This window comes from Mytilus edulis, chromosome 3, assembly GCF_963676685.1.
Source record: "Mytilus edulis chromosome 3, xbMytEdul2.2, whole genome shotgun sequence".
NCBI classification, from domain to species: domain Eukaryota; kingdom Metazoa; phylum Mollusca; class Bivalvia; order Mytilida; family Mytilidae; genus Mytilus; species Mytilus edulis.
In genome coordinates this window covers 104,819,615-104,891,703 of record NC_092346.1, presented here as the reverse complement: position 1 = coordinate 104,891,703, position 72,089 = coordinate 104,819,615, and the positions used below count along the sequence as shown (strand labels likewise).

The window sequence follows — 72,089 nt, the reverse complement described above, 5'->3', positions numbered from 1 at the left end:
GTTTATACCCTTTCAAAAACTATGTGTAGTCCCTTTTATAAAAGTGGCAGATTATCTTTCTATCTAGAGTATCTATGACAACTAACTGCTGCTCCTAGTGACGTTAGTCTTTGGTTTTTGAAAAGATTGGATATATTGTCACAATTCTTTTCTAAGGTACCGGTCTGATAAACAGGAAGTAGCCAGATTAGCTACTAAATATATGCACACTGAAATATAGTCCCTTAAAATTCCCATGGCTGTGTACATGTTCAGATACGAACTATGAAAATTTTGTTTATATCTTTAGAGAAGTAAAATCAAGTATGTATGTCTTTAGTTTTGTCAAATTGCTGTCTTGTTTTGTCCTGTTATTAGGTAACAGTACTGATACAATACTGTAACAATACGGAGATGTGGTATGATTGCCAATGAGACGCCTACATGTATCCACTGAAGTTCAAATAAAGTGGATGTAAGCAGTTATATGCAACCATACAGCCTTCAACAATGAGAAAAATCATATAAAATAGACCCTTGTAAATAGGTGTTGATCAAATGATATTGTAAATAAGAGGGTTGTATATTTCATGACGGTATAATACTAAACCCCTAACAGGAGGGATTGTGCCTGATATTCATATGATGAAGACATAATCTTTCAATCAGTTTAATTAAGGTCTGGTTCTGGCATGTCAATAACTGCTAGTAGTCTGTTGTTATTTATGTATTATTGTCATTTTGTTTATTTTCTTTTGTTTCATATTCTGACATCGGACTCGGACTTCTCTTAAACTGAGTTTTACTGTGCGTATTGTTTCGCGTTTGTTTTTTCTACATTGGCTACAGGTATAGGGGAGGGTTGAGATCTCAAAAAACATGTTTAATCCCGCCGCAATTTTGCGCCTGTCCCAAGTTAGGAGCCTCTGACCTTTGTTAGTCTTGTATGATTTATAATTTTAGTTTCTTGTGTATAATTCGGAGCTTAGTATGACGTCCATTATCACTGAACTAGGGGCCAGCTGACGGACACCTCCGTGTGCGGGAGTTTCTCGCTACATTGAAGATCTATCGGTGGCCTTCGGCTGTTGTCTGCTCTATGGTCGGGTTGTTGTCTCCTTGACACATTCCCCATTTCCATACTCAATTTTATAGTATGATTTACATCTGAAATAATCACGAAACAATCAGAGACAAGTTTGGGTCTAAATCTGTATGTCCCACATAATAAAATTGACCGAAGAGAGAGGCGAAAGATACTAAAGGCTTATTCAAACACATAAGTCAATAATAAACTGACAAAACCACGGCAAAAAAAAAGAGAAAGATTAAAAAACCAACAACAGAATGCAAAACACAACAAAGAACATCACAGACTGAACAAAACGAACCTCGCCAAAAAACTGGTGTGACCAAATGACTAATTTATCTCAGCCTTACATTATTTAGCAGACCCTTTATTATACCAAACCAAACAAAGTTCTTTATGGTACAATGCTTTTGATCCATCGGTCTGTCAGTCCTGTTTTCGTTATTGCAACTCCTCTGAAACCACTTAACAGAGTTTTATAAATTTTTGTAGATAATGAGGAAATTATGAAATTATCAATTCATTGATTTTCTATATACTCCTACAACATTTTGTCATAAAATCTGTCTAAAGACCACAACAGAGTTTCATGAATTTTTTAGATAGTTAGGACATGCTATGTAAATGTGCATATTGGCAGAAAATCATGATTAATTTTTTTATGCCCCACCTACGATAGTAAATGGGCATTAGTTTTCCGGTCTATGCGTCTGCTCCTTCGTCCGTTTTCTCGCTTCAGGTTAAATGTTTTGGTCAAGGTAGTTTTTGTTGAAGGTCAGGTCCAATAAACTTGAAACTTAGTACATATGTTTCCAATAATATGATTTTTTCTAAGCTTAATGCCAAAGAAGGTTTTTTTCCCTATTTCACGGTCCACTGAACAAAGAAAATGATAGGGCAAGTGGGGAACGGTGTACGATGGACACATTCTTGTTTTTGTCGAGCTTGCGACTTTTGTCGCAGAAAGCTCGACATAGGAATGGTGATCCGGCGGCGGCGGCGGCGACAGCGTTAGTTCACTTCTTAAAAGCTTTATATTTTAGACGGCGAACGACCTGGATGCTCCATACTTTAAATACAGATGCCTTAAGTTTGGAAGTTTCCGTCTGTCACATGTCCATTATCCTTGAACTCATTTTCATGGTTCAGTGACTACTTGAAAAAAAGTTAAGAGTTTTTGTAATTTCTCTCATATTATGGGTAACTATGTTTAGTATTTGCGTACCTTGGTCAGCATGCCCATCAGACAGTTTTCACTTGACCTCGCCATCATTTCATGGATCAGTGAAAAGGGTTAAGTTTTTGGTGGTCAAGTCTATATCTCAGATACTATTTGAAATATGTCTTGTATATTTGGTGTATGGAAGGATTGTAAGGTGTACATGTCCAACTGGCAGGTGTCATCTGATCTTGACCTCATTTCCTTGGTTCAATGGTCAAAGTTAAGCTTTTGAGTTTTGTTCGTTTTTTCTAATACTATATGCAATAGGTCAACTTTATTTGGTGTCTGGAAATATCTTATGATGTCAGTCTCGCAAGTCTCATTTGACCTTGACCTCATTTTCGAGGTTCATTGTTCAGTGTTTAGTTTTTGTGCCAAGTGTCATCTGACCTTGACCTGATTTGTATTGAATGATTGTAAGGTGTAAATGTATTCCTCATTTTGGTCATATGACCTTGATCTCATTTTCTTTGGTCATGTTATTAATAAGTTTATGTGATAATTGTAGTAAAACTTTATATTTAGGTCTATCAACATAAATAAGGCGAGAAATTTCAACGTGTGTACTCTTGTTAGGAATTAGGAACTATGCCTTCTGAACTTAGAATTTCGGCCTAACTATACTTCTGCATATCTTCTGAAATTACACAACAGAATTTCATGCGTGTTTGAACTAAATAATCTGTTGAAATTGTGTTTGCTTAGTGACAGTGTCGGGCTGTAAAGTATGTGAGCGTGCTCACAAAGGTTCTTTGATTACACACAGTCAATGCATTGTCTGTGCTTCCCAGATACAGTCTGTATGCATTTTCTTTGTTGTAAATTGAATTAAGTTTATGTATTGTACGTCGTTCTTAGTCTTTATACATTGTTTATATGCTTTGACTATGAGTCTAAGATACTTCTATTGTCGGTATATCTTAGATTTAGTCGGTTAACACTGTCTATGGATCAGAGACACAGTATGTATGCATTGTAAGTTGTTCCAAGTTGAAATAAAAGTCTGTATGTTTTGCCTGTTACTGCAAGATACAGTGTGTGCACTGCCTGTGGCTCTTATATACAGTCTGTATGCATTTTCTGTATGCTTTATCTATGGGTCTAATTTTTATATACAGTCTGTATACAAACTGTATCTCTGACCCATATACAGTGTCCAAAAAAAACTCTTGTTTTAAGATCTCTAACCCATATACAGTGTGAAAATGATCTTTGGTTCTAAGATGCATTTTGTTTGATTGGCTGAATGCTTAGTATATATTGGTTTCGATATATGGTCTGTATGTATTGTATGGATCTTATATATTTGTATTTTTTTCCATCTGATGAGTAAGCCTTTTTCAACTGATTTTTATAGTTCGTTCTTATGTTGTACTGTTACACCAAAGTCCCAGGTTATTGGAGGTTTGGGATCCCGCTAACATGTTTAACCCCGCCACATTCTCTATGTATGTGCCTGTCCCAAGTTAGGAGACTATAATTCAGTGGTTGTCGTTTGTTTATATGTTACATATTTGTTTTTCGTTCATTTTTTGTATATAAATTAGGTCGTTAGTTTTTCGTTTAAATTGTTTCACATTGTCATTTCGGGACTTGTTATAGGTGACTATGCTGTGATCATTGTTGAAGGCCGTACGGTGACCTATAGTTGTTAATTTCTGTGCCATTTTGGTCTCTTGTGGAGAGTTGTCAGTAGTGTTTGTGGGACAGAATGAACCCATAAAGGTGGACGTCGGACGCTGATGCTATATTTGGACCTGGGTGTGAATGCCGACGCCATATTTGGGCCTTAACGCGGACGCCATGGTCGACCATGAAATCGGGACGCGAATTTGAGGTTGGACCGTATGATTCGGACATCGAGACACCGACGCCATATTTGGGCTTGGACGCTATACCTTAATGTTATACCAGTAACGAATTATGAAATTCGTAATAACGATTTAAATTCGTGATTTCGAATTCAAATTATATTTGTGGGAGGTTCTATGGGCGTCCGTAGCTTTCCGACTTATTTGAACCACTTAATTAGTATCCTATGGTCCTGTTTAACATGACATAAAGCACATCTGGTGATTAAAAATAAGTATCTTTATACACTTTCTTTCAATAACATGTTTACAGGTGTACACTTTTTTATTTGGTTCTAATTAACGGACACCAATTATAAAATATAGTCTGTGACATTAAATAATTATCTTTATCTTTTAGATATGTTCTAAACATTCATGAATTATTTGCCACTGGACGTTAAGCAATCAATTACTATTTCCGTTTATTTCCTTAAATACGGCTTTGAGTATAACAAAGCTGTAAGAGAGATACTTAAGGTTTCACTGGAATTAACACTATGGACGAGTTTTGTTTATTTATTAATAGCGAAAACTCGCTTTCATCCATCGTTTGAAAATAACGTACGTGGCAATTTCAAAGTGCGCCTTGCAAAACGCTATACGTTGGATGGATCGTGGGAATGTTCATTGAAGGTGTCGTTCATACCGGAATTAGAAGCCTAAACGAGACGTATGTACTTCTGTTCCGATTTCGTGCACCAGTCGTACGTTAGGGAAAATCTCTCCATATTCTCCAGTCGATACGATTAAATGAAGATATTACGGACGTGACGTTTGGGAAACCAGTCTATTTCACGGTAACCAGGAATGAATTGTATCACATCGAATTTGTTTTGAGATACGATCATCTTCAAATATGTCGTCTAAAAGATGACCATGTATTTCTCTTGCTATATTTTCGAAGGAAGTGAAGTAAATCTATAAGAGGAAACTACTCACTGTCATTTAGGAAATTACGAGTATGTTTAATTGCAATATTTGCTGTTAAGTGTATGTGTGGCCGCACGATCTTCAAAGACATATAAGAAGTAAGCATTCTTCCGATGAGCCACTATACCACCCAGGTGTTACCCAGCAGCAGCAAAAGCAGCAACAGCAGCAGCAGAAAAAGAAGCAGCAGCAGCAGAAGGCTTTCGTGTTTAGACACTCTTCTACCATGATTGTGTCCGGTCCAACCTCCTGCGATAAAACTTATTTAATGTTATTTGTTTCAACACATAAAAAAACTGTGAAGTCCTAGTCCAGACAGGATCGTTTGGTTGTATAAAAGGTGGCAACCTATTTACGAGGAAATACAACGAACATGCAGTGCTTCCACGCGTTGAACTCATTCGTGGAATTCCTTTTGATCTCGAAAGGGACGATTTCTTCGATCCCAACATTCGAAACATGATCCTATTAGATGACCTCATGTCGACATCGGACAAAGACTCCAGAATAAATGATTTGTTTACGGAAGGGTGTCATCATAGAAATTTATCGGTCGTCGTTTTTAATCAGAATTTATACTTTGGCAAAGACCCCACCCAGAGACGAAACTGTAATTATCTCATTCTCTTTAATAACCCCATTGATCGACAGCCCATCGTGACTCTTGGCCGACAGATGTATCCTTCTCGAGGGGACTTCTTTCTCCGGAAATTTGAAGAGGCAAAGAGGACACATTTCGTGTACTTTCTTGTTGACCTAAAAGCTAGAACCCCAGAAGCCTCCAGATTGCACACCGAGGTCTTGCAGGTCGGTCAAGGAGAGACACCAGACGGACAGAGGGATGACGACCGTCTCTCGAATACTTTTGAAGACGATAGTTCGGTCTCATCAGACGAAGATATTGCCGACGAGACAACACATAGTTCGTCAGAGGATGCTGAAACACGGAAAGATCTCATCGCCTGTCAGGATTGTGGAGTACTTAGTGTTTGCTCACCTACGTGGATTAGAAGCCCAACGTCAGCAAGGTTGTGGGAATAAAAACGGCATTGCCCTTAACGATGACCGGGAAAGATGTAGAGGATGTTTTGAGTGGATTGCCCGTGACCGTTTGCTGTGCAGAAGACTTGCCTAGATATGTGAGCGACAGGCGTAGAAGGTTTGTGGTCAATACGGACAACTGTGATCAAAAGGGGGATCATTGGGTTGCATTTCATTTCCCCGCATCGGGTCCATCAGAATTTTTCGACTCCTTAGAACGATTACCGGAAAAGTACCAACGCTATTTCAGAAATGTACTCATCGTCAATGGACCGAAATACTGTGTGGTTTGCAATCAAATCCAACCCAATGATTCAGATACATGTGGCCTGTATTAAATTTATTACGTCAAATTGACATGTCGGGACTCGAGATGAAGGACATTATCAACAACTATTCATCCACTGACACGATTCAGAATGACAGTAAACTCGTAGCTCTATTTGGTTAAATGAAAAATAATGATACAAAAAAAATAATGAAAAAAGAAAAAAAAACAGAAGAAAAAAAAAAAAAATCTTAAAACACCTACATTTTCTATATACGAATTTTACATGTTTAGATGATGCAATGAAAATTCAGAAGATATGTGGTAATATTGCCAATGGGAAACTTATCCACCAAAGACAAACGAATGTGAATCAGCCATGAGTTACACATATGTATTCATGTAAAATGCTATTCAAACCCATTCCTGACTAGATGTGACGAAAAACGAAAACTAACAGCCCGATTAATGCTGAAACGATAAACGTAAAATCAATATCAAAAACAGTAACCAATAACAATACAGTGCTCCTATATATCGTCTACCAACAGTATTTATCTATACCTACCGTCGGTGGTTAACATGCAATACAGTACTCCAATGTACCGTATATCAACAGTATTTGTCTATACCTACCGTCGGTGGTTAACATACAATATAGTGCTCCTATACACCGTATATCAACAGTATTTGTCTGTACCTACCGTCGGTGGTTAACATACAATATAGTGCTCCTATATACCGTCTATCACCAGTATTTGTCTATACCTACCGTCGGTGATTAAAATACGATATAGTGCTATTATATATACCGTCTATCAAGAGTTTTAGTCTATACCTACTGTTGGTAGTTAACATACAATATAGTGCTCCTATATACCGTCTATCAACATTATTTGTCTATACCTACTGTCGGTAGTTAACATGCAATATAATGCTCCTATATACCGTCTATTATCAGTATTTTTCTAAACCTACCGTCTGTAGTTAACATGCGATATAGTGCTCCTATATACCGTCTACCAACAGTATTTATAATGAAATTCAAAACATTGTGGCTGTGGCCATTGATTGACACATTAAATTCATCCATTGACTGGGACAATTAAGGTGAACGTTTGTATGTAACTACCACTGCTCACTATGTACTTTTTAAAGACACTTAAACTATGGGGTCACCAAAGGTTCTCAGCAACTTAATAAAGTAATTCGAAAATCTAATCAGAAATAACACGATGTTTTGATTTATATCAATTATATAAATCAAAACATAAAGGTTATTCCTGATTAATTTTTTGAATTATTTTATAATTAAAGGCGTTAAGAAACCTTTGGTGACCCCACAGTTTAAATGTCTATCGTAGGTACGTCGTGAACTGTGGTCGCTACAGACAAACGTTCATGTAAATTGTCCCAGTCAATGGATCAATTTAATGTGTCAATCAATGGCCACAGCCACACTGTTTTGAATTTCATTCTATCTATACCTACCGTCGGTGGTTAACATGCAAAACAGTACTCCTATTCACCGTATATCAACAGTATTTGTCTATACCTACCGTCAGTGGTTAACATACGTATTAGTACTCCTTCACACCGTCTATCAATAGTATTTGTCTATACCTACCGTTGGTGGTTAACATGCAATATAATGCTCCTATATACCGTCTATTATCAGTATTTTTCTAAACCTACAGTCGGTAGTTAACATGCGATATAGTGCTCCTATATACCGTCTACCAACAGTATTTCTCTATACCTACCGTCGGTGGTTAACATGCAATACAGTACTCCTATTTACCGTATATAAACAGTATTTGGCTATACCTACCGTCGGTGGTTAACATACAATATAGTGCTCCTATATACCGTCTATCAACAGTATTTGTCTATACCTACTGTCGGTAGTTAACATACAATATAGTGCGCCTATAAACCGTCTATCAACAGTATTTGTCTAATACCTACTGTCGGTAGTTAACATACAATAAATATAGTGCTCCTATATACCGTCTATCAACAGTATGTGTCTATACCTACCGTCGGTAGTTAACATACAATATAGAGCTCCTATATACCGTCTATCAACAGTATTTGTCTATACCTACTGTCGGTAGTTAACATACAGTATAATGCTCCTATACATCGTATATCAACAGTATTTGTCTGTACCTACCGTCGGTGGTTAACATACAATACAGTGCTCCAGTACACAGTCTATTGACAATTGTCTATACCTACCGTCGGTGATTAACATGCAATATAGTGTTCCTATATACCGTATATCAACATGATTTATCTATACCTACCGTCGGTGATTAACATGCAATAAAATGCTCCTATATACCGTCTATTATTTTATTTTTTCTAAACCTACCGTCGGTAGTTAACATGCGATATAGTGCTCCTATATACCGTCTATCACCAGTATTTGTCTATACCTACTGTCGGTAGTTAACATACAACATAGTGCTCCTACAATGTATATACCGTCTATCAACAGTATTTGTCTATACCTACCGTCGGTGGTTAACATACAATATAGTGCTCCTATATACCGTCTATCACCAGTCTTTGTCTATACCTACTGTCGGTAGTTAACATACAACATAGTGCTCCTACAATGTATATACCGTCTATCAACAGTATTTGTCTATACCTACCGTCGGTGGTTAAAATACAATATAGTGCTCATATATACCGTCTATCAAGAGTTTTAGTCTATACCTACTGTCGGTAGTTAACATACAATATAGTGCTCCTATATACCGTCTATCACCAGTATTTGTCTATACCTACTGTCGGTGATTAACATACGATATAGTGCTATTACATATACCGTTTATCAAGAGTTTTAGTCTTTACCTACTGTTGGTAGTTAACATACAATATAGTGCTGCTATATACCGTCTATCAACAGTATTTGTCTATACCTACTGTCGGTAGTTAAGATACAATATAGTGCTCCTACATGTGTATATACCGTCTATCAAAAGTATTTGTCTATACCTACCGTCGGTGGTTAACATACAATATAGTGCTCCTATATACCGTCTATCAAGAGTTTTAGTATATACCTACTGTTGGTAGTAAACATACAATATAGTGCTCCTATATACCGTCTATCAACAGTATTTGTCTATACCTACCGTCGGTGGTTACATGCAATATAATCCTCTTATATACTGTCTATCAACAGTATTTATCTATACCTACCGTTGGTGGTTAACATGCCATACAGTACTCCTATATATCGTCTATCAACAGTATTTGTCTGTACCTACCGTCGGTGGTTAACATATAATACAGTGCACCTATATACCGTCTATTATCAGTATTTTTCTAAACCTACCATCGGTGGTTAACATGCAATATAGTGCTCCTATATACCTTCTATCAACACTATGTTTCTAACCTGTTTCTATACCCACCGTCGGTGGTTAACATGCAATACAGTGCTCCTATATACCGTCTATCTATAGTATTTGTCTATACCTACTGTCGGTAGTTAACATACAATATAGTGCTCCTACATGTGTATATACCGTCTATCAACAGTATTTGTCTATACCTACCGTCGGTGGTTAACATACAATATAGTGCTCCTATATACCGTCTATCAAGAGTTTTAGTCTATACCTACTGTTGGTAGTTAACATACAATATAGTGCTCCTATATACCGTCTATCAACAATATTTGTCTATACCTACCGTTGGTGGTTAACATGCCATACAGTACTCCTACATATCGTCTATCAACAGTATTTGTCTGTACCTACCGTCGGTGGTTAACATGCAATACAGTACTCCTATATACCGTATATCAACAGTACCTGTCTATACCTACCATCCGTGGTTAACAAGCATTACAGTACTCCTATATACCGGCTATCAATACTATTTTTCTCTGCCTACCGTCGGTGGTTAACATATAATATAGTGCTCCTATATACTGTCTATCAATACTATGTTTCTAACCTGTTTCTATACCCACCGTCGGTGGTTAACATGCAATACAGTGCACTTATATACCGTATATCAACAATATTTGTCTATACCTATCGTCGGTGGTTAACATGCAATATAGTCCTTCTATCAACAGTATTTAGTCTATACCTACCGTCGGTGGTTAACATGACATATAGTACTCCTATATACCGTATATCAATAGTACCTGTTTATACCTACCAGCGGTGGTTAACAAGCAATACAGTACTCCTATATACCGTATATCAAAAGTATTTGTCTATACCTACCGTCGGTGGTTAACGTAAAATATACTGCTGTCTATTAAAATCATGTGTCTATACATACTGTCGGTGGTAAACATACAATAAAGTGCTCCTATAAACCGTCTATCAACAGTTTTCATTTATACGTACCTACCGTCGATGGTCAATATAACGTATTATATGGTCCGTATATAGTGCTCATATATACCGTCTGTCTAAAGTATCTGAATTTACCTACCGTCGGTGATTAACATACAATATAGTGCTCCCATATACCGTCTATCAACAGTATTTGTCTATACCTACTGTCGGTAGTTAACATACAATATAGTGCTTCTATATACCGTCTATATACAGTATTTGTCTATACCTTCTGTCGGTAGTTAACATACAATATAGTGCTCCTACATGTGTATATACCGTCTATCAACAGTATTTGTCTATACCTACCGTCGGTGGTTAACATACAATATAGTGCTCCTATATACCGTCTATCAAGAGTTTTAGTCTATACCTACTGTTGGTAGTTAACATACAATATAGTGCTCCTATATACCGTCTATCAACAATATTTGTCTATACCTACCGTTGGTGGTTAACATGCCATACAGTACTCCTACATATCGTCTATCAACAGTATTTGTCTGTACCTACCGTCGGTGGTTAACATGCAATACAGTACTCCTATATACCGTATATCAACAGTACCTGTCTATACCTACCATCCGTGGTTAACAAGCATTACAGTACTCCTATATACCGGCTATCAATACTATTTTTCTCTGCCTACCGTCGGTGGTTAACATATAATATAGTGCTCCTATATACTGTCTATCAATACTATGTTTCTAACCTGTTTCTATACCCACCGTCGGTGGTTAACATGCAATACAGTGCACTTATATACCGTATATCAACAATATTTGTCTATACCTATCGTCGGTGGTTAACATGCAATATAGTCCTTCTATCAACAGTATTTAGTCTATACCTACCGTCGGTGGTTAACATGACATATAGTACTCCTATATACCGTATATCAATAGTACCTGTTTATACCTACCAGCGGTGGTTAACAAGCAATACAGTACTCCTATATACCGTATATCAAAAGTATTTGTCTATACCTACCGTCGGTGGTTAACGTAAAATATACTGCTGTCTATTAAAATCATGTGTCTATACATACTGTCGGTGGTAAACATACAATAAAGTGCTCCTATAAACCGTCTATCAACAGTTTTCATTTATACCCAGGCGCGTAGCTCCCTATACGCTAACACGCAGTTGCGTGCACATCGATTCGGCATGCAAAAAAAAAAAATGTCAAAATAAAATTTTATAAACTGAATGTTAAAGGAAACACCTATGTTGTCACTTTTTTAATTGATGAAATATCATTAAATAACGGCATTTGGTTTCGAAATAAAAGCTTTATTGGAGATTATGACAAAATCGGACAGTAACATGTATCTTTTACAAGATTTGAATTTTGTAATACTCAGTCTATGACATGTAGTTTTGGAGCACATAATACAGTGTACGGTTCATCAGTTTGGAATGATATGTACCAATCGGCATTAGAATTATCAGAATCCTTCGATATCGTTGAAAATATGCCGAGGCGATGTGGTCGACAGACTACCGCAGCCAATGACCCTGTAAACACGCCAAAACAGTATTTGAAAGTCTCATTATTTTTTGCGTTCATAGACCATATGATAAGGGAACTGGAGACTGGAGTCGCGTCTAGTATTATCAGAAAATCGCTTCTTTGCACTGTATGTGCTTCATCGTGTTGTAGGAAATATAACAAACGAAAAAATCTCAACATTGTCTGAGACATACGAAACTGACCTGGCATGTAATTTTGACGAATTCAATTGGGAAGTCGCTCGATGCCGAACACGTACGCTGCCAGTATCACATCTCGCGAGTGCCGGCTACCATGGAGATCTATCAGTGTACTACGTATATTGAAAACAAATGTACGATCAACAATGAACAACGACAGTAGCATTTACGGCAGTAGCATTTGCCGCATTTACTGCATATTAATCGGGATTTCAGTGTGAATATTGACAAAGTAATAGAGAAGTTTGTTTCTGTCTAGACTCGAAAAGCAGATTTTGGACAATTTTGAGTAAATTCTGTATCACAAATGATGTGTTGTTTATATATTACTCTATTCAGAAGATTTATTAATAGTTTTACATTCATAATTTTTTTAAAAGTCCTATCTACATAAAGCTCCTCTTTTAACCGCCCTACGACCGAAAACCGAAAAAAAAACATTTTTCTGCATAAAAGGGTCCCAAAAATTTTTCGCCTCGCTCCGCTCGGCAGTCCTTGCTTGCACATCGTTTCATTCTAGCTACGCCCCTGATACCTACCGTCGATGGTCAATATAACGTATTATATGGTCCGTATATAGTGCTCATATATACCGTCTGTCTAAAGTATCTGAATTTACCTACCGTCGGTGATTAACATACAATATAGTGCTCCCATATACCGTCTATCAACAGTATTTGTCTATACCTACTGTCGGTAGTTAACATACAATATAGTGCTTCTATATACCGTCTATATACAGTATTTGTCAATACCTACCGTCGGTGGTTAACATAAAATATAGCGCTCCTACAATGTATATACCGTCTATCAACAGTCTTTGTCTATACCTACCGTCGGTGGTTAACATACAATATAGTGCTCCTATATACCGTCTATCAAGAGTTTTAGTCTATACCTACTGTCGGTAGTTAACATACAATATAGCGCTCCTACAATGTATATACCGTCTATCAACAGTATTTGTCTATACCTACCGTCGGTGGTTAACATACAATATAGTGCTCCTATATACCGTCTATCAAGAGTTTTAGTCTATACCTACTGTCGGTAGTTAACATACAATATAGTGCTCCTATATACCGTCTATCACCAGTATTTGTCTATACCTACTGTCGGAAGGTAACATACAATATAGTGCACCTATATACCGTCTATCAACAGTAATTGTCTATACCTACCGTCGGTGGTTAACATACAATATAGTGCTCCTATATACCGTCTATCACCAGTATTTGTCTATACCTACCGTCGGTGGTTAACATACAATATAGTGCTCCTATATACCGTCTATCACCAGTATTTGTCTATACCTACTGTCGGTAGTTAACATACAATATAGTGCTCCTATATACCGTCTATCACCAGTATTTGTCTATACCTACCGTCGGTGATTAACATACGATATAGTGCTATTACATATACCGTCTATCAAGAGTTTTAGTCTTTACCTACTGTTGGTAGTTAACATACAATACAGTGCTCCTATATACCCTCTATCAACAGTATTTGTCTATACCTACTGTCGGTAGTTAACATACAATATAGTGCTCCTACATGTGTATATACCGTCTATCAACAGTATTCGTCTATACCTACCGTCGGTGGTTAACATAAAATATAGCGCTCCTACAATGTATATACCGTCTATCAACAGTCTTTGTCTATACCTACCGTCGGTGGTTAACATACAATATAGTGCTCCTATATACCGTCTATCAAGAGTTTTAGTCTATACCTACTGTCGGTAGTTAACATACAATATAGCGCTCCTACAATGTATATACCGTCTATCAACAGTATTTGTCTATACCTACCGTCGGTGGTTAACATACAATATAGTGCTCCTATATACCGTCTATCAAGAGTTTTAGTCTATACCTACTGTCGGTAGTTAACATACAATATAGTGCTCCTATATACCGTCTATCACCAGTATTTGTCTATACCTACTGTCGGAAGGTAACATACAATATAGTGCACCTATATACCGTCTATCAACAGTAATTGTCTATACCTACCGTCGGTGGTTAACATACAATATAGTGCTCCTATATACCGTCTATCACCAGTATTTGTCTATACCTACCGTCGGTGGTTAACATACAATATAGTGCTCCTATATACCGTCTATCACCAGTATTTGTCTATACCTACTGTCGGTAGTTAACATACAATATAGTGCTCCTATATACCGTCTATCACCAGTATTTGTCTATACCTACCGTCGGTGATTAACATACGATATAGTGCTATTACATATACCGTCTATCAAGAGTTTTAGTCTTTACCTACTGTTGGTAGTTAACATACAATACAGTGCTCCTATATACCCTCTATCAACAGTATTTGTCTATACCTACTGTCGGTAGTTAACATACAATATAGTGCTCCTACATGTGTATATACCGTCTATCAACAGTATTCGTCTATACCTACCGTCGGTGGTTAACATACAATATAGTGCTCCTATATACCGTCTATCAAGAGTTTTAGTCTATACCTACTGTTGGTAGTTAACATACAATATAGTGCTTCTATATACCGTCTATCAAGAGTTTTAGTCTATACCTACTGTTGGTAGTTAACATACAATATAGTGCTCCTATATACCGTCTATCAACAGTATTTGTCTACACCTACCGTCGGTGGTTAACATGCAATATAGTCCTCCTTTATACTGTCTATCAACAGTATTTGTCTATACCTACCGTTGGTGGTTAACATGCCATACAGTACTCCTATATATCGTCTATCAACAGTATTTGTCTGTACCTACCGTCGGTGGTTAACATGCCATACGGTACTCCTATATACAGTATATCAACAGTACTTGTCTATACCTACCATCGGTGGTTAACAAGCATTGCAGTACTCCTATATACCGTCTATCAATACTATTTTTCTCTACCTACCGTCGGTGGTTAACATATAATACAGTGCACCTATATACCGTCTATCAACAGTAATTGTCTATACCTACCGTCGGTGGTTAACATACAATATAGTGCTCCTATATACCGTCTATCAAGAGTTTTAGTCTATACCTACTGTCGGTAGTTAACATACAATATAGCGCTCCTACAATGTATATACCGTCTATCAACAGTATTTGTCTATACCTACCGTCGGTGGTTAACATACAATATAGTGCTCCTATATACCGTCTATCAAGAGTTTTAGTCTATACCTACTGTCGGTAGTTAACATTCAATATAGTGCTCCTATATACCGTCTATCACCAATATTTGTCTATACCTACTGTCGGAAGGTAACATACAATATAGTGCACCTATATACCGTCTATCAACAGTAATTGTCTATACCTACCGTCGGTGGTTAACATACAATATAGTGCTCCTATATACCGTCTATCACCAGTATTTGTCTATACCTAACGTCGATGGTTAACATACAATATAGTGCTCCTATATACCGTCTATCACCAGTATTTGTCTATACCTACTGTCGGTAGTTAACATACAATATAGTGCTCCTATATACCGTCTATCACCAGTATTTGTCTATACCTACCGTCGGTGATTAACATACGATATAGTGCTATTACATATACCGTCTATCAAGAGTTTTAGTCTTTACCTACTGTTGGTAGTTAACATTCAATACAGTGCTCCTATATACCCTCTATCAACAGTATTTGTCTATACCTACTGTCGGTAGTTAACATACAATATAGTGCTCCTACATGTGTATATACCGTCTATCAACAGTATTCGTCTATACCTACCGTCGGTGGTTAACATACAATATAGTGCTCCTATATACCGTCTATCAAGAGTTTTAGTCTATACCTACTGTTGGTAGTTAACATACAATATAGTGCTTCTATATACCGTCTATCAAGAGTTTTAGTCTATACCTACTGTTGGTAGCTAACATACAATATAGTGCTCCTATATACCGTCTATCAACAGTATTTGTCTACACCTACCGTCGGTGGTTAACATGCAATATAGTCCTCCTTTTACTGTCTATCAACAGTATTTGTCTATACCTACCGTTGGTGGTTAACATGCCATACAGTACTCCTATATATCGTCTATCAACAGTATTTGTCTGTACCTACCGTCGGTGGTTAACATGCCATACGGTACTCCTATATACAGTATATCAACAGTACTTGTCTATACCTACCATCGGTGGTTAACAAGCATTGCAGTACTCCTATATACCGTCTATCAATACTATTTTTCTCTACCTACCGTCGGTGGTTAACATATAATACAGTGCACCTATATACCGTCTATTATCAGTATTTTTCTAAACCTACCATCGGTGGTTAACATGCAATATAGTGCTCCTATTTACTGTCTATCAAAACTATGTTTCTAACCTGTTTCTATACCCACCGTCGGTGGTAAACATGCAATACAGCGCACCTATATACCGTATATCAACAGTATTTGTCTATACCTATCGTTGGTGGTTAACATGCAATATAGTCCTCCTATATACTGTCTATCAACAGTATTTAGTCTATACCTACCATCGGTGGTTAGCATTACATATAGTACTCCTATATACCGTATATCAACAGTACCTGTTTATACCTACCATCGGTGGTTAACAAGCAATACAGTACTCCTATATACCGTATATCAAAAGTATTTGTCTAAACCTACCGTCGGTGGTTTACGTAAAATATAGTGCTGTCTATTAAAATTATGTGTCTATACATACTGTCGGTGGTTAACATACAATAAAGTGCTCCTATAAACCGTCTATCAACAGTTTTCATTTATACCTACCGTCGATGGTCAATATAACGTAATTATATGGTCCGTATATAGTGCTCATATATACCGTCTGTCAAAAGTATCTGAATTTACCTACCGTCGGTGGTTAACATACAATATAGTGCTCCTATATACCGTCTATTAACAGCATTTCTTTATACCTACCGTCGGTGGTTAACGTAAAATATAGTGTTCCTTTATATACCGTCTTTCAATAGTATTTCTTTATACCTACTGTCGGTGGTTAACATAGAATTTAGTGCTCCTATATACCGTCTATCAACCGTATTTGTCTGTACCTACCGGCGGTTGTTATCAAAACAAACTATTTTCAATCGACGGTCCAAAGTTTTGTATCTATACTTCACTCTGAATGACCGATGACATTTATTTGAACAGTAACATTCCCTATTAATCTAACCAGTAATATGTGATCGGTGAATGTACGTATGACAATTACGCCAATTTTGAAAAAGCATATTTTTTTTCATTTGCGCACATTGACATTTTTTAATTTGCGCCAAATTGATTCGAAAGGTTAGGTCTGATAAATTTAGATGATAAAATTAAACTTGTTTAACCAAACGCAGCAATTCAATGAACACAAGCTACAATATAGATAAATGTGTATATAGACACATGTTGAGATCATGGGTATCATCATTTAATCACACTTCTGGTACCCGAACATTTACTTTCATATATGGAACCGATGCCATAAAGAAAAAAACAGGCTTTAACTTATAAAAATTTTGATAAAAAGGGGGATGCTTTATTGTAGGGAAGATATCACAAGGTTGCAGTTCAACAGAAGTGTTGCATGACAATACTCAGTTAAAAAAGATTTGTGCATATGCAAATGTGCTTTTTATGTCAAACTGTTACAATCTTATTTTATAAAGTGCTTCTTCAAGTGTGATGTACACTTGCAATAAACTTATCCTGCTTTCAATCCCCCTCCTCCTCCCCGTCACGTGTGAGCAAGTGGCAGGTGGCAAAAGGCCAGAAGGAATATTTTTGTTATTATATAAATAAATTCTATACATCTTATATGCCTCATGACTTGTGTTTACCTGTTAATTTGTGCAAATGAAGAAAATAAATTTGGCGCAAAGAAATAAAAAAAATTGGCGCTAATTAAGTGCAGATTGGCGCAAATGGAAAAAGCCGAAGCAAATATAATCTTTTCTTGTATCAAGATTTCAAGATTTTATTCATAACCTCAGACACATACTTGTGTACAAGAGGACAATAATATATACAACCATATTAAGATAATACATAGCGAGACAGGACAAACGAAACACAAATACATAGTATATTTTAAAAGACAATTGGTATAATTAGATTAAGTATTTTATGATTTTCTTCACGAAAATTGATAATTTCCTTTGAACTTGTACGTTACATATAGACAACAAGCCAGTGAATTTCTTCTTGCTTGGATTCTTTACATAGTAATTTGGTACAAACTTTGATCTACATGTAAGAGCAGAAACATCAGCATTTTTACAGGTAAACAATATATGAAACTCATCCCCTATTCCCTCATTACATAATGTACATATTCTATTTTCCCTCGCGATCCCCGCCCATCTACCCGTCTCAATAGGTAACTTCAAATTCGAGCATCGAAGTTTAGATATGTAATATCTGTCCTTGGGTAATAATCGCAATAGATACGGTTCCAAACCAAACTCGAGTTTGAATAAAGAATAGAATTCACCCCTATCAGATCAAATTGGTGTTTTCTTTCTTTTTTTCGTTCAGTTTCATCTAGTCCATTTGTTCATTTGACTCTGTTTCCATCACGACTAGGATGCATTTTAATTTATAATGTAAAGTCGTTCAGGTTTTTGTTTTATTATATAAAAAAAGAAGATATGGCATGATTGCCAATGAGACAACTCTCTAAAAGAGACAAAGTGACACCGGAATTAACTATTAAAAAAAAAACTTTAACAGATCACGGTACGCTGACGGTACAGATGTCTGTAAATTCAGAAATTAATGCGAGGTTTTTATTATTGCGACAATAATTAAGACTCGCATTTTGAAGTATTGCGTTTGAATTAATCAGGATTTTTTATTAATCGTTGTAATCAAAATCTCATTTCAGGCTATAATGACACTCATCGCATTAAATATATAACAATTGCACGCAACAAATTTATATTCAAAGACTATGACTTTGATGTATATTTGACAAGATTAGTTCGTTTAAGTTGCCAAAAATTCTATAATTAGTGTATTATTCTCCCAAGTTTATTTGAAAAGGTATAATTCCTCTATACAAATGGCAAAATCTTTCATAAAATATCCAGTAAGTTGGATAAACGTTTACCAAATCATCCCAATACAGTTTGATTTATATATTCACTTTGCTATTCCGTTCTTGCACAGTGATATAGTTCATTTTGCGTCATCCCATATTCTAGCAAAGGGAGATTATCTCAGCATCACCGTTACATTAGTAATAGCTGTCGTACATAAAATAGTTAGCTCGAACTGTATGATCCTGTGTGAATCTGATCTTTATATTAAAAGTGCATAAATGGTTCACATATGGGTCTTATTTAAACATTAAACAGTATCAAAACAATTAGTGCATTATAATATAACCAAATAGGCATGCAAAAAAGAATCAATAGGCAAAATATGCTTGTCTACCGTCTAATTCTAATTGCTATTATTTACTGCATTGTACATAGCTCAATTCCATTCCATTCCATTCCATTCAATTTTATTTATTTTTTAATTTTCAGAAGAAAACAGTATTTCTAACAATTAAATTGAATTAATTTGATATGACGTTGACACACGGTAATCACTCTCATGTTTTTATTTACATCGCTGTCAATCATCCGGTAAAGATGAATATTCATTACTACCCTCGGTAGTTAACGTCCCTCGATGGTTAACTTTAAGTGCCTACCTTTTTTTTTACTACCAACTAGTAAGGTAAGCAATTGGTTAATAGACGATAAGTCGGTTACCATATAATTATTTACGGAAACTTATGAATCAACCACATATAAAAATAAAATAGAAAAGAAGACTATGGATTTGAAATTGGATATTTTAGAAGGTTTTCGCCGATTTTGTGTACTTTCAATATAAATGTTCACACATTTTGACAGAATAATATCAGTAATATTTCAATAAACAAGTGCATTACTTCTTCGATTTTCAATTACTGGCCAACGAGTCAAACAGGTATGGAAAATGTAGAAACTTTTACGAAATTAATGAATTAAAAACTTACCATCTGAAAGAACATTCTGAACCACTAACATCGTCGTCAAAAAGAACAAACTTTGGACAATTAAACCCATTTAGTTCGGCGGTACTGCACGGGCTATCATGCCATGGTTTAACATCATTTTTATATTATATATAAGTAGACCTTTTAAAAATTTTGATTAAAAAGATATCATATGTATGTCTAAACACTAATAATAATTTAATAATAGTGGTGCATTACAAAATTATATCGCATGAGAGACTGGTGTCGAAAGAATTTTCAAATATGATCAATGTTTAGATTATGATATATCATTAATTTTGTGTGACTAAGTTTTTTATGTATTAAATAAAGAATCAAGAACACAATATTCAGGAAATTAAAGTTTATGATAAGAAACGCTGACACTACTGTTCGATATATCCTCTCATGAGGGATTTATACAGTTACTCGATATATTCATTTGTTTCATTATCCCGATTTTTTTAGCTCACCTGGTCCACAGGGCCAATTGAGCTTTTTTCATCACTTTGTGTCCGATGTCCGTCGTCGTCGTCGTCGTCTGTTAACTTTTACAAAAATCTTCTCCTCTGAAACTACTAGGCCAAATTAGGTTACTAGTAGCTTATAACTGCACTTGGTACAATCAAAAACCTGATAATAATTTGTTCAAATAAGGCTTTTGAAAATAGTTGAATTTTTGTACTCTATATACCACTATGCCACATATTCTTATTACGAAAGAAATTCATACACCTTATTAAATAGGCATTTAAAAAGTCAGAACGCTAATACATATGTTCAAACTCTTTTGGCCATTTTTCAGTAACAGCAAACAAATTTAAAGAACTATGACAATTGGACATGCTTTGATACTCTAACTGCCCTTGAATTCTGACCAGATATCATTTTTGTCAGCTTGGAGATTCCGTATATTGTCATAAATGAGGACTAACTGTGCACCACTTTTTTTGGACCTGTCTCTGTATTGTTACGAGTTACAATTTATGAATAAAATCAGCAAAGATCAATCGAAAAAACATCTGATACAAAAATTTAATAATGGTCTAAGTATTTTTCTCTTTTGAAAAGATGTTGTAAGGATACATATTTAAAGAATTTTCAATATGAAATATTACATAGAATTATACCTACTAATACATTTACATATGGAATTAAGCTAAAGGAAACAAGTCTATATACCTTCTGTAATGAGGAAGAGGAAACAATAGAACACTTAGTTTATGATTGTAATGTTACATACAATTTTTGGTTGTCATTTTTACAGAAAATTTAATTATTTGATGAGCATTTCAGCATTAGTAAGACGGAAATTTTATTGGGATTTATTACTAAAAGTTAACTTTGTTTATGCCCGCGTCACACTGTCCCGATTTTTATATACGATGGACACCCGAATGCGAAAATTGTAAGTTCGTACGAAGTTGGTCCCGATCTCGTTAAAATACCAAAAAGTGACCGAAGCAAGTACGATGAATAACGAAGTCTATATGATGGTGCCGAAATTATATTATGCGATAGCAAAAGATGGACATACAAAGGTTAACCGAAGACGGGTATTTAAGCTTCATATCTCAGCCGAAGCCTACACGATGGATCACGAAGGCTACACGATGGATTACGAAGGCTACACGATGGATTACGATGATGGCGCGATGACCATACGATGTCTAAAAGACGTCGTGTACAGCTTACGATGCATTTAAATAAACTCATCATAGATACCAGGACTAAATTTTGTATATACGCCAGACGCGCGTTTCGTCTACAAAAGACTCATCAGTGACGCTCGAATCCAAAAAAGATAAATGGCCAAATAAAGTTGAAGAGCATTGAGGACCAAAATTCCTAAAAGTTTGGCCAAATCCAGCTAAGGTAATCTATGCCTGAGGTAGAAAAGCCTTAGTATTTCAAAAATTATATGTCGAAGGGATCACGCGTTTTATATTGTTTGATCGATATTGAATATATATTATATTATATTATTAATTCGTATATTTTAACAAATTTGATTCGTTTAGGGATAGTCACATGTTAAACTATAATTTTCGAAGGTAGAGAGAAAACGGCGGATAGCAAAACGCATATTGACCTGCAAAAAGCATATTGCACGGTTATTTTTAGAATATCTAAAAACCCATATACTTTGTGACGTCATGTAATGAATTTCAGGATATTGTTTACAGTTTAACGTTTTGAAACACATGATATCTGTGATCGATTATTTGACGAAAAAAAAATTCAAATACATAAGATGTCAAAAAAAAAGTAAATGCAATAACAACTAATATGCTGTTATTGTCAAGAAGACAATGTAATATCTATAAAATTCCAACAAACTTAAATGACGATTTTGATACAAAGATGGTCAGAAATTAATAATATAACAAATATAGCCTTTGTATGAGGTCAATACAGGATATATCGACCCAAAGAAGTATATCGACCTCGGACTTCGTCCTCAGTCAATATACTTCTTTCAGGTCAATATATCCTTGTATCAACCTCATACAAAGGCTATATTTGTATAGTACATTTACTTTCTGGTTTAATCATAAGACGGAAGACTGTGGGTTTGAAGGGTAAAACTTGACTCTGAGTCTCTGCATATAATGCCAGCAGAATCAGGGAGAAGGAGAATATCTTAAGCGCTATTGACATTAAAGTTCAAAGGTCAAGGTCACAGTGGCAGTTGTAATACAAGGCAATATCACCCTTGTGGACACTCTAAAACCAATATGCTTCAAGAGATTTTAACCACATTTGGTATATTGTTCCTCCTTGTAATGATCTGACATTTTTTACGTTCAAGGCCAAAGGTCAAGGTCATGCAGATGGACTTGTTTTTTCTCCTTGAAATAGCATAATACACAGGAAATTGGTTGCTCATTTTTTTACATGCTGGTTCTAAAGACAATATTAAAGGTATTTCCAGTTACTGAATGTTATGTTTGATTTCTAAAAAAATAGTTTATGTATCAAATATGCATTTTCAATTTACCATTGTCTGCATGTGTCAAATACATATATAGTGTCCATATTTGTCCCCAATATGTTACATACGAGGGGATGCCACGCTCGGCATTGCCATGTTTGAACTGTATAATGTGTGCACTAGTCTGAATAATCACCCATAATTATGCCCATGTTTACTGATCTATCTTAAAGGTAAGGTAATGGGTTCGTTGGTCCCTTTTATTCAAAAAGAGCTCTTTCCAGGAGAATATCATAATAATATAGACAAAAGGAAAGATGTGGGGAAAGCAACAAATGCGGCAAAATATGACATATAGAAAACAAAATGGTTATGGAGTAGACATTCGTGTGACAACAACTCAGACGATACATAAAAAATCAGAATAATGAAGAAAAAGTTGGTTTCCCTTTATACGTGTACCTGCAGTGTTGATGTACGAGGTGCGTTTATGATTTTCATTATGTTACTTGATATGAAAAATTGACAAAAAATAATATTTTACTTGTAAAAGTAAATCCTGAGCCTGTAATAGCTGCTCTTCTTGTTCCATTTGAATTAATAGAAACAACGCTGTCGCCTTTCTTGTTCTCATAGAATCATATGATATGAGCTCCATGTTTTGTAAACGTCTTTCTTAACTGTCGTATTAGACAGACCAGTGCATATCGCGCATGGCACTTTAAATGTATTTTAGCGCGAAAATTAACTTAATTACATTTAGCTGGATTTATTGCCGTCGTAGTTCCATCTTGTCGCCTTCGTACTTTTGTTCGATGCCAACACGACGGGATTACGAGGTCTTCACGAAGTCGTGTTGCCATCGTAAGACCTTCGGGTAGCTTCGTGATTCATTCGTGTAGACATCGTCATGTCAAAACTGCCCGATGGAAACGATGGAAACACGAATGCAATACGATGTTCAAAGATGCATTCCCGGTGACATTACGATGGTGAGGATGGTGATACGAACTCAATACGAACCCTCAACATCGGACGCACCTTCGGGGATTTTTTAACATGTTAAAAACCGAAGGCTAGAAAAAGTGGCCGATGGTTAAAGATGGTTAAAGATGGCACTACGAATAGCCCGATCTGGATACGATCAGTCCCGATTTTGAAAATTTCCATAATCGTGTTGCAATCGGTCTTGAATGATTTTTAATTTTAGTTTCTTTAATATATTTCGGAATTTAATATGCCGTCCATCATCACTGAACTAGTACTTATTTTTGTTTAGGGTTAGCTGAAGCACGCCTTCGGGTGGGGGATTTTCTCGCTGTATTGAAGTCTCATTGATGGGCTTTGGCTGTTTTCCGCTCGTTGGTCGGGTTGTTGTTGACTCTCTAACACATTCCCCATTTCCATTTTCACTTTTATTTGTAATAGATTTTCGACAAAATTGAGTGCTAATCCAGAAAACAATTGTGTTAACTATTTGACAAATATTTTATTTACTGAAATTGAGAATGGAAACGGGGGATGTGTCGAAGAGACTTAACCCGACCAAAGAGCAGACAACAGCCGAAGATCACCAATGGGTCTTCAACACAGTGAAAAGAATCCCGCATCCGGAGCCTTGCGTCAGCTGGACCCAAAACAATGTGTACTAGTTTAGTGAAAATGGAAGTCAGTCGTCACACTAAACTCCAAAACATATTAATGAAACTAGTATGCATGCACTATAAAGACTCTTTGATACTGAAATTCTGGATTTTACAACATTTTGATTTTAACTTGTCATCGTCTTGTAGGCCGTACAACGTCGATTTTATGCCCTTTTTTTTTACTACCAACTAGTAAGGTAAGCAATTGGTTAATAGACGATAAGTCGGTTACCATATAATTATTTACGGAAACTTATGAATCAACCACATATAAAAATAAAATAGAAAAGAAGACTATGGATTTGAAATTGGATATTTTAGAAGGTTTTCGCCGATTTTGTGTACTTTCAATATAAATGTTCACACATTTTGATAGAATAATATCAGTAATATTTCAATAAACAAGTGCATTACTTCTTCGATTTTCAATTACTGGCCAACGAGTCAAACAGGTATGGAAAATGTAGAAACTTTTACGAAATTAATGAATTAAAAACTTACCATCTGAAAGAACATTCTGAACCACTAACATCGTCGTCAAAAAGAACAAACTTTGGACAATTAAACCCATTTAGTTCGGCGGTACTGCACGGGCTATCATGCCATGGTTTAACATCATTTTTATATTATATATAAGTAGACCTTTTAAAAATTTTGATTAAAAAGATATCATATGTATGTCTAAACACTAATAATAATTTAATAATAGTGGTGCATTACAAAATTATATCGCATGAGAGACTGGTGTCGAAAGAATTTTCAAATATGATCAATGTTTAGATTATGATATATCATTAATTTTGTGTGACTAAGTTTTTTATGTATTAAATAAAGAATCAAGAACACAATATTCAGGAAATTAAAGTTTATGATAAGAAACGCTGACACTACTGTTCGATATATCCTCTCATGAGGGATTTATACAGTTACTCGATATATTCATTTGTTTCATTATCCCGATTTTTTTAGCTCACCTGGTCCACAGGGCCAATTGAGCTTTTTTCATCACTTTGTGTCCGATGTCCGTCGTCGTCGTCGTCGTCTGTTAACTTTTACAAAAATCTTCTCCTCTGAAACTACTAGGCCAAATTATACTAAACTTGGCCACAATCATCATAGGGGTATCTTGTTTAAAAAATGTGCTTGATGACCCGGCCAACCAACTAAGATGTCCGCCATGGCTAAAAATAGAACATAGGGGTAAAATGCAGTTTTTGGCTTATATCTCAAAAACCAAAGCATTAAGAGCAAATCTGACATGGGGTAAAATTGTTAATCAGGTTAAGATCTTTCTGCCCTCAAATTTTCAGATGAATCGGACAACCCGTTGTTAGGTTGTTGCCCCTGAATTGGCAATTTTAAGGAAATTTTGCTGTTTTTGGTTATTATCTTGAATATTATTTTAGATAGAGATAAACTGTAAGCAGCAATAATGTTCAGCAAAGTAAGACCTTAAAATAAGTCAACATGACCAAAATAGTAAATTGACCCCCTAAGGAGTTATTGCCCTTTATAGTCAATTTAACAATTTTCATACAATTTGTAAATTTTTACTCACTTTTTCCACTGTAACTACTTGGCCAAGTTTATTATAGATAGAGATGTTCAGTAAAGTAAAATCTACAACCACATCACCATCACCAAAACACAATTTTGTCATGAATACATCTGTGTCCTTTGTTTAATATTCACATAGAACAGTTCTTGTCCATTCGTTTTTGATGCGTTTTGTTATTTGATTTTGCCATGTGATTATGGACTTTCCGAATTGATTTTCCCCTAAGTTCAGTACTTTTGTGATTTACTTTTTTTAAAGACCAAGGTGAGCGAGACAGGCTCTTTAGGGCCTCTTGTTTTGATTTTATTCAGTTTGCCTGAACTTAAATAAAATGAAAGCCTTTGTCAGTAAATAGATATTAGAAGATGTGGTATTAATGCAACTTACACTACTCTCTATCCATGTCACAATTTGTAAAAGTAAACCATTATAGGTCAATGTCTGGTCTTCAACACGGAGCCTTGGCTTACACCGAACAGCAAGCTACATACCTTCTTTTATAATTGTTCTACATATGAAGGGTAACACTTACATGCATAAGTGTTTAAATGTTTTAATTCATTGTGATTTAGCCATATTCTATATAAGGGTACCGTCTTTATTTTAGAGTGTCTTAGTCTGATTTGTATATGTAAAATTGAGAATGGAAATAGGGAATGTGTCAAAGAGACAACAACCCGACCATAGAACAGACAACAGCCGAAGTCCACCAATGGGTCTCCAACGCAGCGATAAACTCCCGCACCGGAGGCGTCCCTCAGCTTGCCCGTAACAAATATATACACTAGCTCAGTGATAATAGACGACATACTAAACTCCGAATTATACATAAGAAACTAAAATTAAAAATCACACAAGACGTTAATGCTTCAGCTTGCTCTTGATCTTACTTAGAACTAATGAAAAGTCTGTCTTTGCCTTCTTCATGCCTTAATGTTCTTTCTTGTAGTCTCATATGTTGATGCGATTGTGTAAATACTATTACTATGTATATAGTAAGTGTTTACAATACAATAGTTATTAGTTTCTACAAAGACACTAATGTGCAGTTATTTCATTGCATCAAACATAACTTGTTGTATGAGTAGGAAAATACATAGATAAAATTAGGCTCGTTTCAAATGTGTAATGAAAAGTGTTTCATTATTTATTATATATCACACGGTGACACGATGTCTCTTTAACAGCATTATCTGGTATTTCATGCTCATAAACACAGGATAGAATTGCGTATTCCTCAAACATTTTAGAGATGGAAAATTTCAATGAGAGTTAGACGGCGTGCACAAAGTTGACTGCAACTGTAAAATGTGCTTTTTAAATAGTTCTATACAACCGTGTTTAAAATAGTTTTGAATATTTTAAAAATAAGAATAAGAAATTTTTTATGATAAAATAATAAATGCATGCCATTAAAATGCACATTTATAGTAAGGTAAATTAAAATTTAATCTATAAAGCATGAAACGGACATATAGAAAACGGCAAAAATACGGTGTAACTTGTAACATTAAATAAGCATAAATTAGAGTTTTTGACCTAAAACTTATACAAATGCAATATATTTTCCTGCATTTTCGTATTACAGAATTGTTCGGATTCGGACTCGGACATCACACGAAATTCATCGCAAAAAAATCAAAAACGATCATGGTAGATAAGTTTGGAATTATCTTCGTTTTGTGTAAGAAGTAGTAATTTAGAAGGACTTATAATCGAAATGGAAAAATCGGCAAGAAAAAATATGTAATTGCAATCTTTTTATTTCAAAATGACTTGGTATTCAAAATGTGCATAATCAGTTGTTTAAGATAATCTGCAAAATATGAATGATTCGATAGTCTCGACTGAACACTTGAATTTTTTGAATGTCCAGCTATTATGTTACATTTATTTATATTTCCAGAATGTGCATTTGCTGCACTTTTTTGTTCGAAAGAAAAAAGAAATATGTTGAACGTAAATATTTAAAGTTATGTGATAAACTAAGTGTCCAGTGTTTTTGTTACGCGCTTGTTTTCTGGGGGGGAATGCCGACGTCGTAAATGGTTTTAGTAATTTGAAGACGTTACGTTTGTGGACTCAGCTTTGTGCACGCCGTCTGAACGGTCCTTGGAATGGCGGCTCGATATTTTAAACGAGAAAAAAAGATGTAAAAGATCTAATTTGAGATAATAGCTGTAGAACTGTACAAGTAGTATGTTTGTATTTGACTTCACAAAAGGTATTCCACGGGCGGCTTCGTTAAAAGAATGACTTGTCGTTCTGAAAGAAAATAACTCCATATAGGTGTATATAACGATTATTAAACAAAAACAAATATTGACTGCATACATTAAAATTGCATATAAATACATGTATATATAATAATATTACAGATTGATAAAAAAATAAATAGATAATGCATTCTGAAAGAAGGAAAAATACCAGTAAAAATTTAACATTTGAATATCCATACTTCAAAATTATTTATTTTTTCTAGTAAATTATTAATCCAAATAAAGAAGGTTGTGTGCACACATTTGCCTGTCTGGTCTTTATTCTTTTAAAATGTTAATCAATTGAATGTACCAATTACAATTCCGTACCAAACTGACCACAAACATAATTATCTCCCTTTATAACTAGGATTTAAGAGGTATGCTTTCTTGTTGATATCCTGTTTGCGGATATGCTGCTATTGGATATCCTGTTTGTGGATATGCTGCCTGTGAATATCCTGTTTGTTGATATCCTGAGGGTGGAAATGCTGCTTGTGAGCAGGTTGTCTGATTAAATCCTTGCTGCTCTGGTGGCATCATTACAACACCGCTCTGTGTTTGATGTGAGCTCGACCTCCCTGTGGTAGAAAAAATATACATATATCCCACACCTTATCGTATTCAAGTATTTTAAAATATTTCAATTTATTTTTCAAAAGAAAAAGGACGTCTGTATTTCGTATAAGCAATCGAGTATAGAAATGTTATTTCGTTTTCTAAAACTATGTAAATGATACTGTTTCTATGAATCAAGTTATATCTTCAACCCAGTGGATTTAGTTATTACCTGACTCATACTGTTTCTATGACTTAAGTTTTCTAGAATTACCTAAATCATACTGCTTCTATGGCTTAAGTCGTATCTACAAAGCTCTGGAATTACCTAAATCATGATACTGTTTCTATGGCTTAACTTTTATCATTAAAGCTTTAAAGCAAGTATAAAGGTTAGTTTAAATCACATCACATCACATCACTCTTGGACCAAACTAGAATGTTTGTCAAATACCGAATTACCAAATAGTCATCACAAGTGTGTTCGTCAGTGCAGTTTGTCATCACAAGTGTGTTCGTCAGTGCTGTTTGTCATCACAAGTGTGTTCTTCAGTGCAGTTTGTCATCACAAGTGTGTTCTTCAGTGCAGTTTGTCATCACAAGTGTGTTCTTCAGTGCAGTTTGCTGTGTGTTTGTTTGATATAAATGGCTAGAGATATAGGGGAGGGTTGAGATCTCACTAAACATGTTAAACCCCGCAGCAGTTTTGCGTATGTCCTAAATCAGAAGCAACTGGCCTTTGTTAGTCTTGTATGTTTTTAAATTTTTGTTAGTTTATATGTTTTGGAGTAAAGTATAACTCCCATTTTCACTGAACTAGTATACATTTTTATTTAGGGGCCATCTGAGGCCCACCTCCGGGTGCGGGATCTTTTTTGCTGTGTTAAAGACACATTGACGACCTCCGGCTGTTTGGTCGGGTTGTTTTTACTTTGACATGTTTTCCCCATTTCCATTAATCTCAATTTAATACTAAAACAATCAGTATTATTATACTTATAAACCGTTTGGCGACACAAAACAATCATTCGTTCATTAAAATGAGATGATAAAGGAATAAGGAGATGTAGCATGCCTACCAATGAGACGGCTGTCCATCAAAGACAAAAACGACAAAGATTAATGCAGAGCTTATCCACCGTACTGTCTTCAACAATCAACAAAATCATCACCACAAAGATAGTTATCAATTTCCCTACACTAAAAAATGTAAATCAATTAAAACGAGAAACCAACGATATAATTTTGTGTACAAAAACAACAAACGGACTACAAGTATGATATATATGCCATTGGTTGGAACTTTCACCTTATTATAATAAGCCAGAGTAGCAAGTAAACATAAGATCAACAAGGACAGGGTGTCAATTATATTTTTTGTTAAAATGATTTATTTTTGGAAACACACAAATCGCAATTATAGATATGAAGATATATATTAGAAAACTATTGGTGATTAACAAACCTCTACGACAGCATACCACGATAATAGCTATCACAACTCCCACACCAAACAGTACTCCTATCACAATTCCAATGATGGCTCTGAAATCATAAATACGTGAGTAATCGATATATATATATTGACCAACTTTGACATTGGCTCTGAAATGATAAATAAGTGATCGATTTATCAATTGACCAACATTGACATCGGCTCTGAACTCATAAATAAGTGATGAACATATTCAATGGCAACATTGCCATTGATTAGGGAAATAGTCAAACATAGAGATAGCTATAAATCATGCCTGTTTTCATTATGATGCTAAAACTTACATGAAATAAAATTTATAATCGTTTAACATGTTTAAAGTTTCTGCAATTATTCATTCAAATGAATTTGATGAATTTTTAAATTTTACTATAGGCCACAATTTAGTCAAAGGCTATGGAAGTAAATCCAGACAAAAAATCCGGGTAGATGGAGCTCGTAAGCTCAGTAACAGCAGTCGTCTAAGGGAAGGAACATCCTGACAGAAAAACCCGACCCTTCACGTAAGAGGTTTAGCTTAGGGCTAACAACCCAAACTTGTAAAAAAGTTATGTTACAGAAACAGTAACGAAGAATTTATCTACGATTGTGGAGAAGAGCCTCCAAAGCAACAGTGGAGCAAGTATGACTGTTGGCAGTGAAAGCCGAGAGGAAACTACCAACAAGAATCTGGAGGCCCTTAACACAGCCAAAACTAAAACTAGAATTGGGTTCTGGAATGTCCGTACAATGTACTCTGCTGGGAAACTTGCAGAAATTACATCTGAAATGCGACGTTACAAACTACATATTTTAGGCATAAGTGAAAGCAGATGGACAGACTCTGGGAGAATAACAACAAGAACTGGAGAAACTACACTCTACTCTGGAAGAGTTGATGGGCAACATCATGAAGGGGTAGCAATTATTCTGAAGAAAGGAATGGCGAAATATCTGATGGAATGGAAACCAATAAATAGTAGGCTGATTATGGCAAGGTTAAAAGGGAAACAGGTCAACATGACTATACTGCAATGTTATGATCCAACAAATGATTCCAGCGAGGAGAAAAAAGATGCATTTTATGAACAACTCCAACAGGAAATAGACAAAACCCCAAAACACGACATCAAAATCATCATGGGGGATATGAATGCCAAAGTTGGATCTAGTAACACCCACTATGAAAGAGCTATGGGAAATCACGGATGTGGTAATATGAATGAGAATGGTGAAAGACTAGCAGAACTATGTACCACTAACAACTATGTAATAGGACGGACAATTTTCCCCATCGAAACATTCATAAATTGACATGGTGCTCTCCAAACCAACGAGACAAGAACCCAAATAGATCACATCATGATAAATGGAATATGGAAACGATCCCTGTTGGATGTTAAAGTCAAGAGAGGAGCTTATGTTGGAAGTGATCACCATTTGGTAACAGCTGACTTTAAACTCAAACTCAGGGCTAATGGAAAGAACACAAGATCTTGGAAGCAGTTTGACATTGAAAAGTTGAAAGAAAGCAACGTAAGAAAAGAATATACAACCTTGATAAGAAATAGATTCAGAATTTTAGAAAACTTAAATGATGAAGATGACACAGAAACAATTGATGATAAATGGGGGAAAATTTCTGAGATATTCACTAAAAGTGCAGAAGAATCTATTGGATTTAAACAAAAATAGAAACATAAAGATTGAATTACACTTAGAACATGGGACAATATTACTATTAGAAGAGATACAAAGAAAAAGTTGAATGAGGCAAAATCACAACGTCTTAAAGAAAGATACCAACTTGAATATAGCCAAATACACAGAAATGTGAATAGAATGGTGCGAAACGACGAAAGAGCCCACATGGATAGCCTAGCTGAAAAGGCAGAAGAAGCAGCTAACAAAGGCGAGCAAGGCAACTTATATAAAATAACCAAAATCATTTGTGGCAAAAACACAGCATCGTCTAATATTCCTGTAAAAGACAAGCTAGGGAATTTGTTAACATCCGAAATTGAACAAGAACAAAGATGGACAGAACATTTCAGTGAGCTACTCCAACAGAACTCCCTATTATTGCAGAAAATAACAACGAACTAGAAATCAACATAGAACCACCTGAAATGAATGAGATAATATCTGCAATTAAAAGTCTAAAAAATGGAAAATCACCTGGAAACGACAATCTGAATGCTGAACTGTTTAAATTAGACCCGGGTTTATCTGCCATCCTGCTTTATAACACCTTTAAAGACATCTTGAATAAAGCACAGATACCATACATCTGGAATAATGGCACTTAATCAAAATACCAAAAAAGGGAGCACTTAATGATTGTAACAACTGGCGTGGCATTACACTACTTTCCATCCCAAGTAAGATCATGGCAAAAATCATAATTAGACGAATTGCAAACTCCATTGATAATCTACTGCGAAAAGAACAAGCAGGTTTTCGTCCGGTAAGAGATTGCATCGACCAAATATTTACATTAAGAAATATTATAGAACAATGCACAGAATGGCAACGGCAGCTATATATAAACTTTGTTGACTTCGAGAAAGCATTTGACAGCATCCACAGGGAAAGTCTTTGGAAAATATTGCGATCATATGGCATCCCACAACATCTTATTAACCTCATAAAAGCATTCTACAAGAGATTTCAGTGAGGGTTGGATACAGTGATATATACTTCCAAGTAAAATCAGGAGTAAGACAAGGGTGTGTCATGTCATCGACACTCTTCATTATAGTCATTGACTGGATAATGAGACAAACAACAGCTAATACATCAAGAGGCATAAGATGGGGCACTTTTACCACTTTGGAAGACCTAGATTTTGCTGATGACTTAGCATTAATGTCTCACACACACCAACATATTCAAAATAAGACCTCAGAGTTAGAAAAATATTCAGGACAGGTGGGGCTGAAAATCAACGTAAAGAAAACTGAAGTCATGACACTTAATGCAAACAACCCAGGGTCAGTATTGCTGGATGGAAAAACATTACCACATGTTGATACCTTCACATACCTTGGCAGCACTGTTACTACCAATGGTGGCGCAGAATGTGACATCAAAAGAAGACTATCAAAGGCAAGGTCAGCTCTTTACAACCTGCAGGCTGTATGGAGATCTGGTCAATATACCATCCGTACCAAACTCAAACTTTACAGCAGCTGTGTCTTGCCTGTACTTTTGTATGGTTCAGAATGTTGGAGGATGACAGAACAAGACCAAAACAATCTGTCCGTATTCCATACTAAAAGTCTAAGAAGGATTCTGCGAATCTTTTGGCCACATAAAATTTCAAATGAGGACCTCTTCATCAGATGCCAACAACAAGATATAGCCACAACAATAATGAGAAGACGCTGGAGGTGGATTGGGCATGTCCTGCGGAAAGACCAGGAGGATATCACAAAGACAGCACTCCATTGGACCCCAGAAGGTAAAAGATAGAGAGGAAGACCCAAAATGACATGGAGAATAACTGTAGAGGCAGAGGCTAGTAAATACCAACAGACATGGGGCACACTACAGAAAACTGCCTACGACAGACAAAAGTGGAAAATCTTCGTTACTGCCCTACACGCCAATGGCGTACAAGGGCAGTAAGTAAGTAAGTAATTATAGGCCACAATTTGCTTATTAATGGATCTATTTTTAAAGCTTCAATCAATAACAAGTGAATGGGCTCTTCACAATAGTACCGTATAGGCTTCAAAGTCGAGACTGTTTGGTGATCTTTTCAAATACGATAGTTTTGTGCATTTTGTCGGACGCTTTTGAAAACCTTGAAAACAATCTATACAATTCAAAATATTTTTTATCCAAAAGATGCCAATGGTTATATTGAATCCTAAACCTGGGAACAGTATATCTATAGTCAATATATATGTTCCGGCCTAAACGTAGAGAAATTCTAGTTTCTCGGCCTAGTTCACTAAGGAAAGGTAGACAACTTCTGTTCAGAAGTATGCACCAAACTTTTTTGTTGATATCTTCCTCTCTTTATTCAAACAAAGACTGTTACATACGACTTTATTTCAATTCTATATTAAATACTTCATTACGTAATAACCAATTTAAGATATATTATCAGAAGACAAATGAGTAAAGTTTTTACAAAATTTGCTGTAAAAATGTTTATAGTCATTTCTTACATTATGGAGACAATGACCCTCAATTAGGAAGTGAACTTCATTTTTTATTTAAATAAGGCCGTTAGTTTTCTCGTTTGAATTGTTTTACATTGTCATATCGGGGCCTTTTATAGCTGACTATGCGGTATGGGCTTTGCTCATTGTTGAAGGCCTCACGGTGAGCTATAATATTTGTAAATGTCTGTGTCATTTTGGTCTCTTGTGGACAGTTGTCTCATTGGCAATCATACCACATCTACTTATTTATACTCAGCTTCAACTTTATTTTGATGAGGATCGCACATTCAATCATTATTTTCATGTTCTTATTTCTTCCTTTTTTCAATATTTAAGCTATGATAATTAAGTCTAGATTTTCTTAGAACTCGCCTCTGACATACACATTGGTGGTTTATTCGACCAATGGTGAATGCAAATTTGCAGAATTTTATAAGTGTCAATTTTTCCAATACAATTTTGTAAGTTTCCTTAGTTAAATTTTGCAGGGGCTTTCATTAATATCTTTAAAAACCTCCCAATATTTCTGAGCCATGCGATATCATTGGCTTTACTGTATGATTAAATTTATGAAGCACAATTAAAGGTTTTGCACATAAATGCAGCAAAACATATGAAACTGACCAAAAAGTGATACCTTTATAAGTTCTAAATCATGAATAGTCGTCAAGGAGACACTTACCCTACAGTAAGACACAATTGAATACCAGTACATACATAGCCGCCAAAGAGACACTTACCCCTTCAGTAAGACACAGTTGAGTACCAGTAAATACATAGCCGCCAAAGAGACACACTTACCATACAGTACGACACAATTGAATATCAGTACAAACATAGCCGCCAAAGATACACTTACCCTACAGTAAAAAAAAATTGAGTACAAGTACATGCATAACAGCCAAAGAGACACTTACCCGACAGTAAGAAACAATTGAGTACCAGTACATACCTAGCCGTCAAGGAGACTTTCACCCTACAGTAAGACAAAATTTAGTACCAATACAAACATAGCCGTCAAAGAGACACTTACCCTAATATAAGACACAATTGAGTACCAGTACAAACATAGCCATCAAAGAGACACCTACCCTACAATAAGACACAATTGAGTAATAGTACAAACATAGCCATCAAATAGACACTTACCCGACAGTAAGACACAATTGAGTACCAGTACAAACATAGCCACCAAAAGGCACTTACCCTACAGTAAGACACAATTGAGTACCAGTACAAACATAGCCATCAAAGAGACACTTACCCTACAATAAGACACAATTGAGTAATAGTACAAACATAGCCATCAAAGAGACACTTACCCGACAGTAAGACACAATTGAGTACCAGTACAAACATAGCCACCAAAGAGACACTTACCCTACAGTAAGACACAATTCAGTACCAATTCAAACATAGCCATCAAAGAGACACTAACCCTACAGTACGACACAATTGAGTAACAGTACACACATAGCCAACTAAGAGACACTTACCCGACAGTAAGACACAATTGAGTACCAGTAAAACATAGCCATCAAAGAGACACACTAACCATACAGTTAAAAACAATTGAGTACCAGTACATATATACCCACCAAAGAGACACTTACCCTACAGTTAAAAACAATTGAGTACCAGTACAAACATAGCCATCAAAGAGACACTTACCCTACAGTAAAACACAATTGAGAACCAGTACAAACATAGCCAACTAAGAGACACTTATCCTACAGTAAGACAAAATTGAGTACCAGTACAAACATAGCCATCAAAGAGACACTTACCCTACAGTAAAACACAATTGAGTACCAGTACAAACATAGCCATCAAAGAGACACTTAACCTACAGTACGACACAATTGAGTACCAGTAAAACATAGCCATCAAAGAGACACTTACCCTACAGTACGACACAATTGAGTACCAGTAAAACATAGCCATCAAAGAGACACTTACCCTACAGTAAAACACAATTGAGTAACAGTACAAACATAACCATCAAAGAAACACTAACCCGACAGTAAGACACAATTGAGTACCAATACAAACATAGCCATCAAAGAGACAATTACCCTACAGTAAGACACAGTTGAGTACCAGTACATACATACCCGTCAAGGAGAGACTTACCCTACTGTAAGACACAATTGAATACCAGTACATACATACCCACCAAAGATACACTTACCCTACAGTTAAAAACAATTGAGTACCAGTACAAACATAACCATCAAAAAGATACTTACCCTACAGTAATACACAATTGAGTACCAGTACAAACACAGCCATCAAAGAGACACTTACCCTACAGTAAGACACAATTGAGAACCAGTACAAACATAGCCAACTAAGAGACACTTATCCTACAGTAAGACAAAATTGAGTACAAGTACATACATAGTCGTCAAAGAGACACTTACCCTACAGTGAGACATAATTGAGTACCAGTACATACATAGCCGCCAAGGAGACACTAACCCCACGGTAAGACATAATTGATTACCAGTACATACATAACCGTCGAGGATACACTTACCCTACTGTAAGACACAATTAGGTACTAGTACATACACAGCCGTCAAGGAGACACTTACCCTACGGTAAGACACAATAAAGTATCAGAGCATACATAGCCATCAAGAAGACACTTACCCTACTGTAAGACACAATTAAGTTATAGTACATATGTAGCCGTCAAGGAGACACTTAACCTACAGTAAGACATAATTGATTACCAGTACATATATAGCTGTCAAGGAGACACTTACCCTACGGTAAGACACAATTAAGTACAAGTACATAAATACCCGTCAAGGAGAGACTTACACTACTGTAAGACAGAATAAAGTACCAGTACATATATAGCCGTAAGGGAGACACTTACTCTACAGTAAGACACAATTGAGTAGCATTACATATATAGCCGTCGTGGAGATACCTACCCTACATTAGGACACATTTGGGTACAAGTACATACATAGTCGTCAAGGAGACACTTACCCTACAGTAAGACACAATTGAGTAGCAGTACATATATAGCCGTCGAGGAGACACCTACCCTACAAGAGGACACAATTGGGTACCAGTACATACATAGCCGTCAAGGAGACACTTACCCTACATTAAGACACAATTGAGTACCAGTACATACATAGTCGCCAAGGAGACACTTACTGTACGGTAAGACACAATTGAGTACCAGTACATACATATCCATCAAAGAGACACTTACCCTATAGTAAGACACAATTGAGTACCAGTACAAACATAGCTGTCAAAGAGACACTTACCCTACAGTAAGAAACAATTGAGTACCAGTACATACATATCTATCAAGGAGACACTTACCCTACAGTAAGACACAATTAAATACCAGTACAAACATAGCCAACTAAGAGACACTTACCCTACAGTAAGACACAATTGAATACCAGTACAAACATAGACAACTAAGAGACACTTACCCTATAGTAAGACACAATTGAGTACCAGTACAAACTTAGCCAACTAAGAGACACTTACCCTACAGTAAGACACAATTGAGTACCAGTACAAAAATAGCCATCAAAGAGACACTTACCCTACAGTAAGACACAATTGAGTACCAGTACATACATATCCATCAGGACAACACCATTGCGAACCACTACAGTGGTGGTATCCGATGTAACAGAAGTAATCCAAAGCTACAAATGTAAAAGTATAACTCAATGTTACATGTACTGATAACGTAAGTTATCATTGACTCTATACCGTGGCGTGCCGATGGAATAAGTCGATGTCATGATATTGTCGAGGGCATCAATCCTTTTTTTGTCTGGGGATTATAAAATTGAAGTCAACACTTTTTATCATATAATATTCTTTATTTACTAATTATTATTTGAAAAATACTCTTTTAATTTACGATAATTTTTTATCGTATGATTCCAAGGTGATCATTAAGGGACGTCGTATTTTGGTATGATTTTTAAAGGTTTTTTTCTACAACAACATAAACAGTCCGACCAAACGTGTCAGTATATTACTAATACTAAATGTTCAAGGAAGCGATCATCATCATAATTATGGGAAATGGGATCTGCTAATAAATAATTCATAAAGAATCCCTGAGACAAGGTAACCCTGGAATAGTTGTACTCCTCTTTTTTTTAATGTAAACAAGTAACTATATGATAATACATTTATTAGATGTGTCAGCGAAGATGTGAATTGTAGAAGAAATCAATAATAATAGTATATAAAGCATGACAATACAGCGAACACAGACAATATTGTTCAGATAATTATCCAACATTTCCCTGAGGACAGTCTAGATTTATCGATTCTGTATCATGTGTATGATGGAATGTGGGTTACTTTATAACATTTCTGTATTTTCAAATATAAAACAGTTTCAGCAATATGAATTTTAAATACAAAATGAAGATACGATACGATAAGATAAGGTAAGATATTTTTATTCCAATTGAAGGGCCCATGAAGAGCAAAGTAATTTATTACAATGATTTTTATAATTGATACAATGATGTTGATAGTAAAGATGAACTGTAGAGTTAAAATTATATTCAGAAAGTTTTTTCTTACCATTAGTTTTGCCTATGCACTGAAGTAAAATGGCCATGGGTACACTGATGTACACAATGTACTTCACACATACAGTAAGTAACCACCTCATTTTAGTAGGATCCGTTCCAAGTTGGTATCTAAATCAAACTATCATTTGTACTACAGATAAATGTACATCAAGCTCTATATATCCATGGACAGGAACAAATATCAGTATTTGTATTTTTTTTCTATCAATCAAGTTATTTCAAAATATGGTGTATACTAAGATGAACGCTAATTCTTTACGACCTTCGCTACACATATAAATCGATTATTTACCAAGCAATTGATTGGTTTGCTTGCAGTACACGTTTAGGAATGGATGACCTTTTGTTTGATTGAGGATTTGAAAGCGATAGATTATTTTGTTTTATATTTGTTCGTTATAAATTGTATGCTTATCAGTAGTAAGTCATGTGTTGTCCGTCTTCCATGTCTGTCGTCTGCTGATATGGTATGCGTTTTATCACCATCCATAGAAAAGAATGTGTTGCCTTTTGACCATTTTTAATCCGGACATTTATCGTGAAGGTACCCAAATTGCACCTATTTTGACAGTTTGTTCACATACTTTTATTTATGTTAGTTTTGTTCATGTATACTTATTTACCATAATACAGTTAGACCAATTTGATTTTGAATCCGTATTGAATCATAGAAAAATTAGTTTGAATCAATCTCTAAACGATCCCGGATTCTGCAACCAGGAGTTCCAAAATTGTTTCAATGCTTAAATTCACATCCTTAAAAATCGAACAACAGATATTTTGTTTCCTTTCTTCAAAAATTTGGAACAATTAGAAATCACTCCATGCTTACAATTCATTTTTTTTTTTAAGAAATCGATGTTATAACATATTTTTATTAAATGATACGTTTAAAACAGCCCTAATACTACTAAAACATCATGTGTCATACTGGTGATGTCGTCCTGGTCATATAAATCAAGTGATCTATACTGCTTTTCGGCCCGGTCTTATATTTCCAATACGGACTGGCAATGAATCCTGAATTACATGTAAACATATACTGTGCATGTGATTGAGGATTAATTGCCAGTCCGTATTGGAAATATTGGCCCTATATAGATATAGGAAGATGTGGTATGAGTGCCAATGAGACAGCTCTAAATACAAATACAAATTTATAAAAGTAAACCATTAAGGGTCAAGGTACGGCCTTCATCACGGAGCGTAGGCTCACACCGAACAACAAGCTATAAAGGGCCCCAAAAATTAGTAATGTAAAACCATTCAAACGGGTAAACCAACGGTCTAATCTATATAAAAACGAGAAACGAGAACAATGTATGAATTACATAAACAAACGACAACTACTGTACATCAGATTCCTCAATTAGGACAGGTGCAAACATTTGCAGCGGGATTAAACGTTTTAATGTTACCAAACCTTTTCCCTTTTCTGAAACAATAGTATAACATCACAACAGAGAAAAATACACTATAAAATAGCAATTGGAAGGCTTAACTCAATCAAGTCTGTATTGAAAAAGTTGGATTATTTAATAAAAGTGTTATGAACTGGCTGTTTCTGTATTGGCACTGGTATAGATTCTCGGTCAGCTGTATTGGCCCTCGACTCTATGGGTCTCGAGGCCAATATAGCAAACCTTGAATCTATACCAGTGCCAATACAGAAACAGCCAGGTAAGAACACTTTATAATTTGCTCATTTTTAAAAGATGACTTTTTTGGACGTCGGATCGCGGCGTTTCCGCATATTTTACTTTTTCCAATTAATTCATCATCTGTTGATATATAATACTATGAATTTTTTGTGTATACTTTTAAACATATACCTATTCTGAAAGACGTGTATAATGTCAAATCATAGATAATACAAATAGTTTAGTCTAAAAGAAAACTTATAAATTTCCACTGTTACTATAGCTGAATAACTTGGGTACTCGGTGCAATTTGGGTACTGTGGCATTAACTGTCTCGAGTGGATAAATATCATAATACACTCGATATAGGGGTAGAATCTATGTATATCGCATTAAAAGAACACTTATAACAAAATATATACTTTAATGATAACAGGTATCAAAATGAACAATCTAAAAAAAAACACAAAAAAAAAACAATATACAAGTAGACATTTTCAGGGACCTACTATCAGGATTAAATCGCAAGTCTAAGCGTAATCCTAGGTATATACATCCTAGGTATAGGCCTAGTTTCTGCATATGTCCAGCAATAGTTACATATGTATAAAGAAATCAATACAGTCCATTAAAACACAATAGGTATTGACCTCGTATGCAGTTAAATAACAACAATAATTATTGACCGCGTTTTCAGTAAACAACTTCAACTATACGACTGTGGAATAAACTTAAATTATAATTTTGGCAATCGTTAACTCGACGTTATTGACACAACTTAGGTTCTGAGCCTTTTTTTGAATTATGATCTTAACAGAGTCAATATTGTTTCAGATTTGTCTTGTAGTTGTGGTGCTGAGTGTGAAGATTCATATCATTTCATTGTTCTAATTATGCGAATATAAGAACCAAATTATTTAATTATCTGAACTGTCTATCAAAGGACTCTCCACTAAATTTGAACATCTTAACCTCCGGTGATACGTCTTTAGCTAATGTAGAATATGAAAGAATTTTCAAGAACTTATTAATGAGTGTAAGAGGTTTCTAAATGTGTAATAATGCACACTAAAGTGCAAATACATGCATATTTTGTACAACCTTTCACATCTACGCACATCATCTTTTCACAAGTCCAATATATACATATAATGTGTTGTTTGCATGCATGCTTTCTAAATATACTATTGTTTTAAATTTTTCATGGTATACAAGATTTTATACTAAGTTTGATTAACTTGTGTCTTATCCCTTTTGCGTATGTCAGCAAATAAAATGTGTTTGAACTATTAAAATAACAACATTAAAGAGCTGCGCTAAAAGCGCATGATACGCCCGTTGCCTTTTAGGTTGTCTTTATGCTTTAAATGATTTCTTTTGTACATTAATTAGGCAGTTAGTTTTCTCATTTGAATTGTTTTACATTTCTCAAAAGGGATCTTTCATCAATAGATATAAACAATTCACCAAAGTTTCATAAAATTGTGTGAAAGCGTTTATGAGTGATTGTCCGAAAACTGGAAAATCCCCCCTTTTTTAAGCATAAAAATTCTTAACACGGAAACGTAAAATCTAAAATTTATAAAAATCGAAAAGGAGCATACGTCAAAAGATATAAAACAAGTTTCATAAAAGTTGGTGGATGCTTTTTCAGTTATTGTCCGAAGTGTGGACGACGGACGGACAGACGGACAGACTGACAATGGTATACTATAATACGTCTCGTCTTAGACGAGCTTAGACGGGCGTATAAAAACGAATAGTCCTTTTTGAAACATACTTTTAAATTTGTTGAAAAATTAAAAATATAAGAAGAATGTGTCCATATGACACAAATGAACCTGTTTTCTATTTCTGCATATAATGACTCAGTGACTGGTTCCCGGTTTAAGATATGGTATTTTGATAGGCAGATAATCGCCTTATAAAACTACAAGCAAAGTCAGTCGATGTAAATGTTTAATGGTATATAACATGGTGATGTGTACAATCTATAAAGTTATAAAACTATATGAATATATAACATGGTGATGTACAATCCATAAAACTAAAAATATAAATATATATGTAGTAGCCTTCTTTGTCATAATTTTTATTTAGGGGGTGGATTGTAATTGGCCTGTGGATAAGCTGTTTGTGGATACCCTTGTTGTCCAACTGAGGCACCCTGTGGCTGTAGCACTGTTCCATTAGTGTTTGCTCTGCGCCCTGTAAGACAGATATATATATATATATAAATGTCTTGACATGTATTAGTTATCTTAATTTTTCTCATTGCATTGTTTTTCGATAAAGTGGTGGTTTCGTTGCTTGAATTTGTTTGTACATTTATTTTGATTACTACTTTCCAAGATCTGAAACTTGCGACAGATAGGTATGTGTGAAATAGTTTCAAAGCCAAAATCAATAAACGAAATCGTATTGTAAAAATATCATGTCAAAAGGATATTTATGAATTTGAAATATGCAAATATTAAAAAATAATTTACGGCGACGATCGTCCTAAAATAGGAGGAATCCCGCTTGATGAGCGCATCTACAAGGATGTGCGGGAAGTCGGTAGAACGTCAAGTCCGGTTATCTTTGTAAGGAAGCCAAACGATCCAAAGATCTGTGCGAAGAAGAACTCTTTAAATAAAACTCGTAAAAAAATCAGTGAATAGTTGAAAAAATAGACTACTTGTTTCCTTTATATGTTCTTTATCATCTAGCATTCTCCCTTTAGTGTCGGTAGGTCAAATGAATGAAATATTCCCCCTTTAGTCTCTGTAGCTCAAATGAATGAAATATTCCCCCTTTAGTCTCTGTAGCTCAAATGAATGAAATATTCCCCCTTTAGTGTCGGTAGGTCAAATGAATGAAATATTCCCGGCCCTTTAGTCTCTGTAGCTCGAATGAATGAAATATTCCTCCTTTTAGTGTCGGTTACTCGAATGAATGAAATATTCCCCCTTTAGTGTCGGTAGGTCAAATGAATGAAATATTCCCCCTTTAGTCTCTGTAGCTCAAATGAATGTAATATTTCCCCTTTAGTGTCGGTAGGTCAAATGATGAAATATTCCCTATTTAGTGTCGGCAACTCGAATGAATGAAATATTCCCCCTTTTAGTGTCGGTAGGTCAAAAGAATGAAATATTCCCCCTTTAGTGTCGGTAGGTCAAATGAATGAATTATTCCCCCTTTAGTGTCGGTAGGTCAAATGAATGAAATATTCCCCATTTAGTGTCGGTAACACGAATTAATGAAATATTCACCCTTTAGTGTCAGTTATTCGAATGATTGAAATATTCCCCCTTTAGTGTCGGTAGGTCAAATGAATGAAATATTCCCCCTTTAAGTGTCGGTAGGTCAAATGAATGTAATATTCCCCCTTTAGTGTCGGTAGGTCAAATGAATGAAATATTCCCCCTTTTAGTGTCGGTAGGTCAAATGAATGAAATATTCCTCCTTTAGTGTCGGTAGGTCAAATGAATGAATTATTCCCCCTTTAGTGTCGGTAGGTCAAATGAATGAAATATTTCCCATTTAGTGTCGGTAACTCGAATTAATGAAATATTCCCCTTTAGTGTCGGTAGCTCAAATGAATGAAATATTCCCCCTTTAGTCTCTGTAGCTCATATGAATGAAATATTTGAACAAACAACTAAATATTATTGCTATCAAAACGAAGAAACACGTTTATAAGTACGTATTGTTGTAGTTTCTGGCGATTTGTATACCTTCAGCAAATGTTTTGCAAATATAAAAAGATAATTTACCTCCTCTGCAGCAGCACACACAGATCACAGCAACAAAAACTCCAAAGCCAACCAAGCAACCTATTGCTATACCAACAATGACTCTGTAATAAAAATAAAATCAAATTAATTATGGTACTCATAATATTGAGTCATTATACGATGATTTTTTTCTTATTTGATATTATTCTCTTATATGAAACACTCTGCTCTGTGTTATAGTGAGAGAAAAACCAATGAAGTAATTTAAAATCGATATTTTAAAACTTTTTACTAATTTGAAATTAAGTAAAAAAACTAAACACAAACAGACAAAACGTTTTCAACTAAAATATGGTGGCCATTTCCCCTTTTCGTGTTTTTGCATTTTCTCCTTTCACTATCCCAACGCGAAATCAGGAAATCGAGAAAGCGAGAAAGCGAAATCGGGATTTTCAGAAATCGGGAAATTAAGAAATCGGGAAATCGAGAAATCGGGAAATCGAGAAAGAGAAAACGCGAAATCGAGAAATTTCGTGTTTATGCGTTTTTGCTTTCTTGCTTTTTCGATTTCTCGATTTCCTGATTTCTTGATATCCTTATTTCTCGATTTCCCTATTTTCCCGATTTCTCAATTTCTAGATTTTGCTTTCCCGATTTCTCAATTTCCTGATTTCGCGTTTGCAAAGTGAAAGGAGAAAACACGAGAACGCGAAAAGGCGAAATGGCGGCATCCATACTTAAATATTTAATCAATTCAGGTTTTCGCAATACATAGCTGATTTGAAAGTAAGAATGAATGCTCTCCTTATCGTCTTTCAGAAAAGAACATACAAGACATGTTAAATATGAAACTATCTGAGGTCGCACACCACAGTGTTGGGTGTGTAGTTTCGCATTTTTCCCCATCGTGGATATTTCAAATATGAGACCTAACCTATGGATAGCTGAAGATCATAAGAGTCTTCATAGTGGGTTTATAGGAACATCAAGATTGTGGACTGTATGTATTATAGGCTGGTTCGGCAATTATTGTAAGGTTTTCCCCCAAAAGGTATCTCTCAAAGGCATTGACAATTTAGTTAAGACCAAATTCAAGGGGAATATGTGACATTTTTCTAACCCTTTTTGCAATATGTTATGGTAAATAAATGCAAAGTGTTGATACCCAATAAACGGAATTATATTTAACTATTTTAACTTTTGAAAATCAAATCTATGGAAGATACTGATTACATATGCACCTATATGACACGAACTGTTGGTTTAAAGTATTAAAAAGTCAGAAATAGAAGATGATTAACCATTTTGTGGTCGCATTTCAATTCTATTTTCTTACTATGGAGTGCTACATGAACCCTCAACACATGTTCGGATAAATTTGTCATTCTAATTTCAAGCGTGTCAGTTGATGAATGCTTTACACCTTTTACAGTTTCACAATCACAGTGCAAAACTGCCTTCACAATCACAGTGCAAAACCGCCTTCACAATCACAGTGCAAAACCGCCTTCACAATCACAGTGCAAAACCGCCTTCACAATCACAGTGCAAAACCGCCTTCACAATCACAGTGCAAAACCGCCCTTCACCATCACAGTGCAAAACCGCCCTTCACCATCACAGTGCAAGACCGCCCTTCACAATCACATTGCAAAACCGCCCTTCACAATCACAGTGCAAAACCGCCTTCACAATCACAGTGCAAAACCGCCCTTCACAATCACAGTGCAAAACCGCCCTTCACAATCATAATTCTATATAGGACAGTATTGGGAATATGTGCATAAAAGAGAATCTGCCACAATACTGAGGAATGTAGTCGTCCGTGTACATGTTCAGACGATATGTGTTTTTTAAGCTTCAAAGAGCGCAATAGGAAACAGGCAGAAGAATTCAGGATTGTCCTTTAAGTAAGGTTACATATAATTCTGAATTACTAGTTTTTAAATTGTTTTCTATGTTTTTAAAACCTCACCACCTAAGCTTCAGGACAGAGAAACTCACCCGATACTGAGACAGGTTGCGGTCCCTGTACATACATATCCATCTTGGCAACACCATATTGTTCCGCTACAGTGATGGTATCCAGAAAAACAGGAATAATCTGACCCTATATAAAAAGTGAACGTTAATGGCGTTATTTAAAGACTATGCACAACGCCCTTACTACATGTATTTGCTGTTTTATTTGTTTATTTCTAGTTTCGACAACACGCCTTGTCTTCAGCACAAAAGACAAGAATAAAAAATAAAAGGTAACTGCATGTATTGTATGTTAAGCCTAATTTAAGATACTTCAAATGCATCTTTTATGCTTTTGCGTGGTTGGGTTGCTGTCTCATTGGTGTATAGCCTACAACATCTTTTATGCTATCTTCCTACAACTGTAACAAATCATCTGATAAGATGTAAGGGTCAGAAACCGACGAAATTAAAGTTCTTTTTGGTATCGTAATGGCAATGTATAAATGAATGGAGAAACTAGAGAGTAAATTGCAAAATTTTTACTTATTCGTAAAAAATTCTTTCATATCAAAATACACAATATATATACATCTGTACAAAACGATAATAATGAATGAAAATACATAAAAACAATAATAACATATTACATAACATATTACATAATACAGTAGCTTGGCCTAGAAAAGGGGTCAACTAAGCCACCAGGAAAGATGCAATAAAATAAGTCTTTCCTACCCCACAAAGGCCAAGCACTTGGCAGAAAATAAAGCTTTGATCTAAATGCCTGATCATAATTAGTTCTAATTTAACCATACAACTATAAATACAATACCGGCCCAAGCAAGTACCGTAATGTTAACAGACAAAGTCATTGTAAGAATTAAACAGATATAAGAGCCACACACAAACATCTATATATCAATGATAAAGTTTGCATTATAGTTACGTATGCATAAATATATCATGCATACGCATTAAAAAACTTAACGGCCCAAGCAGTTAAGTTTTGTTAGAATACATAGCTTCATGCGTTGAAACCTTTTGACTTTATAATTGCTATTGCATTAAAATGATATGTTTTATTATATGATGACACACTAACTGGAGATTGATCAAAAATAAAATTCGTATTGATTGCCAATTACCAGCCCAAGCAAGTAATGTAAAGATGCTGAAAAATATGTATATATTCCTATAAAAATGATTGTACCGGCCCAAGCAGGTACCAAAATTGCCTATCAATTTAAATGAGAATACTGACACACATAATCTAGGCAGGGGCTCTCCAAAGGGAAAGGCAAATTAACTTAGAATAAAACTAAAGATTTCCGTCATCTGCATAAAATAAGTTATTAAAATAACTTGCCTTTATTTATTATAATACATGATTTGTTTTTTGTGTGTTTTAAAATTACAGAGGTCACAAACAATAAAATATCAGTATATGTTGAATAATGATTCACGCGTCATATAGATAGCAATTCTTGTTATGAAAAAAACAAAACAAAACAAAAAGTAAAAATAGTTTCAATAAACGATAAAACAATGCGATTAAGTTAATAATCAGTTGTTTTTTTTTTGTGCCATATATGTTCATATTTATTTTATATTGTAAAAAATCTAAATGAATTCTTTATTTACCTTTGATATTTGATATACACTGAAAAAGAATCGCAACTATCACACTGATCAATATTATCAACTTCATGGTGGATGTTTTACCAGTAATAAAGCGTGGTATTTAAGTTTGATGATATAAATGTAAAATTGTAGAATTTCCAAACTATGTCGGAGGTTGCGAAATCGACCAAGCCTTCTGTCATGTGATTTTGTTTATCGTCATTTGATAAAACGGATCAATTTACAATTGTATTGACCATGTTGACGAAAGTTTTACTATATATCCTACATTATCTGTTATCAGTTAAGTTTTACAAGTTATAAGAGTTAACAAATGTGTGTGTGTGTATGTACATATAATATAGAATTCGTCTCAAATTCATCCAAACAATGTTTGATCTTCAAATTTGCTAACGCAGTTTTTTGTTCTTCCCTCGGTTCTTCCCTTAACGGGATTCGAACCCTTGCTTCTGTGACATCCTGGCTACACCGCCTGCACTGTTGAAATTATTTTATAGATAGAAATGTTAAAAAAAACAAACAATTGAAAGCTCTGCACACCGGAGCAGTTATATATGATAATTACAGTATTAAAAACAATTGTTTAAATAATTAAAAATAAGAACTGTTGCGCAATATTTGTCCTGATTTTTTGCAAATAAATTGTTTAGCGTAACATCTGATTTTTACCACTGTTGGAAAAACCTGGATCATGGCACATTTACAAAATGTGGCTCTTTTATTATGTTTACTGATAAAACACTTAACTTTCGAAAACATTGAGTTTTTGCAATAAGCAAACACGTCACACATGAATATCTTCTTTTTCATTTGTTCCCAAATACATAATCATGACTTGTATCTTTTGGCTTATAGCTTTTTCGGGCTGAAGCAGATCTTCCCATGATGGGTGATACATCTATAGTAGGACACACTTATCCTATCAAAGTACTGTTATTTGTATTTTTCTTGGTGGATTTAACGATATTTTAAGCAGTCAACTACTGTCTCATTCATTCTCAGTTTGCAAAAAAACAAGGAATTCCCTTGAGGCAGTGAAGATTAAGATAATCTTATATTTGCATCACAACAAAACACGGCATTGCATGACAAAACCCATGTTATAGAGGTTATTTTGTTTAGATGTGGATGTATAAATTCTCATTATTTTGCAATGGAAACATTGCCATATGTTAGCAAAGTGCAACACTCTCTGTACGTTAAGACCTCGTTCTGCCGGTGGAATTTTCTGTCCCTATTCAAAATATCTTCATATTAAATACATGCGGCAGTCGAAAGTCCTGTCCCTTATCCAGGTCAATACACTGCAGAGATAACCCATATGAATTCTAATCAAATTGTTCTCGTCTCAAAAATGCATGACGCATTTGCGACTGAAGGCAAACAAACAGCAATCAGTCAATTAAGGATGTCTGCTTGTCATGTTTTGGAGTTTTTGTCAGATTTACGGAATCCTCTGGTTTTATTCATTTGAATGCCTTAAAAAAATTTGCCCATGAACCCCAATTTTTCTTTTTATAAATCTGTTACATGTATACAATTATAAGTCATTTGTAAAAGTTTTATAAAATTTTATTTATTTTTTAATAGTATTTGAGAAATTTAACTGGTCAATGATAAAGCTATGAAAAATCAAGAGAGAACATTTTCTCGCCAAAACTCCAATGGCTAATATCTCGAAAACAAGCACATTGACCCCTATATTTAGTTTGCTTTTTTATTCCTTTTTATTCCCTATCAATACATACTAGTTTTATGAAAAGTTATTTATTTCGAAACTGAGCAGCGCACATCCTTAAAAACAAACTTTTTTCTCTGCTTCATTTCCAGTCAATTAAAAAACAAACTTTTTTATCTGCTTCATTTCCCTGTTTTGAATTAGATTATCTAAAAATTCGTGTGTAAAATTTTGTTCTATTGATAGAACAATTTGTCCTTCAACCATTTTTACAAAAAAAATCATAAATTTACTACTTGTATCAGAAATATAGAGTGAGTACATACTTAACGTAGTTTCACTCAAAATAACAAATCCTATGACAAACAAATCTTATCAGTATTTGTTTTTTGGATGATATATTAGTTCTACCGAATCATAAGCTATTTTTTTTGCAAGATGTTTTGTTCTACTTGTGCCATATGCATCTTTATACAAAGTGCCCGAAATTGAACCGGCAAATTAATAAAATTTGTTTCAAAATTTCAGACATTTTACAAAACGACTAGGTATTTTAAGTTATTTTGTATAATACTTGTTTAGTTTAGGCATTTTTTTCAAATTGCTTGAAAATTCAGTTATTTTACAAAATATAATATCTAGATTTAGAAAATACCTGTACATATATACATTGTTGGGATCTTATTTAGATTAATTATGTTATAGATATTTCATATCTTTTGGATAGTTTTGTGGTGTATCGTAAATTATACCATAGCTTTTGTTGAAACTCCCGGCAATAACCGAGGGTTGCCGAGGGTTTTCAACAAAAGCTATGGTATAATTTATGAAACACCACAAAACTATCCAAAATATGAAATATCTGTTTTAACCTATCGCATATATTGCTGTTTAAAAATGTGTATTTCATATATTTTTGTTAGTTTACTTTAAAAATACTTTAATACGAATCAGTCAAATTACCCTTTTTGGACCTTACACATTAAGCTCCGCCTACTTTCTGAAATAAGCAAGGGCTTCTGAAACAGCGGGAACATCAGTTAGACAAGATTTTTCGACATCGATGGATGCACATCTACATTGGTGACGGGTAACGTTACAGACAAAAGAAATTGGATGTTCTGCATATGTCTGCAAGAGATATTTTAAAAGTTTTCCGGAACCCCAGATTAAAAGTTGAACTGCAAAGGGTTAGTGTATTTTTAGCTCACCTGGCCCGAAGGGCCAAGTGAGCTTTTCCCATCACTTTGCGTCCTGCGTCCGTCGTCGTCCGTCGTCTGTCGTCGTCCGTCGTCGTCGTTAACTTTTACAAAAATCTTCTCCTCTGAAACTACTGGGCCAAATTAAACTAAACTTGGCCACTATCATCATTGGGGTATCTAGTTTAAAAAATGTGTCCGGTGACCCGGCCAACCAACCAAGATGGCCGCCATGGCTAAAAATAGAACATAGGGGTAAAATGCAGTTTTTGGCTTATAACTCAAAAACCAAAGCATTTAGAGCAAATCTGACATGGGGGTTAATTTGTTTATCAGGTCAAGATCTATCTGCCATGAAATTTTCAGATGAATCGGACAACCCGTTGTTGGGTTGCTGCCCCTGAATTGGTAGTTTTAAGGAAATTTTGCTGTTTTTGGTTATTATCTTGAATATTATTATAGATAGAGATAAACTGTAAACAGCAATAATATTCAGCTAAGTAAGATTTATAAAAAAGTCAAGTGACCGAAATGGTCAGTTGACCCCTTTAGGAGTTATTGCCCTTTTTAGTCCATTTTTAACCATTTTTCGTAAATCTTAGTAATCTTTTACAAAAATCTTCTCCTCTGAAACTACTGGGCCAAATTAATCCAAACTTGGTCACAATCATCATTGGGGTATCTAGTTTAAAAAATTTGTCCGGTGACCTGGCCATCGAACCAAGATGGCCGCCACGGCTAAAAATAGAACGTATGGGTAAATTGAAGATTTTGGCTTATAACTCTGAAACCAAGGCATTTAGAGAAAATCTTACAGGGTTAATATTGTTTATTAAGTGAAGATCTATCTGCCCTGAAATTTTCAGACGAATCAAACAACTGGTTGTTGGGTTGCTGCCCCTAAATTGGCAATTTTAAGGAATTTTTGCCGTTTTTTGGTTATTATCTTGAATATTATTATAGATAGAGATAAACTGAAAACAGCAATAATGTTTAGCAAATTAAGATCTACAAATAAGTCAACATGACCGAAATTGTCAGTTAACCCCTTAAGGATTTATTGCACTTTAGAGTCAATTTTTAACAATTTTTCGTAAATTTTTGTTATCGTTTACAAAAATCTTCTCCTCTGAAACTAGTATGACAAATTTAACCAATATTGTTCACAATCATCATAAGGGTATTTAGTTTAAAAAATGTGTCCGATGACCCAGCGAACCAACCAAGATATACGCCATTGCTAACAAAAGAACATAGGGGTAAAATGAAGATTTTGGCTTATAACTCTGAAACCAAAGAATTTAGAGCAAATTTGACATGGGGTTATAATGTTTATCAGGTCAAGATTTATCTGCCCTAATATTTTCGCATGAATTGGACAACAATTGTTGTTGGGTTGCTGCTGCCGAAATTAATCAACTGACAACACAAAATCTAAAACTTAATAAATATTGTTCAAAATATCAATTATCTATTAAAAGATGTTTTTGGTCATTAAAAAAATAAAGTTTTTCATTTTATCAAGGATTTGTACAGTTAGGTTAACTATACAAATCCTTGATAATGATTTTATATTTTCTTAGAAGTTTAGGAAAATATTTTTTCAATGTACAGTAATTGTGTCCCTTGTTCTCATTTCCTGGGATAAATCTAATATAAAGTATTGATATTGAATTAATATTTAGGAAATATTTGAACCATACCATTTACTTTACAAGAATGAAGACTATATATTTTCAGTGTAATGAGTTTTAGTTAATTGTACTTTGTTGTTTAAAAGTTTCTTTGTGGTAATAAGATATAGCAAAAAGAAACTCTTCAATGAAAAGTTAGAATATTCCTTTCCTTTTGCAGTTTGTAGGTGAGTATATGAAAGAGTTTGCATAAGTTTAAAAATATAATGGGGACTCACAAACTGCTTAGTATTTTAGATATAATATCATATATAGATAAATAGGATCAATATAATTAAATGAAGAATCTGATTAGCTAGCATTCTAAATTTAGAATGTAAAATTAAAGTATAAAATAAAAATGACATCATGAAAGTCATGAAAGGGAAGAATACATTACAGATAAAGGACAGCAAATAATATTAACCTGATTGAAATAGCTTAGTTATTATTTATTTCACTGTGTTGAGCAGTTGAAAATAAGGTAGCATACAATTTAATGTATCTAATTTGCAAACACTTGTAAATTTAGCATTTTTTTGCATGTTCCCAACAATGTCAAAGTTGAATGTTGTTGTGGAGAAAACATTCTTGTAAAAGAGAAGGATGAAGTTAAAACAAGTTTTTAATGGATCAGGATATATGTATTTAAATGTTTGATGAATAATCATTATAATTGCATTTAAATTAGTAAAATATTTGAAGCATTTGTGTTCTGTTGTAACTTGTGAACTGATATAGTTGATTTGTAGTTCTACAAATTAAAAATTGAAAGACGTTCTCACTATTATTTTTATGATTTCTAATAATATCTGACTATGTAAAAATAGGATCTATTAGTCATGTTAGTGATAGATCAATGAAATTATGTACAAAATGGATTGCTATCAGGTCATATAAGTTTCATGACTAAGATATGAGGCCCTACCCCTTTGGTCATGGTCATGGTCCAGTGATTTTGTATGAAGTAGCAATTTTTATGGCCCAGCAACAAAGTTGTCGGGGCCATATATTTTTATCCTTGACTATGAGTTAACCATCATGAGTTACAGATCAAATTACGGTTGGTTCTACTTCACTATTTTGTTGCAGAAATTAAGGCCTTTGGACTTTGATAAATTGTTTAAAATTAGTTATACAGACTTTATTTTCTAAATGCCTTATGATATTAGGCTGATTTTTGGTATGTAAGTTAATCATGATGAGTTACAGATCAAATTTTAGCTTTTGTTTCACTCCAGTTATGTTTGTCAAAATTACAGGCTTTTGACTTCAATAAATTTTTGAAAGTCACAGTTATACAAACTTTTTTTCTAAACGCCTGTAGATATTAGGCTGATTTTTGGTATAATCAGTTACTACAGCTCAAGTTTAAGTTCCGCTCTGCTGATTTTTGCCTAAATTAAGGGTTAAAGACTTTGAAAATTGTTGAAAATCAGTCATACAGACTTTTTTCTATCACCTTCAGATATTGGTCTGACTTTTATACGACCACAAAAATTGAAATTGTTTGGTTGGATATTGGTATCACGTTGGCGTCGTCGTCTGCGTTGTTGTCTTCGGTTTTCGCACTATAACTTTAGTGTAAGTAAATAGAAATCTATGAAATTTAAACACAAGGTTTATATCCACAAAAGGGTGGTTTGGGATTGATTTTGTGAGTTTTGGTCCCAACTTTGGTCCCAACAGTTTAGGAATTAGGGGCCAAAAAGGGGCCGAAATAAGCATTTTTCTTGGTTTTCGCACCATAACTTTAGTATAAGTTAATAAAAATTTATGAAATTTAAACACAAGGTTTATGACCATAAAAGGAAGGTTGGGATTGGTTTTGGGAGTTTTGGTCCAAACAGTTTAGGAAAAAGGGGCCCTAAGGGTCCATAATTAAACTTTGTTTGATTTCATCAAAAATTGAATAATTGGGGTTCTTTGATATGACGAATCTACCTGTGTATGTAGATTCTTAATTTTTGGTCCAGTTTTCAAATTGGTCTACATTAAGGTCCAAAGGGTCCAAAATTAAACTTAGTTTGATTTTAACAAAAATTGAATCCTTGGGGTTCTTTGATATGCTGAATCTAAAAATGTACTTAAGGTGGCTCGGGACTATTCGACTGCGCATAGTTTCACGCATGAATTACAAAAGTATTTGTTGTAAATTAGATATAATTTTTTTAAATATTTTGATTGATTATAGAAATGTTAAATCATTGTAGTTATGTGACTTATAGAATATTTTCGTTATTATTCGTATTTGTAAAAGGGTCAAAATGACATTTCACCCATTTTCACCATTTTCCCGCCAAAATTTGGATTTTAAGGCAAAATATTTTTTTTTCTTTATCGGTGACCTATGTTTTTTATTTGCGCATTCTTTGAAGCTATATTTCAGCTTTTTGGGGAAAGACGGCTTCAAACCGTCAATCCCCTATGGGGTTGACCAGAGTGACATTCCCTCACATCATTCATTTTGTTTTTATAGTGTGGAAAACCCCCCAACAAATCTTACTTAGATTGAAGAGAAGGAGACACAGAAATGAATAGTTTGACTTTAAACACTTTTTTTACACATTTCCCTTCTGTTTCTAACGAAATTATCGTATCTTGAGCTCTCCTTTACACTATTTACGTTTCTTTTACAATCCGGAAAAATCAGTATGACGAGATATTCTAAATATATCCAACCTACATTGTATTTTACAGTGACGTCATTCTTGGAATGCCACCAGAAGCAGGGATATCCTTCACTGGTTATTTAAATCATTCCCAGAGATCGTGCACTAATTACAAATTGGTATTTGCTAAATCTAAACATAATATTGTTTACTGTAGATGATTCAAACATCAACATGCAATACTTTAATTTGTAGGTCAGCAACTTTCAAAGTAAACAAAGATCGTGGGGTTACATGAGATAGGGGAGAGGAACGATTTTATTGATTTTTTTCCGTCAAAATTCTGTTTTGAGAATCTTCTTCCAATTCAGGAGCACCTCAACTGATGAGTAATTATCCACTAAAATAAAAGTTAATGTATTTAAACACTTAAAATGTGACATTTCATTGGATTAGTAGTCTTCCATTAAAACGTAATTTTTGTGTACCAACATAATCATTGTAATGGTAAAAAAAAAAAAAAAAAAATTGAAAATGTTGCATTTTGTAGTTTCAACCTATTTATTCATGAAATTTACAAATTTATATTTTAAATTTAGGATTTAGAAACAAGCTTCACACAGTTTACATCAATCATATTGTTTTTTATTAGTACCTGTTTCCCTGTGATGAGAGTTGTAACTGGGAACTTTATCAATGGAAATTTAAAACTGAATAGATTTTTCAGTCCACACTTCCTTAAGAAAAAAATTAAAAATCCAAGAGTACTGTCACAAAAAATGGAAAATGGCCCTAGCCTGCAGTTCAGTGGTAAACAATCAAGATTTCAAAAAAATATTGTAGTTGTTGTGAAATGACAGAATTCAGTTGAATTTTAGATAATTAACTATCAACTTTAATCAAATGTTTAGATTTAGAAGATGCAGATCTCTTCCATTGGTCCAAATTGAATCCTAAACAAAGGAAATGAAATTACATAAACAACAATTGATTTCAATATTGTCAACCTTTCTGCATGTTCTAGCTGTTCTCTTTTATCATTCTTTATATGAAGACTATCAAAAGATACACCCCCCCCTTTCCAAAAAAAAAATATAATTAAATAGAAACAAGGGCCGTCTTTCCCCTCAGAGCAATTCAGCTCTTTGATTATATTACAGTTTTGGACCAATTGTCATAGAACGTTTTTTTTATATTCCGATAAAAATATGTCAACACCTCTATTTTCCCTATCATTTCATTGAAAAATGGTCCCTTTAACATACCTGTTTAAAAGTAAAATTTTAAGCTTAAATGGTCGGTGACCCCCTATTTTTTTTCGACCAATTTGATTCACTTTCTGTAAATAATAAAATAACAAAAAATACGGCACTTCTGATAGAAACTTCGAATAGTCCCGAGCCAACTTAAGATTTTTTATTATTGGTCCAGTTTTCAAGTTGGTCCAAATCGGGGTCCAAAACTAAACTCTGTTTATCAAAAATTGAATAATTGGGGTTCTTTGATATGCCAAATCTAACTGTGTATGTAGATTCTTAATTTTTGGTCCCGTTTTCAAATTGGTCTACATTAAGGTTCAAAGGGTGCAAAATTAAACTAAGTTTGATTTTAGCAAAAATTGAATTCTTGGGCTTCTTTGATATGCTGAATCTAAACATGTACTTAGATTTTTGATTACCGTATGGGCCCAGTTTTCAAGTTGGTCCAAATCAGGATCCAAAATTATTATATTAAGTATTGTGCAATAGCAAAAAATCTTCAATTGCACAGTATTGTGCAATAGCAAGAAATTTTCAATTGCACTGTATTGCGCAATAGCAAGAAATCTTCAATTGCACAGTATTGTGCAATAGCAAGTATTTTCAATTGCACCGTATTGCGCAATAGCAAGAAATATCATATTGCGCAATAGCAAGAAATTTTCAATTGGAGCCATCTTTCTTTGTCTAGAATAAGTAGTTGAATCAACTTAAAACATTGTTTTATAAAATATACAATGTATATTCACTTTTACTACCAACTGATAAATTAAAACAATCTTTACCATTCAGTGATAACAAGCACTTTTATTACATTTTAATATTTTATGATGTATTTAAATGAGTAGTTATTGTTGCAAACTCCATTAGAAATTTGAATTGAGATCAGTTTTGATAATTTTTGATTAGGGAAAGGGGGGGTGTGAAAAAAAAAATTGGGGGGGGGGGTTAAATTTTTCTCATTTCTGATTTCATAATTAGACTACATTCATTCTGTGTCAGAAACCTATGCTGTGTCAACTATTTAATCACAATCCAAATTTAGAGCTGAATCCAGCTTGAATGTTTAGTTTAAACATATTTTATTTGCTGAATTAAAGCAAACTGGATTAGACACAAGTAAATCATACTTATGATGTCTTCTCCATTAAATCATTCTGCTTAAATGTTGTCTCCATACTTGCCCCAACCGTTCGGGTTCAACCTCTGCGGTCGTATAAAACTGCGCCCTGCGGAGCATCAGGTTATTATGTAACTTGACCATCACGTGTAACAAATCAAGTTTAAGTTTTGTTAAGCTCTTCTAATTTTTTGCCGAAATTACAGGCTTTGGAATTTATAAATTGTTGAAAATCACAGTTATACCTACTTTTTTTCTAAACGCCTTTAGATATTGGGCTGAATTTTAGTATGTTACTTAACCGTGATGAGTAACAGATCAAGTTAAAGTTTTGTTTCACTCCGCCATTTTTGATGAAAATTAAGGGTTACAGATTTTGAAAATTGTTGAAAATCAGAGTTATACAGACTATTTTTCTACACGCCCTCATTTTTAATATGTGAGACTACCATCATGTTTGAGTCCACATATGTTGTTGAAATTGCAGATTTTTCAACTTTTTAAGAAGGGTCAATTCATGTAGTTCAGACATATCTAGTCAATTGTTTAGTTTTCTATGTAAGTCAGTTTGATAAGAACTACATTTACATGTGATAGATCAATGATATTTTGTATGAAGATGCAATACTATTATTACAATTTGATGACTATTTTGTCGCCCTGTCTCCTACAGCATGGTCCAGTGACTTTGAATTAATAAGTATTTTTGAAATTATTCAATGGTAAGTTTTCTTCATAACTTGAATTGAAATTATAATATTTACAAGCACAAAACTGTTTTTAACACCAATTTGTATTGACTGATTTCAAATGTCAAAGTTCAAACTTCTAGTACACATGCATATGAATGAAGTAAACATGTATTGTTATATAAGGTTAAAACTAAATTTACTCTTAATGAACATTATAGTGCATTAATGTGTTCACCTTATTTAATTGAAACTCCTGTTTACTTAATTTAGGAAGTCTGTTATGATAATATTTTAGTCCAATACATGAAGCATATCATGCTGAGTTCACATGTAATTCGAATCAGTTCAATTGGCATTCGAAACATTTTGCGTCCGAATGTCAATTCTCAAATTGCAATGTGCGTAAAATTTGCTTTACTGTGCTAAGGACGTTATCTTTTAATTCGAATTAAAAAAAGAAGAGTGTGTGAATGCGATTAGCGAATTCGATTGGAGTTGAAAGTACGTGCGAACGAAGCATCAGTATTCTAGATACATCTATAGGTATATCTATAAGTATGTCTTAACAAGTGACAACTCTATGGCAGAAAACACATATTATATTCATGATGTATTTAAAGTTACTAATCATATTAGCTCTCATTATGCAATTGTTCATCTAGCCTTTCTTTTATCGCATTATGCATTTGTAACATTTTTTCCTCGGTATTGTACATTATTTGCATATGTATTTACAGATTTTTTAAGATGCCAAGAAGAAAACATTGGAGGGCAGCAGAGGCTAAACGTGGTGTGAAAAATCCACAGAAAAAGACACTGACGGACTTGACTGGGGATACTGGCCCCATAAACAGTACTAGAATTGACCTTGACCTGGGTGATACTGACACCCTCAACAACAGTTACTCAAAAAATATGGAGGATACTGACCTCCACACAAATATAAACAACAGTACCTTGAAACTACTTGAAAGATCTAAATTGAATAAACTTGAAATATCTGAACTAAATATGCTTGAAATATCTGAATTGAATGAACATGAAACATCTGAATTAGATAAACCTGAACTATCTGAGTTGAATCAAAACAGTAACAATAACTGTGCAAAAGAATTGAATCAAAACAGTGACAATAACTGTGCAAAAGAATTGAATCAAAACAGTGACAATAACTGTGCAAAAGAATTGAATCAAAACAGTAACAATAACTGTGCAAAAGAATTGAATCAAAACAGTAACAATAACTGTGCAAAAGACACTTGTCATATACAAACAGATTTTCTGTTAAATGAATCAACCAATAGTTATGCCAAATCAGATTCTCATAGTAATATCCAAACTGATCTGTTGCAAAACCAAAATGAACAACCTAGAAATAATTCAGAAGAAGTGCTATCAAAATATTTCAATTCTTTTAATGCAAACTTTATTAAATTTGGAACTTTTGACCAGTATGCCACAAAATTTGCTGCTCAAAGCAGGGGAAACCAATGTACTTGTAATTGTTTAGTTTTCTTATCTCTTTCGTCTTTAAATTTTGATTCAAACACATTGAACCTGGATGATTACATTTTAGATAAAGGAGATGAAATTTACAGGAAGCATGTTCAAGAACTAATAACACAGGGATTATTTAAAAATATGCTTTTGAATTTTGATGAAATTCCTGTCAAAATTGAAATTCCTGAAGGGATTTTTATAATTAACAAACAAAATATTCTGTTCGGTATAGCTTTACAGTACCAAGAGTTGACTGGATTTCTCTCATTACATTTTGTACAAGAAGCAATTCAAATTTGTATTAAGCAGTCAAACAAATTTCTTATAATGATTGGAGCCATATGTTCGGCAGTTTATTATTATAATCATATATACTATTTTTTTGACACTCATTCTCATTCAGAATGTACACTGAATAATCCATTAGATTCCTCTGGCAAAAGTATTTTGATTGGATTTGCTGACTTGCATGACCTCCTCAGTTACTTGTATGCTTTTTACACAAGTTTACAAATTGATTTAGACTCTCAATATGAAATTTTACCTGTAAGTATCAGCAGTAAAGATACTGACAAAAATGTGACCAAGCAGATTAAGAATTATTTCGATGATCAGAAACTAAGGAACACAAAACAAACAAAAAATTCTTACCAGTATATGAAGGTACCCAAATTTGTATATATGAAAAATTAAATGCCAAGCAAAATAAAAGAAAAAATAAAAAATTCAAGGAAAAAGAATTAAATGCAAAAAGATATTCAAGAAAGGATACACATTATAGAAAGACTGAAGCAGATAGAAAAAAATCTCAGAGAGATAATTCTGATTTAAGACAGATAGAAAAACAAAGAGAACTTGTTGCTAAAAGAGAGGCTAGAAAGAATGAAAATTTCAATAAAAGAGAACTTGCTGCTAAAAGAGAAGTAAGAAAGAATACAAATAATAGAAAGACTGAAGCAGATAGAAAGAAGTCTCAAAGAGAAAATTCAGATGTAAGACAGATAGAGAGACAAAGAGAACTTGCTGCTAAAAGAGAGGCTAGAAAGAATGAAAATTTCAATAAAAGAGAACTTGCTGCTAAAAGAGAAGTAAGAAAGAATACAAATTATAAAAAGACTGAAGCAGATAGAAAGAAGTCTTAAAGAGAAAATTCAGATGTAAGACAGATAGAGAGACAAAGAGAACTTGCTGCTAAAAGATAAGTTAAAAAGGATGAACATTATAGAAGGGCTGAAGCAGAAAGTAAGAAGTCTCAGAGAGATAATTCTGATTTAAGACAGATAGAGAGACAAAGAGAACTTGTTGCTAAAAGAGAGGCTAGAAAGAATGAAGATTTCAATAAAAGAGAACTTGCTGCTAAAAGAGAAGGTAGAAAGAATGATGTTTTCAAAAGAAATGAAATAGAAAAGAAAAAAATTGCCAGACAAGATGAAGACTATAGAAAACATGAGTCCGAACGGGACTACCACAGAAAACAAGAATATAGGTCACATCCAGAAAATTAAGAAAATGAGCGTTTGAAGAAACAGAGTTCTAGACAGAACAGACTAGATATAGACAGATGTTATGATAAAACAGTTAAAAGTACTAAAGGAAAAAACGTTGATTTCACAGATCATGATCAGTTCAAGGTATAACCCTTGATGCTTGCATAAGAAATTTTAAAACAAAAATTAATCATGGTCCTACATATATATGTACTTCATGTGAACAAACTGGGTTTTGTGATTCTGTAGTTAATTCTAAAACTATCAAAATTACCACGCCTGCTAACATGTCTCATTGCTTTAGTAATTTTAAATCTGTACTAGACATAGAATGGATATGTCATACTTGTCTCAATGCAATTAAAAAACAAAGAATTCCTCGATTTTCAATAGCCAATAAAATGGGATTTCCCCAAAGACCAAAAGAACTAAATTTGTATCCTGTAGAAGAGAGACTGTTATCATTAAGAATTCCTTTTATGCAGATTCAACAGTTACCAAGAGGTGGACAGTTATCAGTTAAAGGCAATGTTGTAAATGTGCCTGTTGAAGTTCAACCTACAATAAATTCACTTCCACATACATTAGAGAAATCAGGTACAATATCAGTTAAACTGAAGAAGAAGCTGGAATTCAAAAAGTGTGATTTTAGTGAAAATGTGAGACCATTTGCTGTCATTTGTGCATTACATTATTTGATGAGAACAAGTGACTTGTACAAGTCTTCTGGAATAGAAATAAATGAGGATTGGATTACAGACATCGCAAAAATAAATGAAGAAGAAACACATGACAATGAAAAAAATAGTACAGAACAAGAATATAACCAAAATCAAAATGATTCAGATGATGACCGATCATTTCAGTGAAGTAGATGAAACTGAAACGCATGTTGGAAACAAGATACACTGTTAGATCACATTTCAGACGACAATCCACTATGTGATACAGGTTTAACTTTTGCTCCTGGTGAAGGTCAACGACCAATTAGTCTCTACAGTGATCCTGATGCAGATTACTTATCTTTTCCAACTATATTTTGTGGTCAAAGAAGGCCATATAACAAAGACAGGTCTATCTCTGTTCACTATACTGATATTGTTAAATGGGAACTAAGGTCCATGGATAGGAGAGTAGCACAGTCTGTACCAAATATATTTTTCAAGTTAAAGAAATTCAGTTAAAAAACATAAGTGATAAGGTCAATCTTGCTCTAAGAAGGTGTCAATCAGAAGGAAAAAATGGACAGCAAAAGATGTACTGAATCCTAACACTGTAAACGATCTTGTAAGATTAGATGAAGGTTATTATATCTTTAGAAGTTTGAGAAATTCTCCAGTATACCTTGAAAAGAAGAAGAAAGATTTGTTTGCAATGATCAGACAGTTGGGTCTTCCAACATGGTTTGGCTCTCTTTCATCTGCAGACACTAATTGGAAAGATTTGTTACGAATTCTTGGCAAATTAAATGATGGCACAGAATATACTGACAATGAATTGGAAGAAATGGATTGGCATCAGAAATGTAAACTTGTTCAAAAAGACCCTGTGACATGCTCTAGATATTTTGATTATCGTGTCCAACAGTTTATTAACTTGGTGTTAAAAAGTGATCATGATCCTATTGGAAAATTGACAGATTTATTTTATAGAGTTGAATTTCAACAGAGAGGTTCACCACATATTCATATCTTGATCTGGATTGAAAATGCACCAGTATATGAAAGCAATTCAAATGAAGATGTTGTAGCATTTATTGATAAATATGTCTCTTGTTCACTTTTAGAAAATAATACTAGTTTAGTCAATTTGCAGGTTCATAAACATTCAAAAACATGCAGAAAAAAAGGTCACCCAATTTGTCGTTTTGGTTTCCCCCTTCCACCTATGAAAGCAACAGTAATTTTAGAGCCTTTGAAAGAAAATGATGACATAGTAAGTACAAAGCTATATATAAAGAAACACAAAACGAAATTAATACACTTCACAATTCTGAAGATATAGACCAGATGACATATGACATGTTTTTAGATGATGTGTTACAAATGGATGATGAAAATTACATTAAGGCCATAAGAAGCAACCTGAGTGGTCCAAAAGTTTTTCTCAAACGAAAACCATCTGAAGTCCGTGTTAATGGTTACATGAAAACTGTGTTGATAGCCTGGCAAGCAAATCATGATTTACAGTTTGTTTTAGATGCATTTGCATGTGCAGTGTATATTGTTTCATATATAAGCAAGTCACAAAAAGGTATGAGTGCATTACTTGACCAAGCAGCAAAAGAAGCACGACAGGGAAATTTAGACTTGAAGCATCAAGTAAGGCACATTGGGAATTACTTTTCAAATTCTGTTGAAACAAGCGCACAAGAAGCAACATACTTAACACTACAAGACAAGTTGTCTTCATTAACACATCTCCACAACACAAAAGAACTTTCCTCCTCAAGCAATCATCAGCCCTAGAAAAACTAGGCCCAGACTCTACTGAAATAGAATCAGACAATGATATTAAAAGATACTCACGTAGACCAAAACAACTGGAGAACTGGTGTCTAGCAGACTATGTATCTCAGCTTGAATTGCAGTATCCTAAAACTTCAGAGTCTTCAGATGATCATGAAACAGATAGAAAATGAATTTGAAAGTGAAAATGAAGAGGCAAATGCAGATGCAGATGTTATTGAAGAAATCGATAACAAAATCGACATAACCCTGAAGAATGGTATTCGAATATATCAAAGAAAAACACCCAAGGTTATAAGATATGTTAAATACAATTACAAGACTGACTCTGAAAACTTCTACAGAGAACGCTTAATGTTATTTTATCCATGGAGAAATGAACTTTCAGATTTGCAAAGCGGACATGAAACATTTGAAAAAATGTACTTGACTGTTGCAAGACTGTTAGAAAAAAAAGCTAAGCAACATGAAGGAAAAGTGATAGATCTAGAGAAAGCTATAGAAGAGGCAGAAAATGATTGTAATGAGAATGATCAAATAGCACCTGCCACACAGCAAGTAGAAATGGAAGATGCTGAAATAGGCCCAACAGAATCTGAACAGTATATTCATTTCAATCCAGATAGACCAACAGAACATAGACTGTATGATATGGTCGTGAAGTTGGAATAGAAGCAAGAACAGTAGAATTGACAAATCATGCCAACAGAATAAGTGAGAGTGATTATTTTGCATTGATAAGATCCTTGAATAAGAAACAGTGGGAATGTTTCCAACATGTTGTCACATGGGTTAAAACAAAACATGAACCATTTTATACATTTTTGACAGGTGGAGCAGGATGTGGAAAATCTGTAGTTGTCAGAACAATATTTCAAGCTTTACACAGACACTTATGTTCTATTGAAGGTGAGGACCCTGACGATATTAGAATTCTTCTTTGTGCTCCTACTGGAAAGGCAGCTTACAATATAAATGGTCTGACCATTCACAATTCTTTCCAGATACAACCAAATAAAGGACTTGACCAGTCACTGTCATGTGATGTTCTCAATACACTCAGAATGAAATACAGAAATTTGTCTCTGATTTTGATTGATGAAATTTCAATGGTTGGAAACAAAATGTTCTCTTTACTGGAGAGAAGGCTGGAAAAAATCAAGGGAAGCAACTGTTCATTTGGTGGCGTGAGTATCATAGCTATTGGTGACTTTTTCCAACTCCAACCTGTATTTGACAGCTGGATTTTCAATGATCTTAGAAAAGGATTAACAGCATTAGCTCCTAATTACTGGAAATTATTATTTTCTTTTCATGAACTTACCGAAATAATGAGACAAAAGGATGATTTAGAATTTGCTCTATTACTAAATAGGTTGAGACAAAATCAGCTGACTGAAAATGATTTTGCAGTTTTAAGTACCAGAACTGTTTCAATCAGTGATCCAACATACAGAACTAATGCTACTCATTTATTTGTTGAAAATGCTTTAGTGGATAATTTTGATTTACAATACATATCTAAATTAGGCTCACAAAAGGTTAAAGTTACAGCAGTTGACACAGTTTGTGGGGATTTACCAGCATCTGTAAAAACAAAATTACTTAGTTCTTTACCAGAAAAACAGTCTGATACAGCCAATCTTGCAAAGGAATTGGTATTAGCAATTGGGATGAAATATGATCTTACAGCTAATATTGAAGTCACTGATGGTCTCACAAATGGTTCAACTTGTGAACTTAAATTGATAGAGTGTAAAACTAAATCTATTAGACCAAGTATCATATGGGTTAAGTTTGAGGATGCCAAAATTGGTGCTAACAATAGAAGAAAATATTCACTCTTGTATGGAAAAGATGTTGAAAAAACATGGACTCCAATGTTTGACATTAAAAGGTCATTTACATATAAATATAAGACCTTTGAAAGAATTCAATTTCCTCTTCGTCCAGCAGCCGGAAAAACAATTCATAAATCGCAGGGAGACACATTACAAGAAGTTGTTGTTAGTCTGAAATCAAAACGTAAAGGGAAAATACCACATATTCACTATGTTGCGCTAAGCAGAGTAACATCTTTAACTGGATTACAGATATTAGATCTCAATCAAGAAGCAATAGCTGTAGCAGAGTGTGTTCGACAAGAATTATACAGACTAAGGACAGATGCAACTCTACAGTTGTGCTTTAAGCCATTGTATAATTTATCAAGTAACTGTTTTAAAGTAGTTTTCAACAATTCAAGGTCATTGCATGCTCACTTTAATGATATAAAATCAGACCCTTACATCTTGGATGCTGATGTTATTGGTATTGCTGAATCAAGACTTATTTCAACAGATGAAAATGATGATTTTCATGTACCTGGTTTTGAACCACCAGTTCGATTAGACCAAAAGCAAACAAACTTTAATACAAGACCACCTTATGGATTGGTATTATATTATTAAAATAATTGTTTTCTTCACAATACAGTCACTTTCTCAACTCCATCTTTAGAGTTTGTTATAGCAGACATAATATCACCCAGCAAAGGTCTTTTTCAGGTTGTCTTTGTTTACAAAGCACCAAACTGCAAATTGCAACAACTAAAAGATACTTTCCTTGCAAACCTTCTTCCTGATGTGTATTTAAGACATCCAAAAATTATCATAATGGGAGACTTTAATATTGATTTAAACACTGGGAACACTTCTTTTTTAAAGTTCATGAGAGATTCATTTTGCTGTTCACAAATTGTGTCTAAACCTGCTACATCTTATGGTACATTGTTGGACTTAATTTTCCTAAATTTTGATAGTAAGGTAAATTTTGAAACAGATGTCCTTGATTCCTATTGGTCAGATCATAAAGTTATATATGTAGCCATTGAAACACAATGATTCCGTGTAATGGTTATTTTATATGCCGAAACCAGCTTTGTTTGAAACAATGAAAATTAAACCCGCTGAAAAACAGGACACATTTGCGGTTGCTGAAAATGCAACCTCAAATGTGCAGGAGTGCAGGAGTGGTTTTAAAGGAAAAATGGGTTTCCACTCCAACAGATTTGCCTTGTCATAAGTAGGAATGGAAATGAGTTGGCTTCAAGACTCCTGATATCCAGTTTTACCTGCATAGAAGAAAGCTTCTTTACAAAGCTTTCTTCTTTATAGGTACACTGGATTAACGGTAGCACAGGTAAAGAAATTTGAAACTGTGTTGCTTTGACTTTCATAAAGCAGAAAGGCCCTTGGTCCATTTTGCTATGGAAGAAAAGTAGAATTCCATTCATTTCAAGTCAGTAATGATTGGAGACATCAAATTTTAGAACTTCTACTACCTGAATGCTCATTGTATCAGTGGAGAGTTGTGTGCACTTGGCATCTGAACACTCCTGATATTTACTTGTTATAAATCTATATATATAATTCTTGAAATATTTGTTTTTGAATCAGACATAATAAATCAGTTTCTGTACAAATATCACATATGTTATCATAATATAATTACTTGGAGTTCTCCAAATTGAAAAACAATCCATAAATCCAACATTTTTGATATCTTATGATTTCAATTGTGACTTATTCTAAGTACAGGTTTATCAAAATGTGTAAATCATTAATTCATGCAAAGAGTTACATGTTGAGAAAAAAAAATCAAATATTGCATTAATTGGTCATTCTACTTAACTATGTGGTTGCATTTTTGCTTATACATTTGATATATATGTAGAAGTCATTTATAAAACAGAAACAGAAACTAATGAACAATTCATGTAAACAAACATTTGCTTCATAGAGAAGAAATTTGTGAACATTTGCTTAATAGAAAAGAAATTTGTGAACATTTGCTTAATAGAGCAGAAATTTGTGACATTTGCCTATTAGAGAAGAATTTGTGAACATTTGCTTAATAGAGAAGAAATTTGTTACATTTGCCTATTAGAGAAGAATTTGTGAACATTTGCTTATTAGAGCAGAAATTTGTGACATTTGCCTATTAGAGCAGAAATTTGTGAACATTTGCTTAATAGAGAAGAAATTCGTGACATTTGCCTATTAGAGCAGAAATTTGTGAACATTTGCTTAATAGAGCAGAAATTTGTGAACATTTGCTTAATAGAGAAGAAGTTTGAGAACATTTAATGACTGTTTTATAATAAGCCAATGTAAAGTAAATTCAGTAAACTAACTGCTGAAGAAAATAAGAGTTATATAGATTGTTTCAGTTGTTGTTATATTAACATCATACAACAATTAATAAACGTATGCAGTAAACTCTTGAATCTTGCATTAAAGCAAAATTAATCCACCAGGACTAATATGAATAAAGTTTAAAACAGAGATACTATGGACTATAACTCAGTATACCATGAATAGAGAGGAAACAAAAATGACAATTACTTTGACAGATAGTTGTTAAATGCTGAAGAGGAAATAAATTATATATAGAATCTAGAGTTTAGACTCTTAAGTTGGAAAAAACTGTTGAATATTCTTCTCGACAAGTCTTTACAAATTAACTTCAAGTCAGTTATGGAAACAATAATCATATCATAATATAATCGCTGTGTTGCTTTTTATACATACTGTTTTTACTGTCATATTTTGACTTTGAAAATGTGTTGTTATAGAATGTAAATATTGTTCTATAAGTGAACTGTTTTAATGCACATATATAAAAAAAAATATGTATAAGACAATGAATATTATAATGCATTATTTGAAGTATTTGATGTGTTCAAATTTTTCATAATAAACAATTTAATTTGATGTCTTTTATTATTTCACACCCCATTCATTTTTGAAATTGATAAGAACAAAACCTCCAGTCAAGAAGAGAAAAAAATGAGTTGGAGACAAACATGGTCACAACCCAAAAATGACAAACAAATAGCAGCTTCACACATATTAGAACTACTATAAAGGTCGTCTCTATTTAAGCTAGCAAAAACTTAGTTCTCTGTGTCTACCTTCTTGTTCAATTCAAGTAATACCTATCTATTTTGAATCTTAATTTAAAGGTTAGGTCACCACTCATAAAGATGATAATCTTGGGTCCAGTAAAAAGATTGATACAGTTGATCTGTTGTCATTCTCCATAATGATCAGTAACTTTGCTGTCATAACTTATTGAACAACTTATATATAATAAACATTTCAAAATCAATTAAAGTTTCCTTAATGATCCTTGACCAGTAATGATACAGTCTGGCGTATATACAAAATGTAGTCCCGGTATCAATGATGAGTTTATATTGAACAAATATATAGACATGTATGTCCACAAGAGAACAACACAATACTTGAAAAGTGTGTTTTAGACCTCAAAACTGAAAATAATAAACTAGTTTAAGGTGTTCAATTACAAAAAAGATTAGATTTTGGTTCACAAACTTTCCTTTAACAAAAAGTATTATTGTTATGTCATGCATTAATTGTCAACAAAAATCTAAGGTGAGCGACACAGGGTCCTTGGACCCTCTAGTTTTATTTTATCAAAATGTTAAATGTTCGAAATGTTTAAATTTTTATTGTTGATTAATTTTATTATTCCGTGGAAATTTGAATCTCAAGAATCTTTAAGTGAGTTTGGATGAATAATTCCTCGTTTTAATTTGTACCAGAAGCCCAAGTCGACGCATTAATTAACAGGGAATTCAAAATGTCCACGATTAAAATCGCATGCGATGTATATTCTATTGTTTTATATATTCAGCTTCATTTAAAGAAACCTATGTTCAGCTTCATTTAAAGGAACCTATCTATTTTAATTCTCAAACATAATTGTTATAACTTAAGCAACCTCGTTAACAGTTTAGATTTATATCAAATCGGATGAGAATCCAGGATTTTTAAAGGGGGGGGTCTAGCAAGTCAACATTTAAGGTAAAACTATATTTAAAAAAGGACTACGCATCTACCATACATGAAGCTCCTTGAAAAGGGTGTGCCTTCCGCTCCCTTCTCCTAAAAAAATGTGCCTCGGCAATTTTAAACCCTTTTACCAAATATATTCATGTAGCTGTACAATGGAGGCTATGTGACTACAATCGAAGTAGACATCAGATTCTGAATCACCGAAAATCAAATTATATTTTCATGTATAATTTGATAATTAAATTTTCACACATTTATACCTTTTTTTGAATTTGTTCTTGACAATTTTTTGTTCATTTAAAAATATAGGGACAACGAAGTTGGTGTACGTGGGTTCGATTCCCACCCTAGGCATTCATTTATATCGGCTGGTGCAAAGCGGGCAGTTTAGCTTAGTGGCCCCACATTGACTCTGTTTTTCATATGTCAATTTAAAAATTCAGGCGGCCTCCTTTAGGTCTTGCCATCTTTGTTTTTCTTTTCGAAAATCATACACAACAAAACCATGGTATAATTGTGAAAATTATACCATAGATAGCTATGGTATAATTTTCGGTTATTGAGATTTACACTCTTGTTGCATTCCCATAGGTTACATTGTACAGCTATAGGTTAAATGCAAATTATATATATTACCGTCGCAAACTGGAATCCATGAACCCTCTTCCTCTGAAAACTCTTCTTGTCACTTTATATGTCATCTCATTGTACCAACATACCTCAGGATGACGGAATACAATCGTGTAATGAAATATGGGACTCGCGCAACACTTTAAATACCACCTACCGAATGTCCAGCTTCTAATTCTGGCTCTGAAATGCATATCATCTTTTTATCAAGTATTTTGTTTTCTGTTTGGTATTAAATCAATAATGAAGATAGATTTCTCTTGAACTGAATTTTAATGTGCGTATTGTTATGCGTTTACTTTACTACATTGGTTAGAGGTATAGGGGGAGGGTTGAGATCTCACAAACATGTTTAACCCCGCCGCATTTTTGCGCCTGTCCCAAGTCAGGAGCCTCTGGCCTTTGTTAGTCTTGTATTATTTTAATTTTAGTTTCTTGTGTACAATGTGGAAATTAGTATGGCGTTCATTATCACTGGACTAGTATATATTTGTTTAGGGGCCAGCTGAAGGACGCCTCCGGGTGCGTGAATTTCTCGCTACATTGAAGACCTGTTGGTGACCCTCTGCTGTTGTTTTTTATTTGGTCGGGTTGTTGTCTCTTTGACACATTCCCCATTTCCATTCTCAATTTTATTATGACGAAAAAAGTTTTGTATGGTACTTGAACTAAAGTGTGTATTCTTGTGGTTGTGTTATGTTGTTGGGTGTCTAAGACCCCGTTCACACTAAGACATTTTTATCGATTTAAACTAGACCGGTTCACTTTAGATCGGTTTAAGGGCTAATGTGAACGCATTGAATCGATCTTCAATCGGTCTAAACTAAAACACCAAAAGAGGTAGTTTAGTTTGAATCGATCTAAAGTAAACCGATCTTACTTTAGATGTGAACGCAGAGATCGGTTTAAACTAGTATGATTGAATCGAAAATAACGTATGCGCATGTATAGCGGCAAAACTATCTCAGAGGTTCGTTGTTTAACCCACATTTCTCTGTTAAAAGACCTTTAAACCAAACTGTAAACATGTTGTCTTTGCCATAGCATAGATTTGCGAAATCTGTGTCTTCTTTTCTTATGTTGATTTTTTTCTTTGCAGGAACCGCAGTATTTCCAGCGTCGTGTTGTAACTTCGTTGCTACAGTTATTTTTTTTTTTAAATTAGAGAAAACTGCAATAACACCAGTATCAAAATTTTAAATTGTGATTCAAGAGAAACAATAACTTCATCCAATTTTTTTTCCCAAGT

At 34.2% G+C, this 72,089-nt stretch overlaps 4 protein-coding genes and 1 long non-coding RNA gene across 5 annotated transcripts in view; 2 read left to right on the top strand and 3 right to left on the bottom strand.

The window, feature by feature from the left end:
* Positions 1 to 20,607, bottom strand: part of LOC139515013 (uncharacterized) — a 38,467-nt gene extending 17,860 nt beyond the window's left edge. Inside the window, exon 1 of the long non-coding RNA XR_011662797.1 lies at positions 20,492 to 20,607. This is a non-coding gene — a long non-coding RNA (uncharacterized lncRNA). The remainder of the gene's footprint in view (positions 1 to 20,491) is intronic.
* An 8,309-nt stretch (positions 20,608 to 28,916) lies between these two features.
* Positions 28,917 to 39,975, bottom strand: LOC139514721 (uncharacterized). The gene is made up of 4 exons (XM_071304324.1): positions 39,686 to 39,975; positions 38,679 to 38,784; positions 30,912 to 30,991; positions 28,917 to 29,469 (listed from the first exon to the last, which is right to left on the bottom strand). The coding sequence occupies exons 1-4, from the start codon at positions 39,774 to 39,776 to the stop codon at positions 29,255 to 29,257; spliced, it is 492 nt and encodes a 163-aa protein (XP_071160425.1). The 5' UTR covers positions 39,777 to 39,975; the 3' UTR covers positions 28,917 to 29,254.
* Positions 39,976 to 43,281: 3,306 nt separating this feature from the next.
* LOC139514720 (uncharacterized) lies at positions 43,282 to 48,840 on the bottom strand. The gene is made up of 4 exons (XM_071304323.1): positions 48,662 to 48,840; positions 47,060 to 47,165; positions 45,095 to 45,177; positions 43,282 to 43,544 (listed from the first exon to the last, which is right to left on the bottom strand). Exons 1-4 carry the CDS (start codon positions 48,726 to 48,728, stop codon positions 43,429 to 43,431), a joined length of 372 nt encoding a protein of 123 aa, XP_071160424.1. The 5' UTR covers positions 48,729 to 48,840; the 3' UTR covers positions 43,282 to 43,428.
* Positions 48,841 to 59,641: 10,801 nt separating this feature from the next.
* On the top strand, positions 59,642 to 61,899 carry LOC139515559 (histone-lysine N-methyltransferase, H3 lysine-79 specific-like). The gene is made up of 3 exons (XM_071305136.1): positions 59,642 to 60,633; positions 61,176 to 61,529; positions 61,620 to 61,899. Exons 1-3 carry the CDS (start codon positions 59,642 to 59,644, stop codon positions 61,897 to 61,899), a joined length of 1,626 nt encoding a protein of 541 aa, XP_071161237.1.
* A 383-nt stretch (positions 61,900 to 62,282) lies between these two features.
* Positions 62,283 to 66,799, top strand: LOC139515558 (uncharacterized). Its single transcript, XM_071305135.1, has 5 exons — positions 62,283 to 62,746; positions 63,201 to 63,553; positions 63,913 to 64,202; positions 64,488 to 65,011; positions 65,059 to 66,799. The coding sequence occupies exons 1-5, from the start codon at positions 62,283 to 62,285 to the stop codon at positions 66,797 to 66,799; spliced, it is 3,372 nt and encodes a 1,123-aa protein (XP_071161236.1).
* Positions 66,800 to 72,089: the final 5,290 nt, after the last annotated feature.

What these genes read in the sequence shown, in the direction of transcription:
- LOC139514721 (XM_071304324.1), bottom strand. Translation starts at nt 39,776, where the DNA reads ATGAGGTGGTTACTTACTGTATGTGTGAAGTACATTGTGTACATCAGT. An exon ending in GTGCATAGGCAAAACTAATG is followed by an intron (nt 38,785 to 39,685) that starts GTAAGAAAAAAC and finishes TTACATTTGTAG; the next exon opens with CTTTGGATTACTTCTGTTAC. An exon ending in CGTGGTATGCTGTCGTAGAG is followed by an intron (nt 29,470 to 30,911) that starts GTTTGTTAATCA and finishes TTTCTACCACAG; the next exon opens with GGAGGTCGAGCTCACATCAA.
- LOC139514720 (XM_071304323.1), bottom strand. Translation starts at nt 48,728, where the DNA reads ATGAAGTTGATAATATTGATCAGTGTGATAGTTGCGATTCTTTTTCAG. An exon ending in GTGTATATCAAATATCAAAG is followed by an intron (nt 47,166 to 48,661) that starts GTAAATAAAGAA and finishes CTTTTTATATAG; the next exon opens with GGTCAGATTATTCCTGTTTT. An exon ending in GCAACCTGTCTCAGTATCGG is followed by an intron (nt 45,178 to 47,059) that starts GTGAGTTTCTCT and finishes TTTTTATTACAG; the next exon opens with AGTCATTGTTGGTATAGCAA.
- LOC139515559 (XM_071305136.1), top strand. Translation starts at nt 59,642, where the DNA reads ATGCCAAGAAGAAAACATTGGAGGGCAGCAGAGGCTAAACGTGGTGTG. An exon ending in CTGTTCGGTATAGCTTTACA is followed by an intron (nt 60,634 to 61,175) that starts GTACCAAGAGTT and finishes TACACATTATAG; the next exon opens with AAAGACTGAAGCAGATAGAA. An exon ending in ACTGAAGCAGATAGAAAGAA is followed by an intron (nt 61,530 to 61,619) that starts GTCTTAAAGAGA and finishes TGAACATTATAG; the next exon opens with AAGGGCTGAAGCAGAAAGTA.
- LOC139515558 (XM_071305135.1), top strand. Translation starts at nt 62,283, where the DNA reads ATGGGATTTCCCCAAAGACCAAAAGAACTAAATTTGTATCCTGTAGAA. An exon ending in GATGATGACCGATCATTTCA is followed by an intron (nt 62,747 to 63,200) that starts GTGAAGTAGATG and finishes TTATATCTTTAG; the next exon opens with AAGTTTGAGAAATTCTCCAG. An exon ending in AGTTGAATTTCAACAGAGAG is followed by an intron (nt 63,554 to 63,912) that starts GTTCACCACATA and finishes ACATGTTTTTAG; the next exon opens with ATGATGTGTTACAAATGGAT.